The sequence below is a fragment of the Pelmatolapia mariae genome, linkage group LG6, assembly GCF_036321145.2.
Source record: "Pelmatolapia mariae isolate MD_Pm_ZW linkage group LG6, Pm_UMD_F_2, whole genome shotgun sequence".
Lineage (NCBI taxonomy): Eukaryota > Metazoa > Chordata > Actinopteri > Cichliformes > Cichlidae > Pelmatolapia > Pelmatolapia mariae.
Window position 1 is genome coordinate 37,094,179 of NC_086232.1, and position 72,089 is coordinate 37,166,267.

The 72,089-nt window shown below is 39.0% G+C and overlaps 3 protein-coding genes and 1 long non-coding RNA gene across 4 annotated transcripts; 1 reads left to right on the forward strand and 3 right to left on the reverse strand.

The window, feature by feature from the left end:
* Window positions 1–7,058: 7,058 nt before the first annotated feature.
* Window positions 7,059–29,082, forward strand: LOC134629812 (protein Dok-7-like). Its single transcript, XM_063477325.1, has 14 exons — window positions 7,059–7,112; window positions 7,224–7,269; window positions 8,077–8,165; window positions 8,848–8,998; window positions 10,669–10,869; window positions 16,692–16,811; window positions 19,443–19,550; window positions 20,124–20,570; window positions 20,652–21,004; window positions 23,506–23,577; window positions 26,580–26,628; window positions 27,153–27,305; window positions 27,471–27,761; window positions 28,915–29,082. The coding sequence occupies exons 1-14, from the start codon at window positions 7,059–7,061 to the stop codon at window positions 29,076–29,078; spliced, it is 2,298 nt and encodes a 765-aa protein (XP_063333395.1). The 3' UTR covers window positions 29,079–29,082.
* Window positions 29,083–30,665: 1,583 nt separating this feature from the next.
* On the reverse strand, window positions 30,666–40,745 carry lrpap1 (low density lipoprotein receptor-related protein associated protein 1). The gene is made up of 8 exons (XM_063476860.1): window positions 40,471–40,745; window positions 39,849–39,993; window positions 35,948–36,078; window positions 34,937–35,057; window positions 33,481–33,636; window positions 32,602–32,684; window positions 31,876–32,052; window positions 30,666–31,352 (listed from the first exon to the last, which is right to left on the reverse strand). The coding sequence occupies exons 1-8, from the start codon at window positions 40,630–40,632 to the stop codon at window positions 31,284–31,286; spliced, it is 1,044 nt and encodes a 347-aa protein (XP_063332930.1). The 5' UTR covers window positions 40,633–40,745; the 3' UTR covers window positions 30,666–31,283.
* Window positions 40,746–47,297: 6,552 nt separating this feature from the next.
* Window positions 47,298–50,345, reverse strand: LOC134628738 (sterile alpha motif domain-containing protein 3-like). Its single transcript, XM_063475493.1, has 4 exons — window positions 49,521–50,345; window positions 49,098–49,250; window positions 48,833–48,925; window positions 47,298–48,214 (listed from the first exon to the last, which is right to left on the reverse strand). Exons 1-4 carry the CDS (start codon window positions 50,082–50,084, stop codon window positions 47,897–47,899), a joined length of 1,128 nt encoding a protein of 375 aa, XP_063331563.1. The 5' UTR covers window positions 50,085–50,345; the 3' UTR covers window positions 47,298–47,896.
* Window positions 50,346–61,879: 11,534 nt separating this feature from the next.
* LOC134628739 (uncharacterized) lies at window positions 61,880–65,263 on the reverse strand. Its single transcript, XR_010094005.1, has 3 exons — window positions 65,082–65,263; window positions 64,423–64,525; window positions 61,880–61,941 (listed from the first exon to the last, which is right to left on the reverse strand). It is a non-coding gene; the product is annotated as an uncharacterized LOC134628739 (long non-coding RNA).
* Between the last annotated feature and the right edge of the window lie 6,826 nt (window positions 65,264–72,089).

A 72,089-nucleotide genomic window follows, 5' to 3' on the forward strand; every position in this document is an offset into this window, starting at 1 on the left:
ATTTTCACAGTTAAGAAACATTTGATGATAGCATATTTTAATTTTTTAATTAGTCTTTTACTAGTGTTTTATATAGTTGAGTTAATAGTTTAACTTTAGTGAAAGATCTGAGCACTTCTTCCACGCCCAGGAAAAAGTCCTATTTGTATTTCAGATCATTAGACTTGAAGTTTTTAAATAGCTGACAGCTACTCTATTCAAATTCTTTTCTATTACAGCTAAGAAAATACAACAGATCCTTTAGTTGACCTCTGTCTACTTCACTCCATCTGTATAATTTCTCTCCTATCTATCTTACTTGATATTCCTCTCCTCTCTCTGTTGCCCTGTGTGTGTGTGTGTGTGTGTGTGTGTGTGTGTGTGTGTGTGTGTAAAAGGACAGGGCTTTTGTTTTGGGGTACAAAGGATTTTTGGAGGACTGGGTTATTAGCTATGCATGGGTTCCCCTCTGCTCAATGCCTTGTTAAGCAAGCTTTATCATGCTGGGCTATTTGGTAGTCACCAAACAAAACCAGGTCCTGTTTCTTCCTCATCCTCGTACACACACATACACCGATGCTCATTTTACACACTTCACACATGCATGCGCTTACTTAGAAAGATCGTCTATATCTGTGCATCTCTCACATCACATGAGGATCTTATTCTGTAGTGGTTATCATTAGAATAATTCTTCATTGTTGTTCGCTGTGTTTGCGTTTCCTCCGGGGTTAACATGTGACGACAGCAGAGACTGATTTTTATTTAACCGGTCATGATAATTTAGAAAAACATGTCTATATTGAAACAGAGAGATGAACTGCAATTGCCTGTTTCACTTTATGCCCACTCTAAATCAAGTTACCGTCCAAGTGAGACGTATGAGGCAGAGGAGTTCTGGTTTTCTAAAGTAGTTACCAGAGGCCTCTGCTGATAGAGTAGACATTGATAAAAGGGATAAAAACAAGCATCTGTGTCTGTGAACATGGGGATAATCTAGTTCTCTGAGCAAACCAATCTGTGGGTGTAATTCTTGTTTTCATAGCACAGGACCCGGTGAGTCCTCTTTTGTCACGCTAACTGGGAAATCTTTGGTTACAGAAGCTGGTATATGATAATGTGTTTAAATTCAATGGCTCATGTTGGGTCCATGTCCATATGCCAAAATATTCGCTCCTCATTGTGCTTCTCAAATGAATATAATCATCTTAAACACACTGATATCTAGGCCTGAATTTAAAAGCATCTTAAGGAACACGGTGAAGGACACACGGACATTTTTCTTGAGAGTCCCAGTAGTGTTTTTGTTGTATATTATGTTGTAAAACCTACATTTTATATTGTTTTTGTTGCATTTGTTGAGTTTGTATGGCTGCTACCTTTGTCAGGTCTCCCTTGTAAAGGAGACTGGATCTCAGTGGGATTTTCAGTTTAAATAAAGGTAAAAAAATCTAGACTGGCATGGAGACAAAGAGAGAAAAACAGGTAAACACTTTTTTTTTTTTTTTAAATAGAGCTGGGACAGCAAGGACTCCGCTATATTAATGCAGGTCTTGGTCCTAGTTACAGAGCTCCCGAGTCCTGAAGTGGTTCATGTATTTGCTTTATTACGGTATTAATAAGTAATTCAGTGGAATAGTATTCAAAACAGCCCACAATCAATCAAGGTCTTTCACACAGGTATTTTCAGTCACTCTCACTGATTAGACTCTATTCAGGTTTAATTCAGCCAACGCTCTTGAGAATTATACATCACAGCTGCATATAGGAGTAAAATGGCAATGGTGCAGTTTCTCCCTAACAAGTACAGAGAAGCTGACAGCAGAGGGAGTGGGCTGTGAAATGAATCACATGGGACTGAGAACGGGTCTAATCAGGCAATAAGTGAAATCAGCTGTGTCGGCAAACTCTTGAGTACAACGTGAAAAAAGTTTCTTCGGCTGATGTTTGAAGCTTGATCAAATTCTTCAAGTAATTTGACTTAAAAAAAAATCAAGCGGTGGTGTGGAGTTGCAAAGAGGTGAACTACCGGACCACTGCAGCCTGCTTTTCTTGTAAAATGAATCCTGAAAGACTCAAAAGCAAGTTTTTAAACTTGCCATGCTTGTCTTTAGATATTCTTTTTTTGCTAACTGGTGCTAAACACAAAGTACGACTCATCAAATTAGCCACCTTTAACAAATGAGAACGTGTGTCCCTCCTTCTCGTGGCCAGTAGATGGCAGCAGCCCGCATTAAAGTCGGGGTCTTTACACTCACAAAGATGCACAGTATTTGCCATCTAACCATCTTTCCCATGATGTCATAGCCAACAGCCAGCATGGGAATATCTGTCACATTCACTTTGTTTCCTATTGCCTCCCAGCTCTCTCTATCTCTCTCGCCTCCTCTTTTCTGCGCACTCTTTCCAAGAAACTCATGGCATTTTGCTTTTATGAGTTTCCTCTGAGTGTTTCCTGCATGTGGAGTGTTTGCAGTGGCAGTGAGTGCTTGGCTATTTCTCCTCCATCTCTCCCTCTATCCATCTGTCTTTTAAAAGCAGCCTCTTCCTCCTCAGGTAAAGACAGACATAGGGGAAGAGGAAGGGAAAGAGGTGGAGGGGATTTTAAAATGCCCAACAGAAGGACAACTTCCAACCCACCCATCGCTCCATCACCTCCTCTTCCACCTCCACCTCCACCGAGACCACCTCTTCGTTCACGTCGCAAATCCAAATCGCCTTCCTCTCGTTCTAACCACATAACTCCAAAACGAGCCTTGGATTTGGACAAAATTGAGCACACCTGTGACGCAGAAGACACCAGGCCAACCTGCAGAGGGTCCCTTGACCTGCGAGGCCATCATGGTTCAGAGCTAGACAGGAAATGGGAAGGTGTGGCTTTAGAGCTGCGGTGCCGAGGCGGCAGGATGAGGTCAGCAGTGTACCAGACTTCAGACCTTCCCTCCATGTACAAAGCCAAGAGACAGGTGGAGCACAGTGAGGGCAAAGGGCAGATAGACCGGAGCAAACTGAAAGCAACTTTTGTTTAAGGAGCCCAGCGTTTGGCTGGTTCACAGACTGTCTGGGCTGCGGTCATTGTCTGTGACTCACACCATGCGGACGTTCTCTACAGCAGCTGAAACATTGTCTCAGTTTGAAAGTGGAGGCTAAGGGCCCAGTGTCAACAACTGTGCAGCTGCTCCCAGACCTCCCTACTGAGGGCTGCTATTAGTGGATGGCAGCCTGAGATTAATCAAAGCTGTGTCCCAATTCCATACTGTGTGCTCATACACAGCATTTACAGCACAGTGGTGGCTATATGCTCACACTGCAGATGTACTAAAGCACAAATACTTATTTCACACTTTTTTCCCACATATCAAATGCCAATATTTTTTTTCCACTGGCAGCTTTTGGTTGTGGTTTGATTACAAGTATTCACATAAAGCTTTTGATCATTTTAATGACAATGCATTGTAGAATATAAAGAAGTTGCAATTTAAAATTATTGCTGACTCATTAATACACGATTATCTCAATGTATAGTACAAAAAAGTATGAATACTTAACAGCTACATGGGCTGAACATTGATACTAATATCACCCTACAGGCTCTAGATGACATTTACTAATGGCAGTGGTCATAATTTAGGTATTTTGCCACACAGACTGTATTTAAAAGATGGATTTATCTTCTGCGTCTAAAAAGAGAAACCAGTGCAGATGTGTCTTACATTTGCATTCTTTCTAACGGCCAGCAGGGGGATGCAAAAGAAGCCCAGTTGTATAAAATGTATGTAACAGAAAATGATCCTATAGCTCACTGAATTTATGGCCTCAAACCCTTTTTTGATTTGATTTGCAAATCTCATAAACCCATATTTTATTCACAGTAGAAGATAAAAATATATCAATATTTATTTATATTTATACTCAGAAAATATTAGCTCATTTTGAATTTGATGAAAAGAGCACTGATACTTTACAGACCTGAGTTTCTTACAATTGTACTTTTTCTCAGTTTAATGATTTGATGCTCTGCCGTGGAAAGAAATTATGATTTATGAGATTTGCAGATCATTTTATTCTGTTTTTATTTACATTTTACACAGTTAGTTACACAATTATTTGAAATTGGGGTTCCAAATAGAGGTAAAATAGAGAATTAAGGCAGAGTATCCTCCAGGCTACCTCATGATATGAACTGCAGTGTCCTTGGCTTCTTAGTCAGATCCACTTGCTCACTGCATCTCCTAAAAAAATAAATAAATAAATAAAAATTGATGGCATAGGTCCAAATACAAATGGAAGTTAACAAACCAGTGTGAGCCTCCATAGTGGCTACATCTATTTAATGTGTTGTCACATAATATTTTGCTGGGTAAACTTTGGTTTGATAAAGAGCTGAAAAACGGCTTTCTTTTTTATAATCAGGATTTTGGGATCTCTCCAACAGGACAGATGAATAACAAGACAATAAACAAAAAAATCAACAATAGACAAAAAATCTTCTTTTAAACATGAGTATGATAATTTCACAATCGTTTCACACTGTATGTACAAAAATAAAACAAAAACAAACAAATAAAAACAAAAATGAGGAAGCTGAGCAATGAATCAGTTCCAACAACAATAATTATTCAAGCATCAGAAATATGCTGTTTGGTAAAGTTTAAAAGTCGACATTCTAAAGTGAAAGTTTGGCTGATGTGATGACTTCCTGATTTCTTCGATGCTATCTAAAGAAAACTTCCACAGCTGTACTGCCTAAAGAGTGTGGAATGGGGACACAGCGTCACGCTTAATCTGGCTTCTCCATTCTGTTATGCCCATGTGGGAGAATACCACTGAAACCAGATTTTGGTTCTGTATTTTGGAATAACAATAAATCTTTGATTTAAAGGGGAAATATGATGTTATGCACTGATCTCTTGAGGAACTCATGAAAGGGCTGAAGGGCGGCACATGTTGAAATGTATTCTGACTTTTAGTCCCCAGTGAGTCACAGTCTGCAAACATTTCAGACTACATTTCCTACAATGCAGCTTTAGATAACATCATCCAATTATTTACTCAGACTTCACCAAGCTCCTCTAGAGCTCCAGAGAAAAAAACACTTTACAGATGACAAACTAACCACGGTGAGTAATCGTGTTTATGTGTATAATTAAAAAAATAAATAAATTAGGTGCCATTAAAAAGAAAGAAAGAAGAGAAAACCCTAACATCACAAAAAGCACTCAGAGAGAGCAAATCTCCACCAAGGCGGTTATAAAGGGAATAGTATTGTGTTTTATATATGTTAATTTAGTTTTTTGTTCTTTTTAAACACTCTTTCAGAAATGTATAGTACAGTAAAAATAATGCATTTTAGGGTGAACATGAGAGAAATGCACATGTGTAATACAAAAATGGGGTCAGATGTTAAATATGCTAAATTTAGATGCATACTAAAATATACCCAGTATAATTTCCTAAATGTTGCTGATATAAACAAAGGCAGTACAATTCTGAGAACAGTGATAAAGATAGAAAACATTTTGTGAAAGTTTGACCTCTTCTTTGAGGTCAAACGAGGTCAAAGGTCCAAAGTAACATGAGATTTAGTAACATCAGTAACATGAGACTATATTATTCCTTTTACTCTATGTTTTCAATACAACCAATGGCAGTAATAAACAGTTTTTTAAAAATTATTATTAATTCATTGACCTTTAAATCAGTCTTTTGACACCAAAGGAGAGATTAGAGGTCAAATTTGACATACTGTAAAAAGGTACTTTTGGTAAGCCACAATATGATGACAATACACACCACACCTGTAAGAATCTTAGTTTCTGAGTTATAAAGCTTTTTGCCAATTTTCAACCAATAAATCAGTAAGTTGACCTTGAAGACCTTGGTGGATGTAAGTCGAACTGTAACGAAGTATTAACATGACCCCACTTTATACCCTTACAAAGATTTATCAGAGTTCATTCAAAACTTTTCGAGCTATAGTGTTTACAGACAGATGATGACAGGCACGGATGCACGCAAACTACCAAAAAACTAAACTAAACAACAACAACAAAAAAACCACGACCTCCTCCTCGGAGGCAATAAGGATGCCTAAGGATAAATAAATGTAAGTTGTTGTTCTGGCACCAGCAGTGTGGTTCACCTGTTGTTAGCTGGGCAAATAGCATCATTGATCCTCAGAGGTCAATAGCAGTGGAAGAAGACTGAATACCAGACAGAGCATGCTGCTCCAAGAAAAGAGTGAACCCCGTAAAAACTGCAGACCCCTATAGGTCGCCGTTTGTAAAGTGAAACATGCTGAAATTAACGGCAACATTTTTCCACATTTAGCTCAAAACCTTACAAAAACATGTTTTTAATATTTAGATTTAACATTTAGATTTAAATTTAACATTTAGATTTAATATTTAACATTTAGATTTAACATTTAAAATTGTTTTAAATATGAAAAGTTACAAATATTTTACTAAATGTTGTAAAAAAATGACTCGAAAAAACATGTTTTTGTAAGGTTTTGAGCTAAATGTGGAAAAATGTTGCCGTTAATTTCAGCATGTTTCACTTACCAAACGGCGCCCCATAGACACCCCCCACAAACACCTTTATTCCAGGAATAATAGCGCTATAATAATTTATTTAGAGTAGTTTGTTTTCAGATTTGAAACAATTTGCGCATTTAATGTCTTTTAATTGGCATTATTCTCCAGAAAGCCTTATGGATTAATTTTGGATTTCCTCAGTTAGGGCTTAGGCTCTACAGATTAGCGTTAAGGCAACACGAATCCCTGTCTGATACCGGACTGGGGGAGAGTTAAGTGAAAGGTGCGCAGACTATGTGCTTTTAATCGAATGAACTCCACTGTAAACAATACTTGATGCAGAGGAACAACTGGACTAACTTGGCAGAGGGCGACGACGGAGGAGGCCGTGTCTCTCACCGCCTCGGTGGTCTGATGGCGCAGGAGGCAGGGTGCAGTCTGCCGGCGGGGGCCCGGACTCCAAAGGCTATTTTGAAAAGTGAGCCCCTGTATGCACGCACACACACACGCACACGCAGCTGCTCGAAACCATGACAGAAGATGACGGACACAGTTGTCGCGGAGGGACAAGTCAAGTTTAGAGATGGAAAAAAGGTTAATTCCACATATTTGCGTCTCATTTTTCACTTTAAATGTGCTCCCATGCCTCTAGGCCAACTACAGGAATCTCTTTTGTGATTTATTTCTTTACAAACTTCTTCACAGTGGAAGACTCGGTGGGTCGTTCTTCGGAAGCCCTCTCCGGTCGCAGGTTCGTGTCTTTTTTGGCTTCACTTTTTATTATTCCCACCCAGATTTTCACATTTTCACGGTGACACTACGATCTGTTGATTGATTCGTGTAACGATGCACTAATCTCTTTGATTTTCCTCCACTTAAACTGATACCAACTTGTCAGTTGGTCTCTTGGCTGTGCGCCACTGAGCGCGTAACGCAACATATCCGCGTAAACACGTGTGGATATTGTGCAATGCATCAGGTCAATCGATCGAGTGAAGTTATTTTCTCTAATTGATCAAAAAAAAATTAGAGTCTGGATATTAAATCCTGGAGGGGGACTTTTGGTGCCAGTTCGAATTAGGGTTAATAATTTGAAAGCCTCCCAGTCAAAATCATAAACTGTCACAGTGCCTTGTCTTCTCTGTAGCTTGCCAAGACGGGGGTCGCATGTCTTGAAATCTAAACAGAGATTAATTTGAGATGCTGTGGAGACAGACATAGAGCCTCTGAGCATACAAAAACATATGGCCCAGTGCGCTGCTGCTCTATCCTTGGAAGAAAAAAAAAATGGCAAGAGTGGTGGGAATAATGGGCAACTCTGCTCTGTACCCTGTGACTGTGCTTGTGTGTGTCAAAGCCTGTGTGAGCTTGTGGCTCGCTTTCATTATAAGCTGGATCAATTCATTGTTTTAGGGTTTGTTATGACAGCTGTGCCATAGTAGACAGCAGGCATGCAGCAGGGATTACAATAAGTGACACTTGTATTATTCTGCTATTAAACACGAAATGTACTTTTGACTCTGTCGGTCTGTAATGTTTTTCTCCGCACGTGCGTCAGACTGCCTGTCCTTGCTGGTGTATAAGGAGAAGAAGAAAGGGAAGGAGAAGGGCAGCGGCCACAAGGAGAGGCTGAATGTAACACTGGAGGTAAGCAGCAGAACAAAGCTTGGCTGTCTCTGATCTCAAGTGCAGGTGCTCTGTACTGGTAGCAGCTCTTTAGTAGTTCTCCTTCACATAAATAAGCCTTTCTAAGCTACAGCTTTTAGGAGACTGCTGTCTCTTCTATGTACTATAATGTAAATGCCACATGGATAGATAAGGGTAAAGTGGGTTTTGGAGTAAGCTGCTCAAATAGTCAAAAGGGAACTAAAGATGAATAGGGGCACTTTCTGAAAATACCCAATAGGGATGACTCATACTTATTTATCCTCTAATCCTCTCTCTCTCTCTCGCTCTACATATATATATTAAAAAAATAAAAATAACTTCAAAGTGCACATCATCAGTATCTGAATGAACTCTTTTGTAGAAACAATGTGATCTCATCAGTAAACTGACACTGAATGAACCGGAGGTTTACACACGCTCTTGTAAAATAAACAAGCTCTGCTTTCTCTGAATAGAGATTTCACTCTTTGATATTGCGAATCTTTTTGAGCTTTGGTGTCATGTCACCAAAAAGCTAGAAAAGTATTACACCTGATGTCAGAATTTCATCTATCTGACCTGATTTACTCCAGACTAGACATGTTCCATCTCCATTCAATTTCTAAGGAGCATATCAATAGTAAAATGCAAACTCTACCTTTGGTTTACTTTGCTTCTTCAGGGGATCTGTGGCGTGGAGCCAGGGCTCGGATACGATGGCGTGTCCTACACCCTCTCCATCCTTTGCTTGGCACACATGCTGGTCCTTGGGTTCAACAACCGGGACACCCTGCTAGCCTGGGATGCCCGCATCCGCTACAGCTTGGGAGAAGGTCAGTGGTTTGGCCTCGTGTAGGTGTAGCATTCTCTAAGTAGAATAGTAGCTCTAGTAGTTGTAGTTATTGTCTCATAACTGCTCATAAGAGTATTTTCCTTGATCTCTGTTGATCTGACCAGGAGCTTACTTTTAATAAAAAATGTTTGGAGAGGCAGAAATTTCATCAGATTCTACAGACTTAATTGACTTATTATTCACTGTTCAAATACTCCTTTTAAAAAAATTAGAGCATTGTATTCTTACTTATCTACTGAATTTCTCACACTGCAAACAGTAAACCTTGAAAGTGGTCCTCTGTGTGTAAACTTGTGTAAATACATCTCAATTTCCTTGTTATAAGGGATATTGAAAAGTAAAGCAGTGATAGAAATATATCACCGGTACAGTTTAAAAGGAAAACAAAAACTATTCCAGCCGAACATTTCAAACAGCCATAAATACGAGTGTTTAATCTATTATTTAAAACTCTCAGTTAGATCTTAGTAGTTGGCCTAAATTGTCCCGCTGAGAACTTTCAGAAACACTCTGCTCCTGTCCAATTTTTCTCTTTAACTAGTCTTATTAAGACATTTTCTCACCATCACCAATATTAAGAACTTATTGAAATAGCTCGGGTCTAATTTTGAACAGCCATGCTGTGAGATGAACTGATATTTCTTTAGAGTAGCACCAGCTGGTCCTGTCACTGCTTATATTTCTAAACATTTCTCTGAACACGCAATTCATACTCCTCCTCTCAAAATATCACCTTCAGGATATTTATAAATGTCCATCTTGTTCCTTAATGTTATTATCCACAAGCATTCTGATCCTCCACCACTACGTAGAAGTCACACAGTGTTATCTACCTTTGAAATCCACAAATGGCTGGGTTCTTGATGTGCCTTTTAGGTCGTAATGTCACAGAGCATTTTTTTTGCCAGTCTAAGTATTAAGATTAAATATTAGAAATATTTTGGGTTAACATCACTCAATAAAACTGAGCACTTTTGTTTTCTGGAAACTATCTCACCTCAATTTACACTGCTGTTTAAGCTGCCAGTTTTTTAAAATTATTATCTTTATTATTTTGCTTTTACCTGTAAAGCTCCCTTCTGTTTCACATTATTTCGTCATTGGAGTATTTAGCTCCACTCAAAACCTCCAAGCCTGCTTGTTGCTCTAGCCCTTCGCTCAGGGCGACAAAGTGAGCTTGATCTATTACGTCTTTACATAATGTTTCTTTGAAAGTGTTTTTATAGATTTTTAGATGATTTACTTCGTGCTTAGTCACCTACACTGTGAAGGATAATTCCTATCATTTACTTGGCTCTTTCACTCCCATGCTTGTACTCTGTATGTGGCACTGTGCAGTACATGGCTTTGAGAGGGAGAGACAGTCCTTGGCACCGCACTGGGGCCATCTGCACAAACTGGGCAATGACAAATTGCAGCCTGCCAGGCTTAAAAAACTGCTCAATCATTATTGCCACAGTCATCAGTTACGTGGTGCATATGTGTTTATGCACGTGTGTGTTTTTATGCTCCACCTCATTTGTTACGTGATGGATGTGCTGCACGATCAGTGGCACTTTAGTTGTCTGCAGCCTAAGTGATTCGAAGCCATCATGATTGCATGGCCATGAAACGCTCTTTTCAAATGTCTGTCTTTCTTCTCCCTGCCAGTCCACAGGTTTAGCGTCAACGTTGAACCAGGTACCAAACTGGAAAGCGGTCCTGCATCACTCCACCTGTGCAACAACTTGCTGGTCCTCACCAGAGGCCTCCCCCCCGTCGTCGTTGGCCACTGGAAGTTGTCGGCGTTACGTCGCTACGGTGCTGTGCCAAATGGCTTCGTGTTCGAGGGAGGGACTCGGTGTGGATACTGTAAGTATCTGGTGGACTGAGAAGCTTTAATTTATTTAGCCCTACAGCCTGCACCCAGAAATGAAACACTCTGACATTACCAAGTGAAAAATCATCACTCGCAGTGCCCTACTACATCACATCCTTTGATGTTGTTATCTGTTATGTTTTAGTGGATGATGTCAGATCAGAGATTACAAAACTTCAATGCGATGTCAGTCCCTCAGAATCAAAGACCTTTATATGTTCAGTCAGGAAGAAATCTGACATTGTCGACACATAGACATGAAAAGGCTTGTACGTTGACAAAACAGGCCCACATTTATAAAGTGTTCTGGAGCTTTTGATCATGTTACATGACCTTCCTCAGCAGATGAAACTTCCCCTTTTGTCATGAAATTATAGATGTTTTACTTCTTTTTCTCCATTCTTGACGTATTAGCCTAAGCTGAAAAGTTCATTTTGGAAACTGTAGTTGAGAAAACAGTTTCACTGCTCATTCAGTTGCTGTTGCGCTCATTGCTTTCAATCATATTCTATTACATTAATTTAAAGCTCCAAAAGAACTACTAAATGAACTGACAGTCCGTTTAATAAGTTTTTAAATTTTTTTAAATATAAAATCATACAAGGTGTGAGCTCGAATGACCACAGAGAAAACTGTGCCTGGTTAATCACAGATTGTGCTCGTCCTCTAGAGACAACCCGAGTATATTCACGGAAATTCAAGGTCTCACTCACTCAAGTGGAAATTGCACATTGAAGGACGCAACAGAAAAAAGTCACCGCCCGTGAGAATGCATTCAGCCACCAAAGACAGATGTTCATCTTAACAATACTTGAAGCTCAACTTTAAAATCTAACCAACCGTTCTTTAGTTAATTCTTTGGTCCAGAAACAGTTGATAGAGTGCACAATCACAGCAGCAGTTCCACTTTTAAAAAGGTCTTTACTTAGGTTAATATAACCTCCTTTAAAGTTTGCTTCAGTGCTCACGGGTTAATAGAGCTGTCACACTAACACTAACACACCTTTGCAAAAACGTGATTTATTATAAGTGTTTATAGCGTAACTATATCCACTTTCTATGTATGAACCCTCCACACTGCCCACCTGCCCACCAAATAATGGCATGTATGTGTGTGTTTGTGTTGTTGCCAGGGTTTAGATATCCTCTGAATGTCCAGCTCATGTGGGCATGAATGTAAAGAATGACTGGCAGCTTTATGTTTTTAGGTGGGATGTGTGTGTGAATTAGAGAGGGAGGGGGCAGATACATGGACAAAGGTGATAATGGAACCTGTTTGAAGTTTTCACTGTAGGGAAAGGAGTTGCTATCACCCAGGTATCTGGAAATACAAGATTTAATTTTTCATTTAGTTAGAACTTTGTCCTTGTATGCTGCTTTGCGATTGTCTGTGTTTTTGAGTGTGTGTGTGTACAAGAATAACCACAAGGTCTGGTTTCAGTGTTCTGATGAGCAACATCTATAAATACCAGTCACTCCCCTGTAGTGGACACTCAGCCAGTCACAAATTCCCTGGTGGCTGCATGTCCAATCATAGTTTTCCCCTTCATCTGATCTGCATATTACCCAGCAGTCACAGGGGCAGTAGGAAGAGACTCTCTTGGCATAGCACGAAAGAAGCAGAAAGATGTGAGAGTCGAGTAGGCAACTGACATTCCTTGCATGAGTGCAAGGTAAAGCGGAGTGTTAGTTTACATTTTCACATGTTTATTTGTAGTTGGTGAGTACATGTGACACGTCCACACCGAGCAGTAGTTTTGTGGAGTGCAGGCTTTCAACATTTCACATCTAACTCTACCAGACACCTCGCCAGAGCTAATCTATAGAGGCTATAATGAAAACTGACATTTTTTTGCAGAATGAACATCATATTTTTGGGCCATGCCTTGTTCTCTGTAGATCTTCTTGTAAATGCTCTCATAAAACTGGGAACAATGCTTTCTAAATAAGCCGGAAGACCCACACTTTAACGTCAGCGAAGGAAGAGTGGTACAGTGGTTAGCACTCTCATATCATACCAAGAAGATCGTGGGTCTGAATCCAGAATCCAGCTGGGCTTCTCATGTTCTCCCCGTGTCTATGTGGGTTCTCTCCGGGTACTCTAGCTTACTCCCATAGAAAAAGCTTTTTAATCACACTATAGCATCAATTCAATTAAACTTCTGGGCTATCAGTCTGGTTAGGTTTAGTAACAGGAGGAGTTTTAATAAGTTTCAGGTGCTGTGGTGTTAATGAAATTAACAGCAAGGGGACTAGAGGGGCAACAACCCCCGAAACAGGAATGGATTTACAGGTGAAGGCCACTGACATTTTTGGCTAGTGTCAGTGTCACTGCTGGTAGCATGAGGCGACACCTACAGATGTTACACAGCCAATCCAGCTCCTCCAGGATGGCACATCAATATGTGCTACTGCCAAAAGGTTTGTCTCCCAACACAGTCTCAAAAGCATGGAGGAGATTTCAGGAATGAGGCTGGAGATCTGTCAGAATACTACAAAATGACCTTCAGCGGCCCTCTGGTGTGAATGTCTCTGACAAAACCATCCAGGACCAGACTTCATCCTGGTCGCCTGAGGGCCCGACATCCTCTATGGGCCCTGCACCTACTGGCTAGCACCACTGGAACTGGCAGGTCTACCACTGGGACCCTGTGCTTTTCACATATTAGGTTCTCCCTGTGAACACGCGACAGGCCTGAAAAGGTCTGGAGAAGCCATGGAGAATGTTATGCTGCTTATAACATTTTGTTGGTCACAGACCTCTACAGGCTAGAGAATGGCACACTGACTGCCAGGTATCAGGATGAGGTCCTTGGACTTACTGACAGAGCATACAGTGGTGCAATGGGTTCTGAGTTCTTCCTAGTCCACAACAGTGCCCGGCCTCTTGTGTCAAGAGTGCAACTTTTCCTGGATGTTGAAGAAATGAATACCATTAGTCCCTGGCCCACACCTGCCTGAACTAAATCCATTTGAACACCTCTGGGACATTATGTTTTCATTGTTGCCAGTCATGCATACAAGCATGTGGGGGGCATACAAACCAGGCAAAATGGACTAGCCTGCTGAATCTTTTTTCACTTTGAATTCAGTACTCTGCAGGCCGACAAATTTAATATCTATCAAATGACGTGGTATTTTTTCGTTCCTAACACATTACCCAGTCCATATCAGTATAAATATCCAGCATGATTTTTCTCCCAGTTGAGATCTAAAGTGTTTTCAAACTGTTCCCTGAATTTTGCTCAAGTTGTGTGTTTTCTGCTGCAAATATTGTGCGATTCCTTTACCACTCTCTGCTTGGGGATACTTGGTAATAAAATATGAGTGTATTTAGCTCTGCTCGAGTTATCAGTCTCATTAAATCTGTTCAGTAAGCAGAGGAAATTATACTGTTTATCACTCCGCTTTTAATCATGGACAATCTTATGATCTCTATTCATCATTGGAGAAATCACAGCGCTCTTTCACAGACCACCAATTTTGTGTGGTCCTCTTTGTAAATTTCAAAGGTTCCCAGAAGATTATTATAACATCATCAGTGCAAAGATGTGCAAATGCATTGGAATAATTATGCTAAATGAGACTAAAAGTTCTGTGGCCCTTTTTTGCTACAGAAAGCTGGCAGAACTGGTCTTGCTCTTGTCAAGTCCTGCAGTACTTTCTGCTGCATCTGCATTTTCAAAGTCGGCTTCAGAATTAAAGACATGCACTGTAGTAATGATGACAAGCCTTTTTAGTGTCATGGGCACTAATCATGCACACTCCCCCGATAGCCAACAGACCAGGCGGTCCTTTGGGATAGCAGCAAAGTAATCAGTAATCAGGTCTTCACGGTTGCCCGTTGGGTGTGTGCCTTGGGTTGTAGAGTCACATGCATGCACTTTGTAGCAGTGTAAAGTGATATCAGAGCCCCTTCTATTAGATGTGATAATGAGGCCACTGTGTTCTGTAACCGATGATGTTTGGAAGAGAGCCTGCGTCTTAGCTGGATAGATATTTCCTGGCTTATCAGGGCCGCACGTGTTCACAGCGACCTGGTTACACAGAAACTCACGCACATCCACACACGCGTCTTTAGGGCACACATGCAGAGACGTAAATGACGCTCCGCAGAGTTTGGATCGCCGTCAAGTCCTGTGATCCAGATAAAAGCAATTTTAAGCTCACATGCTATGTCAGCAATCTTTCAGTGCCTCTCAGTGGGTAATAACACACCCACCCCGATCTTGTAGTATGTTAATGCACGTGTTACAGCATTTTTCTTTAGTGTCGTACATTGCACACTTTTTTCCCACAGTATCATCCTTTAGTTTATTCCCTGTTCTCTTGATCAAAGGGCATTTTAAAAGTAAATCTAACTTTAGCAACTCTCTTGTCTTTTGATAAAGTGTCAAGTGATCCACAGAGGTTAAAATGTCTCTTGCTGTCTCCATCTGTCATTAGAAATGATTTTATTTCTCTTGAAGTGAAACAGTCAAAGCCATCGGCATCCTTCAGTAGACTGGGTGTTGGATCAAAACCAAACAATGAAAATCCAGCAGATATTAAAAACAGACTGACAGACTGGACAAGTCTTTTTAAAATTGTTTTTAGTTAGTTTAGATGAACACAAATCCCCTGCACACAGGAATGGTTTTGTTTGTTTTCAGTGGAAACCGCCGCCGCAACAAGCAAATAAAAACCTGTTTCTTTGAAGATGAATTCTCATATAGCAGAGTTTTGTAAATTTGTGATAAATAAATGAGAAGCGGGTACAAAAAGGTCTCATCGCTACAATAGCCCCAGAGATAATTGCAGAAAAAAGAATTTATTTCAACCTAACATATACCAGTTACTCTTACTGCTAGGATGTGTTTTCTTTGTTTAAAGGGGCGCTAATATTATGCTAATTTCCACCTCCATATTTTGTATGATTCATAGGTCTAATAGCTCTCGCTCTCCCTCACACAGATACACACTTTTTAGCAAAGTGCTTGCTTTCATAGTTCTTGTGGTGGAAAACTGACTGAAGCAGTGTGTCGCTATCACGCTGTTCCACTGACTCAGGGAAAATGCAACACATAATTCAGCTAATGTATTTCCATTACATTTAATGTTCAGTGGTGATATAAATGAGAAGCTCTTTTCAATTATTCAGTCTGAGGAGCCACACGGTCATCTGAAAGCATATTGTACCAGCGCTCCTTATTTATTAAAGGAGGGTTTCATGGGCACAATTTCTTTGTGACATTTGGGTTTTTCTTTTAAGAAAATTACTACTATTGAAAATACATTTAAAAGACTGAGTGGCATTATTTAGGACTGAATGATGTTATCATGCCAATAGATTTTGTGAACAATTTTCTGTTTGGGATTCTGAGCTGCTTTTATATTAACAGCAAACTCAGTTTCATACGTTTGTTTTTTTTCTTAGCCAAAACCCTGACTAATGCCTTGATTTATGGCGGTTTTTCCCCCCCTAAATGTTTGTAGCGTGAGGTTTTGATGTTTCATTATTATTTTTTTTAAACTTATTTTTCCCTTCCTTTTGTTTTCACTGACATCCACCTCTGTGTGGGTTTTATAGGAGAGTGGGAGCTTGAATTGATAGACATTTTATGTAACCTTTAAAAAATAGAGTTTGCTCAAAGAGCGGCTTTGCCTTCACAGCAGGCTTCTGAACCACAGTGAATATTATTTGGCCTTGTTTAAAAATGTTTCACTCAATATTTCAGCAATTTACTACAGCAGTCTTCTCACTCCTGCTGTCTGTTATATTATTTATTAAACTGCTTTTTATGGTATACACATTGTCTCCTCTTCGCTTGTCCAGGGGCTGGTGTTTTCTTCTTGTCCTGTTCAGAAGGAGAGCAGATCAGTTTCCTATTCGACTGCATCGTCAGGGGCATCAACCCCAGCAGGGCACCACACGGCCTGCAACCTGACCTGCCAGGTAAAAACACTTAGAAACTGCAAACAGAACACAACTGAAATTTGTCAGGAATATGTTTACAAAAGTGTGCAAGTTAAAAAATGTAGGTAAAAGATGGACAGGTCGTGGTGATAAGACTGTGGACAGCTGTTGTGGTGGTGATGTGTTTTACTTTAGTCCTTAATAGTCCCACATTTTTAGAGGATCAGAAATAATCAGTCTGTTTGTGTAATTTTATATATGAGTCCGAAAGCGATGCCAGTATAAGCTGGGATAGCTAGGAAGCTATTATTTCCATGTTTAGAAGAACAACTTCACAACTTCCAAACAAGTCAAGGACACTTGACTTGGTTTGTGACTTCCATGAAAAGATTTACCGCCTGTTTCCTGCACATGTTTAACATTTCTGTCAGGCGCCACACTAACGGAAACACCACATGCTTTATGCCCCAAGAGCCATGCTGTAGATTAAGGGTGTCATTCCTTTGTGTGTGACTTGTGCTTTATTGTAATATATTTCTAATTCCACAGTAATTTTTGCTTCAGGAACTGAATAGAGAGTTTGAATAAACATTACCTGAGCATCAACGTGTAATTTTTACAGTTTGTAGTGAAATGAACATTGACACAGCATTGCACATTAGCTAGCATTACTACACTTTTTCTGCATTCAAACTTAAAATAGTATCTGTCTTTTTTCACCCGGACCCATTTTTCCCCCAGTCATCCATCATACTGGAAGTCTCTGAAAAATTATTTATATCTCACATGTCAGTAAGCGCAGCGCTGTACTGAAGTTTTATACCACTGAGGACAAATATCATTCCTAAGACATTGTCTTCTTTAACAGCAAGGGCTTTGCCGTCTTACTAGGACAGGTTTTTATCTGCATTAACATTTGCATACTGAATCTATGCTTTTCCTCATATTCTCTGCCTGTTGTTGTTTCATTTCTTTGTGTATTCCCTCTTTAGATTAGCTGAATTATGTGAAATCATAGCCAGGAATAATAAATATTCTTGAACACATGCATAAGACAAACAAACAAAACAGAAGAGCCAGTGATAAAAACATTGCTCCATAGCCCCAGTAGTGTTCAGTAGCTCCAGAGGATACCTTTAAATATAGTGTTTGGGTAGGTCTATACATTTCTGAACAGTGACAAAAGTTGGAAACTATGTATAAGAATGACTCATGAAAATGTCTGTGTAGGTTCTCAGTCATCAAGGTCACGGCAGTACGAAGAGCTTGGAAAGAAAGAGACTGGACTTCTCTAAGTTTCTTTTTCCTTTCCAAGCTCCTTATACTCATGAAAATGATAAATGCAGTACTGTTCAGCTAAAGCTGCAAATTCTGCACTTTAAGCCCACATTCATTATATAACTTTATGCGCTACATATTTTATTTTTAGCTTACTATAAATCTATATTTAAAGATAAACATTGCAAGTGCAAATACTGGTATTGGAGTAAAACATGTGTACAGACAAACTAGGACTAGATCAAACAAAATCAGGGCAAATAGCTGTGTGAATGCGTTGAATATCTGGGTCAACCAGTTTGACAGAAATGGGGGAAAAATGAATTCCAGGTTGAAAATAAACCAAAGTTCCCTGTAACTTTTATTCTAGCATTAACCAGCCTGCGTCATCAGCTATGAGGCCCACTGTAACCCCACTGTGACATTCAGTGCTGAGAACTGGCTATAATTAGTCAAGTAGCTACGTTAGCAAATGTTAGCTGACACCTCACATAGTGTAGTGAAGAAACTTGGCATCTACATATTAGCATTAGCTGCTGGAGTCCAGGGAGCAGAGTTCCAGGTGTTAGGTTGTTGACACCTATACAAGCACCCACTGACCCACTGCAATGTGCGGACACTGGCGCGCACACACACACACACACTCAAACGCACACACAAACAGGAGCCATCCCGCCCCTCTAACACTCACTCGCCTCTACAGTATGTATATATAGCAGGAATTAGGAGTGTAATTAGCAAGGTTTTACACAAAATTAGTGTTCTAACAGATTGTCGAGGCGCCTATAGTGTCCTCAGGAGATGTTAAATTTTCAAGCTGTTGAAAGAATTAGATGGACACACACATGCACACACACTCATATTTTAAAGAGCAATCTGATAAATGCAGCAGATGTCTCACAACTTTAGTTTTGATTTTATACATTTTGTATTAAGATCACAGCAGCATCTGAAATATACTCTAACACAATGAAACAGTTTATTATTGTCCTTAAAAAAGTCAAATGTCAATGACGTTGTGTTTTATTCTGCAATGTAACTTCATGTGAAACTAAAAGCACACCCCACCATTCAGTAGAACCACCTTTCGTAGTAGCAACTTCAAGTATAATTTTCATGAACTGATTAAATCATCTCATTGTTGTGGATGAATTTTGGCCATGTCTTCTTTACAGTGTCGGTAGATTGAGGTTTGTAGCGGTGTCCTACCTTTTGGCCCTGTTTCTGCTCCCATCCCGATTTTTAGATTTGTTGCTGTCATCAAATTAAAAGCAAAAACAAAAGCTAATATTTTTCATTAAATAGTAAAATGTCTCAGATTTCTGTGTTGTAAAGTATGTCTTAATGAGATTTGCAAATAACTGTTCATTCAATTATTTATTTACGTAGCAGATCCCAGTGCCGATCCAGCTTCAGCAGAGGAACGAATCAACCTCGAGGCATCAGTGCTGGAGAAAAGACTGAGCATGTTGTCTCAGTGCAGCTTAGCAAGCAGCACAGGTACGTTATTTTGTAAAGTTCACCTCAGCTTACACAACCAACACATAACTCTTTTCGTAATGTTTCATAAGGAAAAATTGCATCGTCTGAGGACCTTCAGATGTTTCTGTGAATTATGAATCTCTTTCACGTCATTGCTCCGTGTATATTTGGACCACTGACCTGACCACACAGTCGTTTAATCACTGCTCTATATTCATGCTGCTATTTCGGGATTTTCATCGTAATTATGTGTGTATATTAGTTACATATGTGAATGTCAGTATAGTCAGAGCAGATGATTCATCCCTGCTGAGAATTTGTGAAATAAATGTTTCGTTTTCCTGCCCGCACTGATTAGCAGCACCTGTTAATGACCTGTACTGTAATTAATGTGCAGATGATTGAACACTGACTTCACAGAGTTGTAATAATTTGCCCACAGCACCAAGTTAAAGGTGTGATTTATATATTATTGATTAAACATCACTATCTGCAGTTTAACTTGGCGTTTCGTGCTTACAAGCGGATTTATTTCAGTGTGTGTCTCCTTTATTACTCATTACAGTCAATTACCTTTCTCTCCCTCTTCAGCCTCCTCTTACAGCTGCAGTACATCTGTTGCTGGAGACGACCACAGCAGTATTTCCAGCTCTTCCTCCAGTCAATCAGATGCGAGCTATGGAAGCAGACTTCCAGTGTGGGCGGAGCCATTAGGCAGACTGCACCTCTCCAGTGAGACAGCTTCAAGCTCTTCCACGCTGAAAGCACTGGCCAGTTCAGATGACCGGCTTTATTCTGCTGTTTTGGGAGGCTCCAGGAGCCATCCCTCCTCCACCCACATCCATCCTCGCGGTCTCCATGACAGCGGGCGGCAGAGTTCATTAGACAGTGGGATTGGGATAGCGACAGGCAGCCACTCTTCTTACTCAGGGAGCTATTCCTCATGTACGGGGAGTCTGGACATGGCCAGCGGGGGAGTAGGGGAGGAATTTGGCTCTGTGGTCAGCCTTCCTCCTGCTCCTTCTTTTCCTTCCTCACCTCCTTCTGCACCACCCCCAACTCCTCCTTCTTCTCCTTTTCAACCCATGCTTATCCCAGAGGGCAGCACCGCCTCCTGTTCCTGCTCCTGCTCCTCCAGATCTGCATCTCGTACATCTCGAAGGCATAGTGAAGAATACCAGATTCCCAGTCTGCTTAGACTGTGGTATGATACCCCCAGGAGTCTGCTCCGAGCTCAACCTCAAAAGAAGCCATCGTCCCACGGAGCCCAGTCTGAGCTCAGCAAAGATAATAAGAGCAGTGGAGATGGAGGTGATGGTCAGGGACAAGGAGGAGTGATGGCTCAGCGTCAGGCCATGATGCAGCGCTCACACTCCTGGGGTAGCGAGAGGGCGCCCTCTGTGGACAGTGAGGGGAGGTCCACACCCAGACCCTTGTTGGTCCCTGGAGGCTTGTTTAATGCAGAAAAGCAGGTACAGGGAGGGTCACAGTGTTTCACTCCCTCATTCTCTTCTCTCTGTTGTTTCCATAAAGAAACAAAACAAATGAAATACTAATAATTACTAATCATTAAGTTAATCACTCTTGCTAATCATGCTATACTTTGCCCCCACTAATGCAAATCTCCATAATGCACTAAATAAACCCACTATGGCGTATTTCTATTCTTATGCTATTAAAAGAGATCTTATGTAACTCTCCCCTGTGTAAATAGGCAAGAACGTGCTCCCAAGTAGAGCTGTGGTTTGGAAGTTATGGGAATAGGAAAGGCAGCAAGATGAGTACAAGTGATATTCCTGAAAATCTGGGATCTGTTGTTTTAATGTCATCATGTCTGGAAAACATATAAACAATTTCATTATGTAGTTTTTTTAAAAAACATTTCAGCTTCATTTGTATTTTTATTTATCTTTCAACAGTAAAAGAATCCTCAAAAAACTTCCTGGATCAACATCAAGTAAAGGTGACTCAAATCTGTCTGTAACTTAAAAAACAGACAAATCAACCACCTTAGTGCAGCGAATGAGCCTGAATCACATCCCTCAAAGGTTCAAAAACACTGGTTTTATTAATAAAATCTATAATGTTCTATTTTATGTTCTTTAATTAAAATAAAAGCTGTTAATATTGTGATATATATGCAACATCTACAGAAAAAAGTTAAACTATTGTATTTACATCTACCTATCATTAATTCTATGTAGACTGAATACTCCAATTATCTATTTAGTATTTTTTCTCTTTAATGTCAGAAATTCTGTTGCTAGTAAAATCAAGAGGAAAAATATTTAAGAGCTTGGGTTAAAACAGAAACTTGCAGTGGAAGTTAGTTGAAAGTGGAACACCAACATCTGCCAAAATATGCCCTTAAACAGTAATTTGGTGACGTTTTTAGTGGGATTTCTTTTTAAATTAATAGCACCAGAGATCTCAACTTAAGTCTATTTTAATAAGTCTATGGTCTATTTTCCTAAAGCACTTTTCCTCTGTTTGCCCTCTGCTTCACAGTATTACATAACCCTGCAGTGTTTGCAACTTATGCAGCAGCACTTCAAGCAGCAATTATCTGGCCTTTTCACATAGACACCACTACTTGCTTTGGAACTAATGACTCACTTGGGTGGCTGCTTTTGTAATTGTGATTTACAGTACAGTCAATGCTTTAAAGGATCATTAGGAAGCTGAAAAAACTGTGGAGGGGAGCAGAAAAGTAGGAAGAATGAATTTCTCTATAAAATATTCTGTTCTGTGATTCAAGCTAAGGCGCACTAGCATTGCAAACCCTTATCGATGTATCACAGGGCTTTAGGGACAAAACTTTTTTCCTTTCATTTGTTTTAAAATGTGATTTCTTTTTCACTTCATTCTGTTCTACAGTGCGGTGCTTTTCTGCACTCGCAGCATGCTTCCTGTGTCTCTTCCATATGGGCAGTTTAGGGTCCAAATGATTTTAGATGCCTTCAGCCTGAAAACCACAGGGTGAGGAACCATGGTGAGAAGACTTAGACACAGGCAGAAGTATGTGTGAACCAAAGCCAGGTTCTTCTCACTGTGAGGTGACAGTTCCACCCGCTGAGCCACTCAATCGCCCATATAGAAAAACAAAATCAGTGTGGGTGTCTGTCACACACCTGTCTCGAGCTGGCGTTGTTTTTGATTTTCATACTTTTGTCTGAAACCTCAAATGCTCTCAGAAGAGACTTTCCCACATTGTGTGTAATTAATTTTTTGATGGGTTGTGAAAAGCGCTTCCCCCTTGTAACGGGCAAATTATCATCAGAACAGGAGAGGAAACAGCATGTCTTGTGATTTCTGACAGGTTGTGTAGGAGTGTGTGTGTGTGTTCATTATACAGCGTGCATGCTGCAGAGAGTGAGAGGGAGCAAAGGGGACTGAAAAAGTTAATAAGTAGTGATGAAACTGGCTGAAATCCTCAGAGAGGAGAATCCGCTGTGTGAAACACAAATGAGTTTTCCTTATTTTCATTCCTCAAGAGTTGGTGGTTAAGTGTAGCAGAAACTCAGCGTCCTTCATGTTTGGTAATGGTTAGAATACCTGAATTCACATGTACCATCATGTCTGTTGAGACAGACTGTATGATGGATAATATCCGTGAAACTCCAGCCTGCTGTGTTATTAGCTGCTGAGGAGAGGAGTAAATGGTAAAGTGAGACATGCTGTCAGAGCTTTCTCATGTCTGAGCCAGCTATCCTTTAGTCTGCCTCTAAAGATGTCAGATCTAACCTCTCAGCTCTGCAGCTTTTTTCCCCTCTTCACCTCTTGTTCTCTGTCCCCCCTTTTCCTAAGTCTTTCTCCAAACCAGTTTATTTTCAAACCTCTTTGGCTATAGCTGTTTCGCCTCCCTCCTCTGCATCCCCTTTCTCCGTACCTTAAAACCATGCCTTTTTCCTGAATTTTGCAGTAAAAGCAATTAACTGAGCCTTGACAGTATGTCCTCTTATCTCCCACCCAGTGCAGTCATGGTTTAGACAACTACATTACACAAGAGCAGTGGCGGTCAGTGAGGAACACAAGCTACACGCAGGTAAGATTGCATCTGCCCATTTTGGCTTGTGCAGGGCAGGAGCCATAAAATTACTTTTGTAAGATTAAAGCAGGTCTTCAGCTGCAAGAAGAATACTCTGCCCTTTGGAATTAGAAGGGTTTCTGCACTGATTATCTCTAATGATTGCATCTTCAGTCACAATGTTAGAAAAAACAAACAAACAAAACCCAAATATGTATAAAAGCCAGGGGGAGTAGAGCTATTACCATTTAGTCAGCTGTGATAAAATAAAGGGGTTCACCTCACACAGATGTTGCTCCCAACACAAGCGTATTGTTTTTTTGTTTTGTTTTTATGCTATAGAATTAGATTTACTATAGAAAATTCAAATTCTGCTCGGAAACAAAGACTGTAAGTAATAAATAATGTTAGTGGAAATGGCAGACATTCGGTCTTCTGTTCATGTATTTAAACAAGCATCCTGCAGTGACTGTTTTGACCTTTCCAAAAAGCGAAGTGGTCATTAAAATTCAAATAAACTAATAACACTCAGACAGTTGTATTTTAAGGTCTTTAGAGACTTGCACAGTGATCAGACGGGTATTTGGACCATTTATCTGGTCTCATAAATATATCTTGGATGTCTAACCTGAACGACTCTATCCACGTCATGCCACAGCATTGATTGGGTTAAGGTCACGATTCCTTGACTTGGCGATTCACAAGCATTCATTTTCTTCTTTTTCAACCTTTCATAGTTACAGTAATTGGTTTAATTGTTATGTGAATTACTGGCCTGAGGTACCAAAGCAGTCCCAAACAATATATACGTTGTAATCTATAGATGTGAGGGCTATAGGTCTGTAGTCCATGAGTCTGTCTATATCAGTCTTTTTGGGCATAGAAATGATAGCGGAGGCCTTCAGACAGGTGGGAACGGTGGCATGAGTCAGGGAGAGTTTGAATAACCTGATGAGGATCCCTGCCAGTTGGTCCGCACAGGCTTTAACCACAGTCCCTGGGATGCCGTCAGGTCTTCTGGGATTCACCCCAGTCTCCTCCTGACCTCATGTTCCTGGAGGTACAGGGGGGATGTGCTGGGTGAAGGGGAGGTGGGGAGCAGGGTGAGTCGTGGAGGGGTGGTCTCAAACCAAGCAAAGAAGGTGTTGAGCTCCTCTGCGAGTTTGAGGCTGCTGTTAGATGCTTGTACTGTTTCTACTCTTGATAGGATTGGCTGTCCACGATTACACGAAGAGCACGATGCTCAATACTAAAGGTAAAAGCTCAAAGCGCCCGCAGCAATCTCTTCATGTTAAAGTCTCTGTGTATGTGTCCACTATAAGAAAAAGGAAAAGTGTTAAAGGAAGGTCACTACAAACAAAATTGCTGCTCTCTAAATAAACATTTCAGTCTGATTCAACACTGCAAAACACTGACTGCTGAATGTCTTTTGAAATAACTTAATTTGAAAGAAAAAGGCAAAACACACCAAAATCCTAACTGTAAAGCATGGTGGCAGGGGCATCATGGCTTCGGCTGCTTTGCTACCTCAGGGGCTGGTCACATTGGGATTATGGAGGAAATTTAACAGAAAAGTGTCAAAGCTGTAGTTTATGACCTGAAGTGTGGGGCAGCTTAGGTGATCAACAAGAAAACAACCCAAAGCAAAGAAATAAACCAAAAAGAAGGAACTGTTATCAAATGGTCAAGCACTGACAGGTACTGACCTTCATTTTAATGAGATGTTCGGACATGACCCGAAAAGTGTTTTTAAATTAAAACATCACAGAAATCTTTGTCCTGTTTAACTTGCTCATCATCATACAGGAAACGGCTGATACAGGCTGCTGCAGCTAAAAGAGGCTTAACGAGTCACCAAGTTAAGAGTTGACTTCTTCCAGCCTGGGCTGTAAATAATTACTACTTGTCTGAAATGAAGACAAAAATACAACTGCTTGTTGGTTATTAGTCAGACTGCTTTTGTCTGTAATTTTGCAAACCTTAACTTGCAACAATACAATAATTTATTTCAAACATGTAAATATAACTAAAATAACAAGAGAAAAGAAAAACTTAAAACATTAAGTTTTCATTAATATCTCTATATCTACACAACGTTTATGCTCGAAAAGGAGTAGAATGAAGTTTAAACTTTAAACCCCCTTTTTTCAGATTCCATTATTTACTAATCAATATTCAGAATACATATTTTTGGCTTCTGATTGCACCCACTCATAGGAAACAAAGCGAAGTTTAAAGTAGATGTGTTTTTTATTTATTAATTTTTTTATTTTTAACGGTTTTTTTGTATTTTAAAGTCTTTATTTTTACGTTGGTGCATATGGCCAAATTTTCAAATAATGAATTCAGTACAACTTATCCCGATGAACCAAAGCAGATACCCTTAGGCAAGGTTATGGACATGGATTCAGAGAGATGCAGGTTCCGATTTCTGCTTGCAGTGTCTCTAAAAGATGTGTGCATATGGATTGTAGTGTAGTGTCCCTGCAGATAAGTATGTGGGGGTCACAAAAAGTTGGCAGGCAAACGAATTCTAGTCTACGCTGAGGCTATAGAACGCCTTTTAATATTGACGTCTCAGACGAACAACAGTGGCTTTGAGCACAGTAGCCCCACCTGCTGTTCACATCTTCTATTTGCAAGCACCAGCCAAGCTTAAAGACAGGCTTTAAAGAGTGGTCTTAAAAGGGTCTTAAACATTGAAACGTCGCATTTCAAAGTGAATGAACTGAGAGGATGCATAAAAAGACAGTAGCAGAGTTGTGCATGTGGACCATGCTAAGCTACTCTTGCAGAGTCCAAGAATCAGTGTATGGAGCTGATTATGAGCATACTAGACCCCTTTAAGACCACTAATAAGCATAATTGCATGGTACTTTAATACTCTGAATGGAATTACAAAACCCAGCTTCGAATGTTTGTCTTTAAAACTGAGCTGTAAATTAAGACGTTTTTGACAAAATTCAAAAGCACTTTAAGGGAAATCTTTAAAATAATTGTTTGTGTCCCGTATGTTTTAGACTGACAGCTCTCCACTGATGCACCTGACACCTTCTGCAGATTCACAAGGTGTGTTTGTTAATGAAACTGTGTCCTTATTTCATTAGAAGCACTGCAAGATTCTTCCTCCATACAAAACGTTCTTTCCCCAGAAATGTATTTATAACCCAAGTACTGCATTGATGTACAGTTTTATTAATGCACTTTAGATGAGTACTTTTTTGCTTCCACTCCAGTATATTTTCATGAGAAATTATGTTTCAGTACATTTATTCAAAGGGAAAATTATCAGTTACTTTCACCTAAAAAGTGAGAGTTTAGCAAATATGATTCACCGCTGAGACTGAACTACCCAACTGAAAAGGCTGTTAAAAATGACCTTCACCTAAAATGGTGAAATAAATACATGCTGTCTATGGATCAGTAATAATAATTACATAATTTAACTACGTCTGCTGGAAATATTAATAGATGTTTAGCTGATTAATGTTAAATAAGAACTTAAGGGACTGTTTTTTTTACATCATTACTTAATGTATACCGCATACTGAATGTTTGAGTCTAATCCTAGTGTCCTAAAAATGTGTTTCCAGACTCTCCTCTCTGTATCAGGGAGGAATGTCATGACAGCAGTGACATCAGTTCTAAGCTTGCAAGTCTGAAGAAACTGTTGCCATCTCTGCTCTTGCGTGCCCCTCCACCACCTCCTGTCACACTGAGCATGCACAGACCAACATCAGCTTGTGGTAAGAAAATTTGCAATAAATCAAAATGGTCACATCTCATGTTTTCCTGGTGTAACAGTTTTGTTGTTGCTATACTGACTTCTAACTCTAAAATGAATTACCTTTAACACTTTTTGTCCTGCAAACAACAGATTTAATTCCCCTGCTTTTGGTTTTCTCCTTCAGGCATGTTCAGGTTTTCCCACGAGGCTCCTCCGCCTGCATCCCTGGACTGCAGGCCTTGTAGTAACAGCAGTGTTAATTATGTCAACATCCCCGTTAGCCCTCTGCTGTATAAAACTAGAGAGCTACTCTACACAGAGCTGGAGCTGCAGAAACCCAGCTCGGCTCCGGCCTCCAGTCCGCGCAGTGCTGAGAGAGGTAACGCAGTGCAGCTCTGCAGACTCAGTAAGAACATTGCACCTCAAACAGTTTTAGATAACTATTTGTCTTTTCCTGCTGCTGCTTTCTTTTTTGGTTTTATACATGCCAAGTGAACAGCTTCAAATCCCATTTTGCGTGCAATATCTCCACACTGTTATAATGCATGGCATGTTTGAGACGTTGTTAGAATATAGAATAGCAAGCAAAGCTGGGGCAAACAGCTATGAAACAGATGGTTGATTTGTTGATTATTCTCTGCCTATCATAACAATATGATAGGTATGATGGGGGTCACTGCACCTAGTTCTCTGATTACCACTGGGCTCTTCTTGAGCGTCATTTAGATGGTAAGCCACCACTATGGATGCCACAGGATGTCAGTTACTGCTTCTATCTGCCGGTTCATACTGGGCAGTATACTGTCCTTCCATGATGGTTATTTGGGGATCTCATGACACTAATATCTATCTTTGGCCAGCTTATTATCACAGGCAGGTGTTCATAGCCCCCTTGTTGTTGTACCCGGTATAAGGTACTAGGGTTGCAGCTTTCACCCAAGCGGGTGGGGGTGATGATATTCTCCCCCCAACCTGTCGTCCTGGCTCCCCCTTGCCGTAGCATGTGTGTTGTACCTTCAATCTCTAGCCTTCTTTCGAATGTTGGAAAGCTGAGCTACTAGTTTTTCTCTTGCCCACCTTACTGGACCCAGACACCCCTTACTGGAATCGAACTTGTGACTCCCGCTCAAAAGGTAGTCTTACCACTACGCTATCACGCTGCTAAGCACATATATTTCTCTCTATTGGCTAACAACTTAAAAGAAAAGTGCAAATGTGTTCTTGGATCAGCTCACACTATTAGGAAAAGCCTGATAAATACGTTCAATAAATGAGGAGGTGCAATTTTTTTTATGGAAAACAGTCAATTTATTTCCCGGTGCTTCTGTGTAACCTAACTGAATTAACATAATCTGACATATTTAGACTGTGAAAATGAAGCAATTTATTAGAGGGATGGAAAGCAATTTACATCAGTTAAAACCTAATAAAATGAGAGCATTTCGATTACAGGTAATTTTATGGCCTTTTAATACACAGATGAAGTTAATGTGTTAAATGTGTATTTCAGAAGTACCAATTAAAAATCAGTCTGAGGAGACAGAAGGGGCAGAGTGAGGGTATAATGCATCTCTGGAAGACTGGTCTAAGATTATATGACACACTGTAGAAAGACTTTTTTTTTTATTAACCCCCTCCATCATTTTCCCATCCAGAAGAGGGCTCCATCAGGTACGCCCACCTGGACATCACTGCCATGGAAACAGCTCAGAGAGTGGGGGCGGAGCATGTTCAGGCCAGGGAGGACAGACTGACTCAGCTGGAGAGCAGGCGGCAAGGGCCACCAAACTGACTCTGGAACGCCCAACTGGATGACACTTCAGAATAGTTTTGACTGCAGATTCTCTCCTACTCTCTGGAAAAGCTGACGGACTCAAATGTGGTGGATTATCATACCGGTTATTTTGTACTTAATAACACACCCACAGTTGTGACATTGTAATGAAATTCCCACAGTCCATTCCACTAACGGTAAAGCTTTGGGAGCTTTCTTATGCAGCTTCTATTTTGTGTTAAGTGTTTTTCTCATACTTGCTTTTAAACGAGCTTTTTCCTGCGTTTGTCTCGATACCTTTTATCACAGAAATGTTACATAGTTGTCTGCATGGCTTTTATGCAAGATGCAAAAAAACTCAACCCCCCCCACACTCAATGTCTTCTTCAAGTCAAGCCAGTTTAAAACAAAATCATTAACAAGGTCTGTGGTTAAGCAGTATTTGCAAATGATCTGCTGTGCTTTGCGATCCAGGAAAAGGCAGCCTTAAAGGGGCGATTCCCTAAATTTAGTTATATTTTAAGTCCTTTTAGTATTTGTTAAATCCAGATTTGCCTTATAGGCAAAAATTTCTGGTTTGAGGAGGACACACAAACCCATCAAGCTAGTGTACTCATAGTGTCAGTCCCAGGTGTGGATTAAAGGGAGGGTTGGATAAGGAAAAGCATCCGGTATAAAATCTGTGCCACATCAAAAACAGCGAATCCATCTGCTGTGGCAAGCCTTTGGGAATGAGCACGCAGCTGAATGTAACAGTCCTTTTATTATTTGAGTCCTGGAACTTTATGATCACACCTTGTATATGCTGAGGATTGACAGAAACCTACCTTACCGATGCCAACCAGTAATCTCAAGACTACCAAGATTACTGGTTGAATGGCTTTAATTATAAGGGGATGGGCGTAAACTATTGTTTATCATCGTTATTGCGTATGGAAAACAAGAATAAATGACAGGTTTTTAAGCTGTAATGTATTTACAGTTCTTGCTGGGCTGATTTTCTTCAGGCTTTGTGATCACCATATAATTTATGCTACCTCTTTTATAAAGGGGTCACCGACTGCCATTGTTTGGGTTTGGATGAAAATAAGATTTCACAGTGAGATAAAGCCCACCTCATCTCATGCCTTACAACTGAATGCCAAGAGCCCCAACTTCGTTGGTGATCATTCCACCTCAAAGCGGAAAAGCATTCGATAAAAATAAGCAGCTTACAGTTATACCCAGGGTGCAAATTACATTAATCCAGGCCCATGTGGTCCAAGCAGGACATGACTAAGTAATCAGCCATCCAGAAACATTATTCATCACAGTAATCAATGCCTCTGCTTCTGGTCTGTGAGAGGCCAGGAACTGATGAATGGAAAAGCATAGTGTTTGTTTCAATTTCTCACCTCCCTCTTGATATCATCAGGACAAATTGTACAATAATGGATGCAAATTTATTTTTTATAATTTTGGTTCCCCACTAGTGTCTCCGAGGAGAAAGAAACAGCATGAGGATGACTCACGAAAATGTAACGTTTTGCAAAAAATATCCTTTAATGTCACTACAGAGACCGCTTTTCTCTACAGTGTATTAAGTGCTTTTATTTATGCCAAAGCGTACGAATGTTGTAAATCTGTATTTTTAAAATATTACTGTATGTCTGTTCTTGGCACCTGTATCTTACTGAATATTAAAGATTGCTATTTTATTTTCAGATCACTAGTTTTCAGTGCTTCTACTCTTGATCTTCATTTTATATTGATCAGACAGTTCAAGTAACACCAAAATATGTCAATAGGGAAACTATGAGGTCCTACAGTGGCAATAGCACATATGATGTAATGTGGACAAACATACCAACTTCTGGTCTGGTCAAGACAGCCAATAGTGCTGTCTATCCCTTATCTACCACCAACAATAAGACATTATTTCCACTTGTTATACAAATAACTGTTCTATGGAGTACCACACTGGTACTCACACTTCTATATTTAATTTATCTGTACCTTGACTGACAGTCTGAGCTGCTTTATAATACTTCATGCATATTACATACAAATAACCAGGAATTCACTCATTAAACATTTCATTCTCTAGAAAAGTAGAAAAAGACTCACAGAAAACACTGATTTTTTTTCTTAACAGTAGTTAAAAAAGAAATGGTGGCATGGTTGATCAAGGTTGTGTGTGACTAAACAAAAACATTACAGTTCTTTCACTGGTGTGATGACCTCTCAGAGTTCGTTGTGTTGGAGTCCCTGGCGAGAAATCTTGTTGGACAAATCCTGCATATGTTTCTTCATCTGAAATCAAACACACACACACCATTTAAATGCAAGACCAGTATGCAGCTAAACAGGGGCTTGTCAACACAAATGATTATTAGTTTACTTCCTATGAAAACAATAGTTTGCTTGTTTTCATAGTAAATTGTAATTCTGTTCAAATTTCAAGCTCAAGTTGCAGGGAGTGAAAACTGGAAAACCAGTTGTCTTGATTTTATATATGCATTTATGTTACTGTATTGGCAATGTTTGTTATATGCATCTGTCTTACACTGGACTTTCAGCACACGTTAATACATACACTTCACTTAGATAAGTGTGAATGGCTTTGAGATGGTTATAAACTTTGAAGCGCAAACAAAAAGCTGTGAAAATAAAAAGCCACTTAACACTGGGATTACTGCAGTCCTCCAACAACCAGACCTTTCCAGCCTTACAAGCAATTACCAAATACTACATATAATTTATTATTCATTTCTAATGCAGGTGAGAAGTCAAACAGCATATTAAATGCTAAGAGAACGTCTTTATTCTTACTTACCTTGTAGCCCATCTCCCTAGTCTTCTCAGCGAGTGTGTCATACTTTTCCTTGTTCCTCTTGATGTGCTCTTTGTCTCCTAGAGCCTCCACATGCTGCAACTTCTGATGGGACAACTCCAGCTGCTCCTTGTAATGACTGTGCTTCTCTACTTTAGTCTCAAAGTGACGTAGCTCCTCCTAAATGAATAAGAGCAGCCAACATAGAGGGGTGTAAGTTCAGTTCACCTTCAGTTACATGCACAGGTGAACAAGGAGCTTATATGTATCTCAAGAGGCAAATAGAAGCGAAGTGCCACAGAGGAAATTCAAGCTGAATGTTCCCTGTGATAGATCTGATCCTGAAACCTGATAGAAACCCCAAAACATTTAAATTGAGTTGTTCACTGCAATCTGCTGCCCAAGGGGACAAACGGTGAAAGGAGCACAACGAGATCCAGGAGAGTGGAATACTTGTGAATTTCAAAAGTGCAATACATAAAAATGTGATCATAATAAGTTGCACTTTCCGTGGCTTACCGTACACAAGTAGTACTTAGCTACTAAGTAGTGGAAAATAATACAGTTAATGCTTCTGTGCCAGAAGAGCGTTTGATTAAAAAGTTTTGTGGAGTTGGAGTCAAAGTTAGATTGTAGCACCACATTAAAACAAAAAGTGTCATTTAGGAACAGACAGGGCAAGAGCGTGTCCAAAAACATAAAAACAGTCACAAGAGATGTAAGCACTACCTTGAGAGACTCTAGCTCATCGTTGCTGAGGTTGGCTCTCTTGGCAGCCTCCCACAGTTCAATCACACGCGGCTCCCGAAACTCTACAGACCAGGAAGGGAAAGGCAGATGAAAAGATAAACAATCCAAAGAGACATTTTGGAGCCACAAACACTCAAGAGGAAGGGAGCTCTGAGGAGGAGCAGTCGCAGCAGATATTTCATATCATACAATCACAACAATGTATCACTTTATATAAATACACACAAAATATGAAAGAGGCAAAATGCTTGCATTAAGAATTTAATCTTGAGGTGCTGTCACACACTCTCTCTTCGCTCCTAAAGTACTACAAAACTGCAAGTGTAAAAGAAAAAAAAAAAAAAGAGGGGATCAAAAACAGATTTCTGCAAGAGGAAGCAAAGACGTGAGGGGAACGAGTGGTTTAGTAAGAAACAACCTGGAGGTAGAGGCGCAGCAACAAAATCATTATGAATCAGCAGAAGGTACAATGCCTTCATCTAAACTTCTCAACAACCTCCCACTGAAACCTGCACCTGCAAGTGAAGCCTAACACAAACTCTGCAGCACACTCGACTAACAGCAGCCTTACATATCTGAGGAGTGGAGATAAAATGCAATGGTGAGTGAAATGAACGCTTTGTCTGTTAAACAGCACAAGGCCGAGCTGTTTGACGTCACTGGGCGAATGCAGCGCAGTGAGCTGCTTTCAATAAACATCTTTAAAAATGCAAAACACTTAAAGCCATCAGCCGTGATACAGTAATGTGTTATTATGATTACAAATCCTAGTAATTAAGCTGATGAGATAAATGTAGCGTCTAATGGAGATGCAAAAAGAGACAAGCGGAGCGTGTGTGTGTGCTTTTCATGTCTCACCGCTATCTTCAGTGAAGCCCTCGTGGCTGAGCTTACGGAGGCGCTCAAAGCCCTGGTTGAGGTCTCTCATTTTGTGCTTCAGCTCTGTGTGCTTCTGCTGCAGCACGTGCTCTTTGGTATCACCCTCCAGGGGAGAGATCACGTTCTTGTGTATTTCTGTTGAGAGGAACAGACGAAAGGAAATAAAGGGGAGAAGAGGGAGAGAGGGGGCAAATTAGAAGTCAAAAGCCCGGAGGGTTGTGTGGGTGGGTTAGATAGGAGTGAGGGCAGAGGAGATGGATGGAGAAAATGAGGGAGAGATGACAGAAGGGAATAGGAAAGAGACAAAAAGTAAATGAAACTAATAAAAGACAAAAAGAAAGGCAGTTTTTATTAGCAGCTTTTTACATTATTACATTAAATAACCCGTTAAAGCTTAAGGTCATTTTAGAAAACTGGCTTATTTATCATTTATTTAGCAACTTTTTCACGAGAACCTTGAACAGCCTATGAGCGTCGTCTTACTGGTTATGAGAGTCCAGCCTGTGTGGTGCTAGAAAAAGGTAAAAGCCAAACAAAGCCTAAGTGTACAGCACTACACTGACTAAATGATAACAGTTGACATTTGGGGAGAAAAGGGGAGAAAAAAAAGAAGAGAAGCCAAACTGGATGAAAACTGAGGAACCTAGACAGGCAGTGGATGGAGGTGGAGGTACTGTGGAAGTTCACAGACACTCCCTCAAGGCAACATGTGATTGGCTTAATATTTAAAAGCATCAGACAAGCAGAAGAAATACCCCCGGCTTGTTTGGCAGAAACGCAGCGCTGTGCAGCGCTATCGGGAAAGTTCTGGCACGTAACAGCTGCAAAGTGTCAAGTCACATCCGAAGAAGACGTGCCTGTCCTCCCCGTGCCTATTTGAAACACAGTGGGGCCTGTCAGCTCCTCTTAAAACTCACAGCTTGATGTGATTTGACAAGCACTGATAGAGCACAAAGTAGTGGGTGGTAACATGTGCAGTCTGATACCTGCCACCTACGTGTATGACCACAAGACTGAGCAGACAGACAGATAGCACTTCAGACTTCAACCCTATAAAACACGGGTGTGCAGAACAGCCATGGCATCTAGAAAATATTACTTTATAACCTCGTAAGCCTTATTGCTCAGAAAAAACTCAGCTTTTATGTTTTTTAAAATGATTCTGATATGATCACAAACACCAGTTAGGTCTGCAGAGAAAGAAATAGCAGTAAATGGCATAAAAGGGTCAATAAGAGCTGCTAAGATAGAAAGGGATACTCTGTAGGAGATCTCTGTAAGAGATCTTGAATAGATGAAGGACGAAGCAACAGAAAGGAGGACAGGGTTGAACTGCTTGTAAACCTGGCCTCAGAAAACACTAATAAAGCTAAACAGAAGTAGTGCGACACACGCGCTTGGCAACGGACCAAAGGGAGTGATTCACATGGCTCACCCTCAGTCCTGCTGACGGTGTCCATGAGGATGTTGTACTCGTGGATCTTGTCCTTGTGGTGCTGGAACTCCCTCTTCAAGTTCAGCAGCTCCTCATCAGAGAACTTCCCTGAGATCTTAGCCTGGTGGGGGAAGAGGCATTAGAGATATAGAGGATTTAGTTTCAAAGGCATGAGAAGAACGAGGATCTTTTACATGGGAAAGAATTTACTATTACAAGTAGCAGTAAAAGAATCAACGCTTAGTACAGCAGGACTGTTTGGTAAGAGTCTAAGAAGGTTTAGGGTTATTAAGTGTAGTGATTTTAATGATTGCATTTATATGAATATTTTAAAGCCAATCAACTATATTGGACATATAAAAATAGTCAGAGATTCCTCATTTTCACACAAAGACTTTAGAAAATTGGGGAGTTGGGGTCTACAGTGTGAATGCTGGGGTGGAAGAGAAGCTGAAACAGTGATGCAAGGCAGCAATCAGCACTTGCATTAGTGTTGTCAGTCTGTATGATGCAGCTCGAGTTTCCTGCTTGAACTAGCTCACGCTGCTCCCTTTGTGACTGGTTGGCCATTAAACAAGTTTAGATCTTACAGATCTGATGTAATTTGATAAATGAGTTATGAAGTTCTGATTGGACTGAATGTATCTGTTGACCGTGTATGGAAGAAACCCCTTGAAAAAATGTATTTGTCACACAGTAGTGGATTTGCTGTGTTCAGTGAAAATGATGAAATCAGAGACTCACTAAACATTTTACAAGCTTGTTACCTTGTAAAGTGTTTAGTTCTCTTGTTCTTTGTTTCTTGGAAGCTGAGTGGCACTAAACTGATCTGAAGTTCATGTCCACAAGTTTTTATTTTTACTGGCTGTGGTAAGGTTTTTAAAGAGGAACAGCAACAGGGTTGGCACTGAAGTCCTACAGTTACACTACAAACAATGCAAGCATTAAATCAAAGCACCTTACATAAAGCAATACTTCAGTATTTTCAGAATTATGCACACAAACACAAACCTTGTTCCAGAGTTTGTCCAGTCTGGGATCATCAAATGCATCTTCCTCCTTGATGTCGTGATCTTTCAGTGAGTTGCTCTCCAGTGGCCGTGTGTCCCTTTTCCCATCCATCCCATACTTGGCGAGGATCACTGCATAACACAACCACAAGACTTTAAACAAACGCTGTGTTGAATTATCCTGACATGAGCCTCTAAGGAACAACAACAGAGGCTGTATCTTGGGAGGAAGCGGGAGATAGGCAAGAGAATCTAAAGTGACTAAGACATGCATATTAATCATTTAACAAGACTCTAAACCCCTTGACAGTAACTCATAAATTTCAAAGGAAACATCAAGGGGAGTAGGATCCCTAATGAAGGTAAAGACGAAGTAGAGCCAGACCAATATTTTAGTCAGTCGATGTCGGACTATAGATATATTTTTATTGGTTATTTTATTTTCCTGGGGCCTTTCTGTGTGGAGTCCGGCTTCTTCCCACAATCCAAAGACATGCAGTTAGTAAGGTTAAGTTAACTGGTAATTCTAAATTGTCCATAGGTTTGAATGTGAGTGCGAATGGTTGTCTCTCTCTGTGTTAGCCCTGTGACAAGACTGGCAACCTGTCCAGGTGTGTACCCCTGCCTCTCGCCCTATGGTAGCAGGGATAGGCTCCAGCTCTCCCTGGGACCCTGACAAGGATAAGTGGAAGAGAATGAAATATGCATTTGTTGTCTAATATAAGCATATACTCTTTTCTTCCCCTGAAGAAAAGCAAAAAAGATGCTTGGTGTAATTTAAAAACTTTGTCATCACATAGTTTGGCCAGCAGCGCTACTCCATCTCTGCTGACTTAATGCATCACTGCACGTAATTTTCTCCCAAATGCGAAATTAATCACTTTCCACCAGCTTCATCCAGTTATGAGTAGTTTCACGGTCGTCACTGTAGCTAAATTTTCTTTCTTTGTCATAGTTTCTATCATATATCAGCCAAATCTACATAAACTGTGACTTAGCAGCAAAACACAGTCAGATGTTACCCTGACTGACATATGATGACAGCCTTCTCTGCTTTCTTTATAGCAACTAAATACCAGCCAAACAATAACTTGGTCACCCTACCGAGTCAAAGACCTCTGGGAAATCATTTTGGGCCAGTAAGAATAAGTCTGTGCCTAAGTTAATATGGAAAAAGTGAGCAGTAAGTTCTGATCTATTATAAAGCTATAGCTCTTTGGGGGCAGGGGTGGGACATGGTAAATGGATTGGTTCTTATATAGCACCTTTCTACTCTATCTGAGGTCTCAAGGCAACTTGTCTCACTCACCCATTCACACAAGCACTTTCTTCTATGTAAGTGCTTTCTATCTAACATTCACACGCATTCATACTCGGATGGATGCACTGGAGAGCAACTTGGGGTTAGTATGTTGCCCAGTGATATTTGGCATGCAGACTGGAGCAGATGGTGATCAAACCAACTTCTGATTAGTAGGTAACCTGCTCTACCACTTGAGCTACAGCCACCCTGGACAAAGGCCAACTTCATTGGATTTATAGGTTTCCTTTCAGGATTGTTTGAGTGCCCATGTCTGCTGTATTATATTATATTTCTGTGTATATAGCACATGATAAGGCTGCCAATGGCTTTTAAAAACAAACTAGAATGAATATTTTTTTAAGACATTAAGTAGTATTTGTCAATTAATTAATTTAGTAGCAGTGGCATTGTGAACAACCCCACAATATGGCAGAATGTCTACATCATAAAGTGAATAAGACAAGAGATAATAATAATAATAATTATGATAATAATGATAATGATAATAATAATAATAATAAGCACATTCAAAAACCTCCAGGAAAGATAGCTATTATTATTGGCAAATATTTGACAGTAAAAAGGTAAATATTTGTCAGTGACTGTTGACCTGTCCAGGGTGTACCAGCCAAGCTCCAGTTATTCTGTGACCCTGAACTGAATAAGTGGTTAAAAAATTGATGAATTTGGCAAATTGAAAAACAAAGCATAAAGATGGACTTGGGACTGAGAAATCTCTGCCCTCATTATTCTCCAGTAAACGTTTATTGTAGGTGCTGATTCAGCAGCATCACAGCATTTTTGCAAATCACCAGTGTCATTTATTAACTTCAATAAGTGTGTTTACATATACAGCATGCTAGTTTAAAATCTTCATTAAGACTGTAGAAAATCTCTGTGGTGCTGGAGGAGTTAAACAGTTTACATTTCACACTTTCATCGTTGTGTGTTTACGTTCTCCGACTGACAGCAAAGGTGTGAGGAGTGTCTTTTGGCATATAAAATACATCAAGAACAAGCGCAGAGGAAATGAAGGTAATGAGGGAGACAAAATGACTGTGAAGCTCAATTAGAATGAGTTAAGGAGAAGGACAGGATTCAGCACGGAAAAGATGACTTGATGCGCTCCTTAAAAATTTATATTTAGCCAGCTAAAGGAGGGACTGTGTTGCTCTGCCTGTAGCAGGAAGGTCACTGCACCACAGGGGAGCGAGGAAGGAGAGGAACCAGAGCAGGTGGACTGCTGGCCGAGCTCTCACAAGGAAAAAAGGGAGATACAGTATGCCTATCCTTTAAAATCCTACAATAGCACCTCAGTCTAAACACTGCTAAATACTACATAAAGAATACCTAAAACGTAATTCAAAATGCAGAAATATCTTTTTACCCACAGCCAGAATAGCACATGAGAAAATTAGCATGCTTTTAGTAAGTCATCTGCCAGGTGACAAGTGAACAGATTAAGCGAGATATGAAGAGTGCTACCGATAACAGCAGGAAGGAGCAGTGGAGGAATCACTACCACAGCTTAGAAGTATGACCTTCAGAGTTTATTTCAAATGACAAACCAGTACATCAGAAAGTTTACTCCGGTTAAACTTTTACTTTTATGGTCAAGTATGTGATCCTTAAACTTTGCCATGTTTAGCACATATACTATAAAAAAGCACACGTACTTAATCTATCATTAAACATTTTCTTTGTCTTTGTTGGATGGACATCTACAGTATATTCCTTGACTAAATTAGACCTACCTAAACCATCTGTCTTAACATGTCTCTTTTTAGCACTGGGTTTAAATGACATTGAAATTCAGAAAGTTTGTAAAGGTTAGATACAAGATTTTTTTTTTTTTTTTTTACACCACTAGCAAAGCAATTTAGGACCTGTTTCATGTCTACACTGGCAAGAAAAATTGAGGAATCTCAAGCGTCTCAGACAGTTTTACAAGATAAAACTTCTGTAAAGTCTTTTGTTTGTGTTTTTGCATGAGAGGATTTAGTTTTATTATTTTCCAAGGTTTGAAACAAAAACTAAAGACGCTGTTCTCAAGCCAGGTGTCATTAACCTTCTGCTTTCCCATATTAGACAAAAAGAAAATTAAAAGGAATAACTTTAAATTCATTAACTCTAAAAATATCTGTCTTTTTGATGATCTCTTATCAACACATCACGACCCACTGATTAGAGAGGCAAGATAAGATGCTGAAGATGGAACTACTATGCAGGACAAAAGGAGGCAGATCACAGAGGAGGTTCATAAATGTAATTGAAGAGGACATACAGAGGATTGCAGTGGCAGAGAGAATGGAAGATAATGCTAGGGATAGGCTAGATGATCTGTTGTGGTGGCCCCTAAAGGAAGCAGTGAAAGGAGAGGAAGAAGAAGAAATCCTGTGATACTCTCTGTTCCTGTTTTTTTTGTTGCCTTTAGTGACTACCAGTGTGTTAGGATACGTTGCAGTCATTATTACTAATCAAACCCATAAAAAATGTCAGTACAGGGATTGTTAAAGATGGTGATTAAGGATCTAGAGGAAACTGACTCAGGACAAAGCTCTAACTACTGCTGACTGAATCAGTCTGCAGTTTGTCTTACCATGGAAGTTGCGCCTGAGCTGGGCCTCCTTCTCCCCATTTTCATCGAATCCTTCCACCTTCATTTTTTTCCACTGCAGCTCATCTTTCTCCTGGATCTTCAGGTCACTGTGCAGCTCAGCCTGCCGGACTGGAGACAACTGCATCTGTTGAATCCAAAAGAGCAGACAATGTTGGCTTTGTTAGACAGGCAGAGGGAGAAAGTTTGCAGAAACAGAAAAGTAAACAGAGAGATTTTTTTTCCATAATCCTACTGGGGAATTTTGCTCACAATAACAGTCTATTAAAATATTGACCAAAGGTCTGATGAGGCAGCTGAAGAGGCAGTTAAATGCTAAATGATGCTCACTGGGATTAGCCGCAGTAAAACACATTTTTCAACAATTTTCCAATACCAAGCTTGGCCCACCGTCTTAGCTGTAAGTACCAACTTCACAATGAACAAAAGACGCCTGATTTTTTTTTCTAACTAAGGAAACGTCCACCTGATCCCCTGGGTCTGTGCATAGCTCTGTACGTCGATTACGTATGTATCTCTTATTGCCCTGTCTTCATTGTTTCAGCATTTTCCTCAAATTATTTGTGCTACATAAGTCGTGCTGTTGATCGTCTTAAATACATACCCTTTGAGCTTTCTCCCAGACCTGGTTTAGCTTAGCTATCCTGAACTCCACTGCCTGCCCATCTCTGTCGTTCGGTTTGGGCTCATTCAGCTCCCGAGAGTATTTCCCGGCTATTACACCAACGCCGAGACACAAAGCTGCGAACAAACACTGCAGCCTCATTTTCAAAACAACTCTGCGCAACTAACGACAGAAAAAACACCACCAAAATACTTAAATGAACCACACAGCACCACAAACGGGGTATTGTTGTGATTCACTGGAGTACCGAAAGTCATGTGCTCAAAAGAGGCGGGCATTTCCGCGAGAAGTGCACTGTGGGATATGTATTTTCTTGGCGCAGCCTTTCTGTAGCTACTAAAGCGGAAAGAGCGTTCCTTGAACTACACTGGAAATGCCGCTCTGCGCTGTTACCTAGCAACAAGCCTGCAGACTCCGACAGCAAATAGAAAGCCTCCACGCGTTTACTGTACTAGATGCTGTCTCTATTTTCAAGTACCCGTTGAAAAGACCAAGTAACTTTAAAACACTGGGATGACAGAAATACCGCTTTCTTAAAGGCGATACCAAAGAAGATACCTGACTATAACAGTCATCCAATCAACTGGATGCGAAGTTTTTCTAAAAGAAAACGAAAAGAATTTGATATCCATTATCCATTATTATTATTATGGGATACTGTGTAAAATATAAGTAAAAACAAAAAGCAATGATTTGCAAATCTCATAAGCCCATATTTTATTCACAAAACTACACATAAAACATATAAAATGCGTAAGCTGAAAAATGTTTTTCAGCTTATGCATTTTAAGCTGAAAAACATTTTTTTCAGCTTAAAATGAAAAATGTTTTCATTTTTTGTTGGTACTTACAGCTAAGAAGGTGGGCCATTAGTTAACATTTTAATAAAAAATGTTAACTAATGTTAAACTTGATGGCATCAACCTGTTTTACTACTTGTGTAGCATCGTGTCTTCTTCTAACAAAAGTCTCTAAGTATCAGTCCTGGGTACTTTTTGTGTTTAATGATACAGCAAATGTTTTCAGTTGGTGAAAGAACTGAACTGCACACAGGCCAGTTTAGCACTGAAAGGCTACCTAAAGGTTTGACTTTTTGTTTTATTACAATAAAAGATAAAACATTTACAAAAATCAAGTCTGCACATGATTGACACCATGTGACACCACCAGTTAACATGGTGTGGTAGAAAAGAAAGATAATATAATATAAAACCCATAAAAATAAGCCAGCAAACAAACAGAAACCCCTGCAAATCAAACCAAACCAACCAACCAAACAAACAAAAACAGGCAAACGAATAAAAAACTAAAAACTGTGTGCTCCTCCAAAATTGATCTAAATTCCAAAAAATGTATTAAGAGAAAAGCTTTTATTGTTTGAAATCACTGAGAAACAGACGAAAACTGCTTTTACAGTTTGGGTCAGTGGTCAGTTACCTAAGGACCTAACTGTTTATAAGTTTAATGGAGTTAAAACACACACACACACACACACACACACACACACACACACACACACACACACACACACACACACATGTCTGGTTTGCTATCCTCGTGGGGACATCCCATTGACATAATGCTTTCCCTAGCCCCTTACCCTAACCCTAACCATTAAAAATGAATGCCTAACCCTAACCCTTACCCTAAACCTAACCATAACCTAATTGTAACCCTGACAGTAAAACCGCATTTTGAGTGTGAAAATTGCTTTCAACCCCAAGGGGACCTGGATTTTGGTCCCCACGGTGCAGAAAGTCCCCACCAGGATAGTAAAAGTCAGATTTTGGTCCCCACCAGGATAGTACGAACCCGTACACACACACACACACACACACACACACACACACACACACACAAATATTATTAATAGTTGGTTTTGCTCATTACATATCAAAAAAGCTGAGATAATCAAAATTATTGAGAGACAAAATACATTTTTTATTATTGATCCGACCTTGAGAATATTGTTTCTATAGCGTTCATGCTTATATACCACACAATAACTGAAGTGAATTCAGTTAGACTATATTAAACTGTGAGGACAAAAAATCTAGGTAAGTGAGACAGAAACACATTATACTGCACTTCTTGATAAAATTGTTTCAGAACTTTATTGTCAATAAATCTGATTCAGCTGAAACTGAATTGAAGTGAAGTGAGGCTGGGAGAGAGAAAAAAAATAATGGGTTTGTGGGTGCGTGCTATGCAGCATCTCACAGGCAGCATCAAAAGTCCAAAACAAATCACACAGTCATTTGATCAGAAATCTACTGTTTAACACAGTCCTTCATTCGTTACCCAACAGGATGAATCCAGTCATATTCCCAACAGAATGTAGACATTAGTGTTTAAAAGTTAGTGGTCTGTGTCAATTTGATCATCTAAAAATGAAAAGATTTACATGTGCATATATAGAAATTTGAAGACACAGCCTGCCAAAAGCAAATAAACCAGATGTTTCTGTGATTTTGCAGATGTTTAGTTCAGTGCATAAAGTAAGAATCATTGCCACAACACAACAACAGAATATTCATGCAATAATGGATCAAACTTACAAGCAAAATTAGAGGGTGCATATAAAAAGAGGAACAGAGGCAGAAAGCTGAAGTATCTAATGTTTGATGAATGCTGATGTATTCATGCCTGGATTTAATTGTAATTTCCTACCCAATTGTATAAAATGCGAAAAACAAAGTCAGACAAATGTTCAATAAATATCCTTTCAGGTTAAAACATTTTTAGCACCCATTTAGAGCACTGTTAATCAAACGGCTTTTCTACAAACTATCTACCCCTTTTGATGAACCAAATTAATTCATAGTTAGAATAATTTGGCTGTTATAACTCTTTACTTTCATCAGTTCTTACAGCTGGTGTTCATTTACATATGTAAGAAACTAAAAAAAGAATCAAAACGTTCTTGAAATTTTCAGCCCTTATTTCTCTCTCAGCATTTTTTTTTGTTTTTAATCTCTATTTACAGCTTCTACGGCTAACAGGCTTTGGTATTTAATGAGCAGAAATGTCCACCAGAAATCTGCTACTGATTGAGCCACACTTAATTAATCCGTCTACCTGCCAATGGACAGCTGGCTAGCATGAAAGGTCAACACCACCCAGTAAAAATATCAGAAAATTGCAAAAAAGGTATACTTTTCATTCTCTGTCCCATCACAGCGGTCTACCACACCTGCAGCATCCCCGTATGCATCTGTGCACACTCAGTGAGCAATGGTGCTGTTGCACTGAAGTAAGAGTCTATGCCTTGTGCAAGTTTTATCTGAGTGTCTCTAGTTTCTTCCCGTAATCCAAAGAGAAAATGTTCAATGATTATAACTGTTAGGCTGGATTATTTTAATTCATTATTATTGATCCAAAATGCTGCAATGAGAATACTGACAGGGACTGGAAAAAGAGAGCCAATTTCTTCCATACTGGCTTCTCTTCATTGGCTCCCTGTTAAATCCAGAATCAATTTTAAAATCCTTGTGTTAAGGTCTTGTATAATCAGGTCCCATCCATCTTAAAGACGTCATAGTACCGTAATGCCCCAGTTGAGCACTTCCCGCGCAGACTGCTGGTTTACTTGTGGTTCCAGGATATTTAAAAGTAGAATGGGAGGCAGAGAGTTCAGCTTTCAGGCTCCTCTTCTGTGAAACCAGCTCCCAGTTTGGATTCACTGAGACAGACACCTTTTCTACTTTAAAGATTAGGGTTAAAATGATCCTTTTTGATAAAGCATATAGTCAGGGTGAACCTGAATTAGTAATGCTGCAACAGGTCTAGGCTACGGAGCGCTTCCCATGATACACTGAGGGGACCTTTTTCAGTTACTCTGTGCTTCCACGCCACACTGCATGTAATCATGAATCTCTGGCTCTGTTTACAGTGTGTCTGTTATTCTGGCTTCCTCCCATCACCCCCAACCTGTCGTGCCAGATGACTGCCCCTCCTTTAGCTCAGTTCTGCAGGAGGATTCTTCCTATTGAATTGGAGTTTTTCCTTCCCACTGTCGTCAAGTGCTTGCTCAAAGGGTCTCGTTTGATTGTTGGATTTTCTCTCTATTATTCTAGGATCTGTACCTTAAAATATAAAGCATCTGGAGGTGACTGTTGTTGTGATTTGTCTCTCTCTCTCTCACTCTCTCTATTGCTCTCTTTAATTGAACTGAAAATTGAATAATATGAAATTGGCCATATGGGCACAGGCATGTATGAATGGTCTCTGTTTCTCTCTGTGTGCAGCTTTGTGATAGTGTGGGGGAAAAAGCTTGTGTGCTCCTGTAAAAACATGTATCAAATGAGATGCACACAGGAGTATTGTAATTAAGTAAGCAAGAAAATCAAGTTGCCAAAACTCTTAGTAAAGTCAACAGCAGTCACAAAAGAAAAATCAAATGAAAAATGATTCAAAATGTACTCTTGCCTTGACATTTTACCTTTTTTTTAACAGTGCACAAAGACAATATGTCTATAGATTAAAAAATATGATATTGGGCCAGAACTCTGGCAAAAGTCCCTGGAGAGGTAACTCAAGAAGGGGAGAGAGACATTAGGCCAGTGGGAAGCTGTGTCACAACAAGGAGCCCAGAGCAGCATGACTGTTATATAAAGCATGCTTGATGATGGCATCATTTTGTCTCCCTTCAGCTTCCATTAGGTGGAAAGACAGAAATTGTTTGAGATGTTGTATGAAAGCAGCGAGACACATGAGAAAAGGAAGAGTGAAACAAGTGAAGCAAAAACTGAAAAATGGAGTAAGCAAAAAGGAGAAAGGAAACGACAAAAAAAGGAAAAACTCTCAGTTAGCAGACATTTGATCAGCAGGGCTCGATGTCTTGTGGGTGTTAAGGAAAGTCATAATGAAATAAAGAGTATATTCAATCAGTGACCTGAAACAAACACAGTCGTTAAGCCCAAGTCACTGCAATAAACAGGCTTCGATTATCTTATTACTTGTGCTAATACAACCACAGAGAACAACAGCAGCAGGCATCGCATTAGCGTAGAGTCTAGCTCTGCTTGGAAAAGCTCCTCATCAACAAAACTTTCAACATATTAAAATCTGTCGACAACTATTTCAAGGTTGTTTCAACAGAGCTGGCAATAATTTTATTATATATGAACAATACCCAGTGTCCTATATAGTATGTTTTTCTAAATAACTCTTAGTGAAGTAGAAACTGTTGTTAAGTGTTAATGCATATTTAATGGCTGCTGATATTTCAACTACGTTTGCTGACAGAGAAAACGAATAGAGTTAATTTCCCCCTGCTATTTGTTTTTAATTATATTTTTTTTCTTTTAATTATCACTCTATGCAAACCAGATGAGCCCTTTGACTTAGCAGCTCTTTTCACATTCTCTGGAAAAGAAATTTACTTGGATTTTCATCTTTATTTTGAATCTTGATGTAGGAGGTGAAAATGAAATAAAAAAAGAATCTTAACCTCAATGATGTCTAAATTAAAAGCCTATATTGCTGAGACAGTTTGTGCTACATAAAGATAACTTGCTGTGCTGCGCAAAACACTTGAGCCACGCTTCATTAGGAAAATGGGAAACAGGTGGAGAAATGTTTTAAAATATGTTCAAGCATTCACGGAAAAAAGTATATAAAGCAAATAAACAATTTGGCCAATTCTAATAAGCTTAAAAGTCAATATTTAGTATGACTGCCTTTATTCTTCAGCACAGCCTGAACTTTAACCCTGTAAAGCCGAAACCATGAAATAATTGAAAATTGTGTTTATTGAAACCTCTGACAATTAAAAACAAAAAACAAACAAACAAAACAACTTTGTGTTCATATCCTCCTGAGAACCAAAAAACTGCCACTGTTACGTGAGAATTTTCTCACTGTTTCATTTGCTCGACACTGGCTTCTTGTCAGCCACCCTTCCACTGAGGCCATTTCTGATGAGACTTCAGCAAAGCACAGACAAATCAACTCAAGGTTCAGATGTATCGCTCACGTCTTGTGCCAGTTATTCCTATTTCTTAATAATATTCAGATACTGTTCATCTGCCACTACTTCTTTTGTCCCCCACTTGTCCAATTTCCTCAAAAGGACACACTACGCACCATCCTGAGATATGCCAAGTTTTCAGTTAATAGCTTTTTAGGAATCACCTTGTTGGTAGAAGACAAAATACTACACTCTTAACCCGAATTAGTTGACTTTACTCGCAAATTGCGAGGAAACCCGTTGCCTTATACCACTTTAGTTTTTACACAAGCTGAAACTAAATACGTTTAGTTTAACTAACATGGAATGTTAAGTTTTTACACAAGCTGAAACTAAATAGGTTTAGTTTGACCAACTTGGAATCATAAGTTTTTACACAAGCTGAAACTAAATATTTTTAGTTTTATTAACATGGAATACTACGTTTTTACACAAGCTGAAACTAAATAGGTTTAGTTTAACTAACATGGAATGTTAAGTTTTTACACAAGCTAAAACTAAATATTTTTAGTTTTATTAACATGGAATACTACGTTTTTACACAAGCTGAAACTAAATACTTTTAGCTGTATTAATATAACATGAATTTTCATATTCATATTTTTTTGTGTAGTCAGAATTATTGAATAACAAGATATTACTTGTTACTGGTACTTACTAAAAAAATTAGATTGTATTTTCCTCTAACAAAATAACTTTTTTATGAATTATAAAAAACATTGTTACAATGAAGTTGGATAGGAAAAAAAACAAAATCTTCAAATGCTCCAATGCATTTTATTTTTAAGAAAAAGCCACAACAAAGCCAATGTTAATTTGTCTGTGTGGTAGTTGAATGTGTGTGTGTTTGTGTGGTAGTTGAATGTGTGTGTGTTTGTGTGGTAGTTGAATGTGTGTGTGTTTGTGTGGTAGTTGAATGTGTGTGTGTTTGTGTGGTAGTTGAATGTGTGTGTGTTTGTGTGGTAGTTGAATGTGTGTGTGTTGTGTGGTAGGTGAATGTAACAACCAACAAAAAACAGAATTCCCAAAAATTCCCTGTTACAAACAGGATCTGCACCATCTGCCTACATTAAGGCAGGTCAACAGACATACTAACAAAGACTTTCTAATTAGAACAATATCCAACTCCATCTACAAAGACTTATGATGCAACAACTTAAACAATGTCTGTCTTTCAGGTACAACTCTTCAATTTTTACTTTCACGTCACATGCTTCTGCTCACTTCTAAAGCATCTAAGTGTGTGTGTGTGTGTGTTTGTGTGTATAGAAGTTTATGTGTAGTGTTTTTTGTTTGTAGGTGTTGTATGGGACTGTTCTGACTGGGTGCTGAATGTGTCTGTTTCTGCGTTTTGTGCCTTTTTGTTGGGCTGTTTTACAGAACCAAAAAGGTGAGGAAAAAAAACAAACATGTCACAGTAGAGATGACATCACTTTACATTGTAAGCTGATTTTTCAAAGATTGTATCTTTGGCTTTAGGTCAGTGTGGCCTAATGAGAGCAAAATCTGTTGGATGAACAGAAAGGTCAGCTTCATACTTTTAGGATAGTTAAGATGGAGTGCATACGTGAGTCCAAACAGAATGCACATTGCTTTAGGCAGATCTTGGATGTTTTCCATCACGACTTCTCCCTCAATGATAATTTTCAACAAGGTTGGACTTGGATGCTGGGCAGATGTGAGCACAGCCTCTTCACGCTCAGTGAGAAGAATCCCGATGTCAAGGTCACGGAAAAAATCAGCATCTGATTCCTTGTAAAACAAAAGTACATAATCATTAGAATACTCGTTACAAAAATAAACTTCAATCATGATACCATGAGAGTGTCATAGTGAAATGTAAAAGAAAAGAGTGGAATAGAGGCTTCGGGAACACTTGGAAGTGCTATAAAACAATCTTCATAAGTAGATTGACAGGGTTATTGAAACAAAAAACAACAACCAACCAACCAGCGTTTAAATATGCAGCATAATATAGGAAGGAACGTCGATACACCAATCAAAATGTAGGGGTGGTACCTTCAATTTAATTGGGTCAAAAGCAATTTGAACTGGATCAGTATAAGTGATTTTTCAGACTTGATCCGGTTCTAATTCCATTCTAATTGTGTTAATTACTTCCTTTTATACTTAGACATTCTTTCTTTGCATTCCTTTTGATATTTTATTTTTCATATTATTTTTCTTTTGTTCTTTTTTCCAAATATATTTTGTGCATTTCCAGGTTGATTATTGTTTCCTATAACCTCAAAGCGTTTTATTTACTGCAGGCGTCTGTCCAATCAACTCTTGACCTTCTCTGTGCACCTTGCATGTGGGTGAAGCTGTGCCAGGAGACGTTTGGCTAAAAGAACACAAGAGTGTACTTACAAAGCCTGCTTTGAAGAAGGTTGAAGGATTGTCCCCCAGGATGATTGGAAGCCCTCTGAGCACCTGTGTCCGGATTGCAGTTGGGTCAGTAGTCTTTGGGAATGAAACAGAATAACAAATTAGACGACTAAAATAAAACAAAATAACTTATCAGTAAGAAAGCTACTGATCAACAATAAACTGAATTACACAAACTATAGACTGGGACTATGATGTTTGTAAAACCTGTAAAGAACAATACTAAACATAATTTGTATGAACTTACATTGGTCTGTTGTGAAATCTGAGTCAACAACTGTCCAACATTCCCTCTCTTGGAACGAAATAACTCAAGGAAACGAGGACTGTGCCGATCGATGTTCTCATAAAATTCCTGCTTGAGGTTCTTGCCCACAATCCTGCTGAACTCCATGAACACCTGAAAAATACAGAAAGAGAGAGAGAGTAAAAAAAAAGCACTTAACATAACCAACCTGTACAAGACAAGCCATCTGCAAAGTAGAGCTGGAGAAACAGCCATGAATGTCATTTTTGTGGAATTTTAAGTTTTGATGTTTCTATGTATAAACGACATGCTCCACATTAAAGTCATCCATGTTTTCCTTAAAGGGGTCAAAAGAAATCGACATCTAGGCACATTATATAAAACACAGATAGTTATTAGTTATCTTTGCTTTTGTGAACATACCTGATCTTCTGTGAAGAGGGCAGGCCAGCGTTTCACCATCATGTTTATGGGGGGTTCAGAGTCCACAACCTCTTTTCTTCTCAAAGCAAAAGTCTGATCCATCTTTTGTTTTACAAGAAGTCCATTTGGGGTTCTCTTCTGCATTTCATCAGCCAAGTCCTTACGGGCCTCTTCCAGGGCAGCTTGATCAAATCCATCCGGAAAGTTGGGCAAGTAGTTGATTTCACCTTTCTTTGCCTTTTTTATCCGCTTGTTTGCTGGTTGTCCATCTGATGAATGCCTTCCCCGCTTACCGGCATTTACTGCAACATCAAGGCATCCTGATTGCCTGCGCTTTGTTCTATAATTTCCCATTTTATGCTTTAGACTATTTTTCCAACCACAACAGCGAGTGACAGAGCCTCGCTCCTGGAGACAGGGGTGTTTGTTTATCAGTGCTGTTGCAACACTTTCAAACTGAGCAGCAGTTGGGTATGCTGTGTAGCTATACATGCTTTCTGCCAGTCTCTCTAGTATCTCATGTTTCAGCTCTTTTGAGACCTTAAGGTGTGTTCCTTCACTCATAAACAGCAAATCTGCTTGCCTCAGTCTATACTCCACATCAACAGAAAATGTTGGAATGTCAAAAAATTCTGGCCATGGTTCACGTCGATCCTGAGGTGAATGTGAGAGTATCTCTGTATCTGCAGTACTTGTGTCGCTAAAGACGTCATCAGATGAGACAGGCACCAGGTCAAAGACAGGCAGGACTTTAATGGTTGGTTTTTCTGGAAGTTCTTGAAGATCTGTTAGATTACATAGTTCATTATTGAATTCAGGGTCTTGGAATTGGAGACTGAAGTTGTATTGAAGTCCCAGTGACTCTCGAAGCTTGGTTATCAAGTCTTTTACTGTAGAAGGCCTTGAATGTAGGATGACTTTCCTTATATCTGCCTCTGTTAGAATGACTCTCATGGTCATTTTCTGGTTTGCAGTCATCTTGGAAATAGAAACAACAATTAGAATATAACTTTACATATAAAAAAAGGAATTTAACGGCTAAACAATCACTATGTGCATCACAAAAATAGTTGATTAATGCATTTGTTGCCTAAATTCAGTACACTTTTTTTTCCTTCAGAAGAAACATCACTATGAAAATAATTAAGATAACTTAAATGATAGAAGTGTTTATGATTTCAAGTCAAAATATTTGAGAGCATCATACTGGGCTTTGGAAAACACTGAACAAGCTGAACTATCACCAACACAGAAACAAGTTATGAGTACTATCCAGAGGGGGAAAAAACTATGGATGTCCATGAGATTGAAGTTGTACATCCAATAAATGTGTGTTGTTTTTGTTGGTGTTGCTTGTGTCTGTGTGGTACATGACTTTGTTGTTTGTCTTGGTGTTCTATGTAAGATAAGAAAATTATGATTTATCCTGAGATTTAAGTGGTAATTCCATTTTTTAGTCTATTTCTATAGAAGCCCCCCTACTCAAATGTACAAGAAAAACATTTACTAAAATAGTCAGACATTTATGAAAAAATATAAAACCCTTCTCAGACTGTATTATTATATATTTCATCATGAGCTCTAAAATTAGACAAAAAACCTTACAGTCTAGACTGATTGCAGAAACCACACTTTTGCTTTTTAGCATATAATATGACGCTTGAGGGTCACTACTAAATGTTGACCATATGTGTATGCTGGAAGAGGGAACACATCATTTAGATCTTTCAGCTGCACCACACACAGAGAGGGGTTCCTGCTGTCACAGATGAGTTCAAAAGACCTCAGATGCTCGTGGTACCAAGCAGTCATCTCATTACAAATAAACAGGATCTCGGTGTTGAGTGCCACTATCTGTTTGATCTGCCTAAATGAAGGTAGCCCAGCGCATGAACCAACAGAGACTATCATGCCAGAACGATATGTAACTCCATCTACAGAGACTGATGATGCAACAAGCACTGATGTAAGCTGAGGAACTTTCCGGCAGAAAACCTGTTGGACATCCTCAGGATAAGATCTGATTGATGCTGTAGTGACCTTGTCCATTTCAACTGATGGCCTGAAAAATGAACTTGTGTCCAAATAGTAAGCCATCATTTTCTGATGCTTAACAGCCAATGTCAGAGCTACATTTTTGAAGTTGTGGGCATTACGTATGACCCGTTTGAAGAATTTGTGTTTCCCCTCAAATCGCATTGTCCAAACGTCTGAAAGGGGACCAAATGCTTTGATCAGCTCGGGGTAATGCTCGAGGTAGTGATGTTTTGGCCGTAATCTAAAATCTGGGAATGTTGTTTGCAACAATTCTCTGTGTTCTGACACTTTGCAGTCAAGGAAATGTACTGACTCTTCAGTGTGCTTTGTTGCAACAGCCAACTCAACAATCTCTTTTAGGAGCAGTAAAATGTTCCATGCATCGTCTCCCTCAGGGACTTTATGGCCAATGATAAGTGGGAGCAGCCTAAGTAGAGCCCAGTTCTCATGGCCATTGCCACCAATGGTCCCTTTGGTAGAGAAGCTGTGGGAAATTGGCTGAGGCTGGTCAGTTTTGTCATCAAAGGCATATTCAAAAGCTTTTATAGCATAGTTCAGTGTGTCTATGGTAAAATATTTTTTAGAAATCATGTTTGAAATGCAGAGTGATAGCTCAACAGGAACAATCCCTTCCAAAAGGTCATGGAGGATGTCGGGGGGATACCCATGGACAACGTGAAAATGCTCCAGACCATCAGTCAGTACACACTCTCCTTTAACACCATATTGTTTTGCCTTAGTAGGATCCTGCTTTACCTCCTGCACCTGCTGATTGTGAGCATCAATAGTGCGGGGTTCAAAAGCACCTGAATTTACCTCTTTGGCTTGCATCTCGTCCCTTGTTGCCATGCAGAACCTGCAGAATCTGTCCACCGTAAAGCTTTCGAAGAATCCTGCCAGAGAATGAGCAGCCAGGTTATCTGCAGCCACATATACAACTGTCCCTTTAACACATTCTCCCAACTTCTCAACATAGACACCATGTTGCTCCAAAGAAGCTAGATCTTGAATGAGTGGGTGGAGAATTTTTGCATAGCCAAATTCTTTCACATAAGAGGCTTTACACAAGACAGCAAGCTGGATGGAGTGGAGTGTGGATCTGTACTTTGATGGGACATTAGCTATCACCCAATACACTGCACTCATTTTGTGTTTCTTTCTAGATGTTCCCAAAGGGTTGGACACTTCAAAATCATCTGTATATAGTCCAACAGCGATTTTGAATTCATCCCCTTTAAGGAGGTCATTTTCATTACAGTATGTACCATCTCTGTATGAACTGTACTCATGTTGCACATGCTTTTGGATGGAAAGAGCTTTATCCAAAATGTCTGCCCTACTCAACATCTTCTGTAGCATTGGATGCAAAGGTACATATACAGCACTACATTTTTTTCCTCTTTCAATAAGGTACTCTACTGGTTTAACCTCTGTAAAGTTTTTATTCACATATGCTGCTCTCCTTTTTGTAGTTGATAAGGGGCCATTCTTGCCACAGAATTTCATCATTACATTACCCTTTTCAGCAGCCCTTACTAATTCTTCCACAACAGAATCTTCCACATTTGTATGTGGTTTGAGAATTTCCTTGACTGCATTATGCAGCAGTGGCTGGGCTAGTTCACAAATCTGTAGCAGCTGTTTTATAACTTCTTGTACTGTATTTTCTGGAATGTGTAGCACTGTTTGCATCTTTAAAAAAAGAGCAGCAAGATTGTGCTCCAGCTGTTTTTCTAAATCATGAAGATCTTCATTGGTAGAGTCCTCATTGTCTTCCGATTCGGAGGTGTCATTGGGAGGCTCGTGATATTCTTGTGCCATTTCATTAGTTACATTACCAGCAACAATTTCCGGCCTGAACATCCTCCAGTCGAGTGTTCTGTGCTCTTTACTTCTGTGTGCATTAAATGTAGAATACACACTGGTGTGAAAGTTGCAGCCATTAAATGGACACTGGACTCTGTGATTTACCTTCAAATGTGTACTGCGCAAGTGAGTGAGGAAGACTGCTTCTGTGCAGGGTGCAGAAAAGTCACATGACTGACACTGAAAGGTTACTTGTGCAGTATATATTGGCTGTGGAACCTGGGTTTTTTGGTGGATCTTTGCTAAGTGAACCTTGAGTGCATTCATGGAGTTGAATGTGCACACACATTCTTGGTGTAAGCAGGGAAATGGGGCTGTTCTTCCATAGTTTCCGTGTTTTAACCGGTAATGTTTTAAAAGGTAACCCCTTTTCTCACACATAAACTCACAATACTTACACTTCCACAGCATCTTCACAACACAAGGATCTGTAAAACATAAAACAAGAAAACTATCAGACCAAAATAATATTGCTGTATAACACAAAAAAGTAATAGAACCAAAATATATGTGTTACCATAAAACTGGCACGTAAATAGGTAAGAGAGAGTGAGGGAGAACGAGAACAGAGTTCCTACAGGTTAGTTAGTCTTTTTAAGACCTTTTATGTTAAAAATGAAAGGTGGCAGTATGTGTAAAAGTTGATAACAAGCCAAGCAGAGTTGTGAAAAATTAAAGAACACTTCAGAAGGCCACAAGAAAGTTTGTCTAACAATGTTGTTTTTTAACGTTGTTACATTTTTTTAATGTTAATCATTTCTCTAAGACATCGTGTTCTGAGTTTCTGACCTGGGTCATCATAGTGTTCTAAATCGTTGATTCAGCAAATATAAACTTATGTTACCCTATATATCAAAGTAATTGTGGTTGACAAATTAAACTGACTAAATCTAACTTTATTATTCTGCTGACAATAATAGATGGACTCTAGCTAGCAATAAGTAGCCTATATATTACCGATATGCACCAAGTTTAAACCGTACAGTAAGTGACAGCGTCAAAAAATACCTCCAAGCTTTTTGGTGTTGCATGTTCCAACAAAGATATTTATACTACTTATTTTACATACTAACCGTTCAAGGCGTTCAATGCTGCTGAGAAAATGTCGGCAACAGTCTGCTTTCTTCCCTCCCGCAGAGTCCGCGTTGAATCCGTTGCAGAGGCCTTGTGGGGCGCCCAGTGAAGTTTTGAATTAGGCCCCTCCCCTTTGTTATAAAACTAAACACACCAAGTTAATTCTACTAAACCGGATTAGTGGCACTTACTATTTCAGCTAAAAAGTACAATTAACTAATGTTGTTTAGTAATGATAGCAGGTTTTTACAAAACATAACAGTATAAGTAATGATCACTCAGAAGTTTAACTAGAAACAAAATCTGGGTTTACAGTGTACTCTATGTCTGTCAAATGTGTTTTTTCTCTTTTTTTTTCTTAAATAAAAATAACTAAAGGAATGGGAATAAATGATATGTTTTTGTGACAGGCTGCCAGTAAAAAAGTGGCTAAAGACACAACTTAAAATTGGTTATTTGCTAGGTTGACAAATCACGGGTTCATCTCTTGAGTTAAGTGCCTTTATATGCTTGAATGATTAATAGAGCAGTTTTAAGTGGCTTAAGAAACAAACAAACAAATGAAACATAAGCGAGAAAGCAGGCAACATCCAAAGAAAAACTTTGAAAGACCTTCAGAAAGCATGGAGAGCTAATAAAAAAAAAAATACAAGAAATTCTGGCTCTTTGGATGCAAGATATAACGAAAAGAAAGGCAACTCAAGATTTTGCACAGCACTCTACATGAAGTTTAATGAATTTTATTTAGGTACAACTGAAAAAATTGATTGAATTATTGCCATACAGTCCATACATGCACATCAGATGCATATTTAGTGAAACATGTTCAAAGTCAGCATTTGTCTTTCATCTGATTTTCTCTGTACCAGCCAAACCTGAGCTTTTGAAAAAGATGAGTAAGACAACCCAAAAGACAAAAAAGGGGAGTGCAAAATCCCCATCTTGGTTGGCATTTGCCGCAGTCTTTGTACTATGAAGCAGATCTTGTGCAAATTTGCCAGATGTCTGTGTCCAAGCACTGCACCTGGTGCATTCTGTCTGAGCAGGACTCATGTTCAAAATGTTGTTGGACTGTCTCTTCTTCATCTGCATAGCTCCATATAAATAAGAGTTCTGTCGTAAAGCAACTGCAGCTAATTTAATGACATGAATCATGTACGGAACTATACCACATTATATTTTGGGCTTTTATTTTGTTTTTCATATATTTGTTACTATTTGAGCCATCATCATGCCCTCTTTCCTGTTACTTGTTGTTATAGCAGACTTCCTCTCCATTTCTACTGGTGCCTACTGCCTATTTATAGCAAATTGCATTAAAGTAATTCAGAAATGTCTGTGCTAACTTTAGACACTGGCTGATACATAAAATCTGCGATATGGATTTTTCCTCATGTCTGCAGTGCAGAGGTTTGTTTGTTCTCATTTTGAGTAAAATAAAATCTGTTTTTTTGGAATGTTCAGCTTTTCAGTGTTGGCCCGCGACCTCTGACATCATTGATGTAGTTTCCAGCCTGAAATGTCAGCGTGAAATTTAAAAATGGATGTGGCTGAGGTGCCACTAATAGCACATGTACTAACATGTAAAGTGCTGCCAGTAATGTGTCCTTCCACCATACAATCAGCTTCACTGATCTGAAAAACTCAATTCATTTACACCAGCAAATGCTGTTATTTAAGCCATATTTCACTTTTTAAATTTCAGCTCCAGCTTGGTACACTATTATGGATAAACTATTCCTGGAGCCATTGTATGGGTAAAGTAATTGGTTAAGGACCAATAAAGGGAGAGTGGGAATTTTCTCAGAGTTTTAGGAGAGTTTTCTCTGTGATTGCAATAACAACAGGATCTAATTCTTTATGCCTCCATGTTATATACAGACATAAAATCTGTTTAGCAAGGCCTTGTTTGACGAATGAGTTGACAAAACTTCAGACATACAGTATAGGAAAGGATCACTGTGACACCCAAATGAGCAAAAAGTTAAACTAACCATAAATGTAAGTGCTGATAAGGATGTTTTGTTATCCAGGTTTACAGACAGTGTATGTGCTGCAGACAAACACATCATGAAGAATACATTTCCTCAAAAACAAATTACAAGATTAAGAATTAGCATACTAGTTATATGAACGTTTGTTGATGGTTAACACTGATGTTATCAAAGATAGAAAGGTAGAAAAAAAGGAAACTGCAGATAAAATAATTCGTAAAGGTTAGGTTTAAAGTTTTCATCAATATAAAGAATCAAAACCTCCACAAAAAAATGGACATGGATGTCTACAATTCCAGGGTCAATCTGGTGTTTTTTTTAAATGTTATTATTTTTCCTATCTCTGTAGTTATGATTTCTCCTTCTTTCTTTCGTTCTTTCTTCTTAATAAGAATATATTGAGTAAACACAAGAATATGATGTTATTTGCATAAAAGCTGTAATTGCCTTAATTTCATTTTGATTGCATAATGATAATAAAAAGTCTGGAATGTTGAACCTTGAATCTTTTGATTCCAACCTTAATTAAATCCTTTGTCTGTTGTCTGTCAGTACAAAACAATTAGCAATCTAGACTTTGAGTTTTGATGTGTTGTTTTTCCCCCTGACAACAGAGAAAAAAGTTATATTACTATACAGTCAACAGAAAAGGGCCTGTCTGCTGAGAAACCACCCAGTGTGTCTAAAAAACATAACAACAAAACTAACCTATTGAAATATTTAAATACATGAAGTATGCAACACCAGATAGTAGCAGAGGAATACCTTTTATATGGTATCTTAGTGAAATTTTTTTTATTTCGCACAGTGGGCCACAATTAATGAAAACTAATGCTACATCTATAATGATGAAACAGAAAGCCTAGCATGTTCTGTGTCAGTTCTGCCTGTGAAGCTGACCAATATAAACACAGAGCGACTCCAGATGCTTAGATATTTTTTTACTGGTCAGATGTGTTCAACCGTAAACATGACAGAAGTGGGATGATGTTAGGAGGCAGAACTATGACATATAGCATACAAAGTATTTCAGTTGTTATTGTCTTTTAAAAGTTTACATTCTTTCCCTGAATTTCAATAGTTAGCATTTTCTTTGTGATGAATTCACAGATGATGTGAAAGCCAGCAAGCATGACTCACAAGAGAACAATGTTTGTCGTGTTTGTCAGATTAGATGTAAGAGTGCTTTTTGAGATGAGAAGATATCATAACAGTGAAAAACATTGTGAACATTCTGATCCTGAATACATATCTTTACTTATATGCACGTGTTTTCCTGCCCCTATATGTGTGTGTGTGTGTGTGTGTGTGTGTGTGTGTGTGTGTGTGTGTGTGTGTGTGTGTGTGTGTGTTTGTTAAAAAAAGAGAGAAAATGGTGGATTCAATATTCATTAAATGTTCTCAGTCTGCTGACCTTTTCCTTCCTCCCTCCCTGAGTCCATGCTTCATTTGATTCAATAAGAGACGTTAATTTTCAAAGCAAACCTTCACTTACAGATTTATTTCCTGGGGGTATTGCTTTGTGTACAGACAGGAGAGAAAGGAAGAAGGACAGTATAGCTCAGCTGGAAAGGAGATGGATGACAGTTGATCGGGGAAAGGAAAAAGAAAGACAAAAGAGGCACCTAAATGACCCAGTTTATGTTGTAAGAGTATCCTTATTTTGTCATTTTAAGGGTTGGAGAGAGAAAATCACAATAATTTATGTTTTGATAATTGCCTTAATTCTATACCAGTGTAGTTTTACAACTCTAGTAATGCAGAAATGCAGGCATGTACAATAAATGTACACTGTTTATGGTTAATCTTATTGTTGGATATATTTTTATTTTGGTTTTGTATTTTTTTTTAATTGAGTGATTTTGCTAATGTAAATAATATATCTCTTGTCTTGCTTTTGTGAAATGCTTTGTACACATATCATTTCTAAGTATTATGTTGGTTTTATGGCCAATTTATATGAGTATTACCTTACAAGTTTTGTCAGTATTTTGTATTTTTTTTCACTGAGTGTTTCAACATTTTTCCATGACTATATAAGAAGTTGTTTTTTGCTCTCTTTCTGTGTGTGTGATGCCCACTGACCAGTGCCAAATGTCTTGACTGCTGTGGACACGAGGATGCATTCAAAGCTGACACAACAAGCAGACACAGCCAAACGCAGTAGACTATTGCTCGCAAAGAGCGTCTTTGTCCACAGAAATCTATTTCTCAAAGACCAGCTAAGGCCCGGGGCTACAGACCTAAGAGAGAAAATGTGATTTCTCTTGTTATCTGAGAGATCCTGCTGCTTGTGTTGAAACCAGCACAGACCCAGACAGGCAGCCGAGAATATTTCTGTTGATCAGGGTGTTGATCCCACAACTGCTGTTTTTTAACACCTACAGTGTTTTGTTTTTATGATTTAGTTTTTCGTACTGATACACTGGACATAGTGTTAAAGATTCACATCCAAGTGTTGCATAACAGCAAATGATAAGTGATAAGTTCTATTAAATCAGTGTGGATTAGAACAGTGGTTACCAAATGATGTGATATAAGTTAAGCCCAGGTGTGCCATAGGATGTTTTTGACACCATGCATATGTTATGGTTTGTATGCAGTAATTAAAAGAAATCCTTCAAAATCTCTTTGAAGGATCCCAGTGCAGTCACACGGCTGCCAGCTGGGAAGTAGGACAATGTGACAGATGTCCTGACATTAATGACATTAAGTCAGTTCATAAGAGGAGAAAATTGATCAATTTCCTGGGTTTAAGCTATTAAAAGTACTTAATGCATAAAAATGGCTCTGTGACCGGCTCTGTAGACGCAAATCAGGCAAAACATTATGATCACTGTCAGGTGAGTTGAATAACAAAGATTATCTCATCACGGCACCTGTCAGTGGGTGGGATATATTAGGAAGCAAGTAAAAATTTTGTTGGCAGAGTTAATGTGTTAGAAAAAGGAAAAATGGGCAAGCGCAAGGATTTGAGTGAGTTTGGCAAGAGCCAATTGTGATGGCTCGACGACTGAGGCAGAACATCTCCAAAACTGCAGCTCTTCTGGGGTGTTCCCGGTCTGCAGTTGTCAGTATCTATTAACAGTGGTCCAAGGAAAGAACAATGGGCATATAAGCAATGAGCCATGGAGTTTGATGAATCACATTTTCTTTTAAATCATGTGGATGACCGGGTGCATGTGTGTTATTTCCCTGGGAAACACCTGGCATCAGGATGCAGTATGGGGAGATCACAATCCAGTCAGGGTAGTGTGATGGTTTGGGCAATATTGCGCTAGGAAACTTTGGCCATCCATGTGGATGTTGCTTTGACAAGTATCACCTATCCCAATATTGCTGCAAATCATGTGCACCCTTTCATAGATATGATATTAACTGATGGCTGTGGCCTCTTTCAGCAACACAATGAGCCCTTCAACAGTGCAAAATGGTTCACAAACGGTTTGAGGAGAACATCAGTGAGTTTGAGGTGTTCCCCACATCTCATTCCAATGGAACATCTGTGGGATGCGCTGGACAAACATGTTCATTGAGGCCACATCACCTACTGAACTGTTGCTAACATCTTGGTGCCAGATATCACAGCGCACCTTCAGGAGTCTAGTGGAGTCCATACCTTGACAGGTCAGGGCTGTTTTGGTGGTCAAGCACAATATTAGGAAGACAATGTTAGGTGGTTAAATGCAATTCCTGATCAGTGGATATCATTATATAATTGATTTTACTATAAAAGTATAATTTTTCTTTTGTTCTAGCTAGAGCTGAATGTGAATTTGGATGTGCTTAATGATTGTTATTTTTTTTAAAAAAAAATCATGGATTAATCTGCTCATTATTTTCTCCAGTGACAAATAATAGCAGATTTACAAAAAAAATGTGGAATGATTTTTTCATTTGTCAGTTTGATTACTTAAGCAAACATTTCAGCTTTGCTATAATAAACTTGTCATGGCTGTGTGCAAGCAGGCACGGAGAAAGGACCCAAAATGCAGGACTCGGAGGCAGACGTGGACTCAAAAACGCACAGCTTTATTGCTGGATAGCAACAGAACAGAACTAACCGAAACTGAGAAAAATAGAAAATAAACTAAGCAGGCTGGCAGACAGAACACACAGTAACCTGAGGGTTGAAGACATTAACGACACGACACCGAGTAGGGGAAGACAAAGACACTAAATACAAGAGGTGAACGGAGCGAAGAGGAAACAGCTGGGAGACACGGCTGACACTGATTACACTGACGAGACAGGGAGAGCACAAAGCTGAACGCACTGACATAGGACACAGACCTACAAAATAAAACAGGAAGCACACGACAGACAGAGACACAGACGCAGACTCATAAGCAGGCATAAAGGCATCATGGACAGACAGAAGACTAAGCACAGGCAACCTAAACTAAACATGAGGGCAAGATAACGAAACCCAAACCAGAAATAATCATCATCATCACCAGATAGCTTGAAGAAACAGAATACAATCACAATCAAAACAGCATCACCCGAGAATAAGAACTAATCCATAATGCAGAGAAAAACCAAAACCTAAGGAACTCAAAATACTGGGTCGAACAGACCCAGGACCGTGACAAAACTATAAACTTTGTTTTATAAACTATAGGTTTTTTAATCTGCAACACAACATATTATTGTTTTTTTGTTTCCACGTTTTTTGCACATAAATCTTAATTTGTAAAGTAATTAATAACAAAGCTATTAGATAAATGAAATGCAGTGAAAAGTACAGTATTTCCCTCTAAAGAGTAAATGTAAAAAATCGTATTAAAAGGCACTTTTACTTAAGCACTATATTATATTGATCTTCTAACTTTATACATTGTGCAACCTGTTATCATTTCCTAAATAAATACTCTCCTCCAGTGTTACCCCTCAGCCTTCTAGTAGATGCCCCTATGGTATCATTCTGAAAATCTTACATTGCCTAATTCTAACATGCATTTACAAGATTTTTACAGAGCTTGACCTTTGACCTTGAATCTCCCTGAGACTTGAACTGTCAGAGATTTTTAGCAGATGCACCTATGGCAGCGGTCCCCAACCTTTTTTGCGCCATGGACCGGTTTATGCCTGGTCACGGACCGGCCTTTAAGGTGTCGCAGATAAATACAACAAAATAAAACTAGTACCGGTACCGAAAAAAAGAAGATTTATTCATAACACACGTGAAAAGACCCAGGAAAACCGAGTTAACGATAAAAACGATAACAAAATAACGCTGAAAACCGATAAAAACCCTGAAAACCATACATATCACACCTGAGCCTCAACTCTCGCGGCCCGGTACCAAACGACTCACGGACCGGTCCGAGGCCCGGGGGTTGGGGACCGCTGACCTATGGTATCAATTTCAAAATCCTTCGTTACCTCATTCTTGAGTTATTGCATTTGCAAACTTGGGTGTCCATGTCGCTTTGCTGCCCGCTCACCTGCAGGGTGATAACAATACCCCATCAGCCTTTTAAGGCTAAAGAGTGAAAATTTATGTCTTTTCAAAAAAGACTTTTATTTCTGATTTTACTCCAAATTTTTGGAGTAAACACTTTCCTCTGTTGTCTAGCCAGCTGAAAGCAACAGGGAGTGGGAAATATTTGGTCTTCATAGAAAATAGTTTCAGACAGTGCTGATGTGAAAGGTTAATATTAGTGAGACACAGCTACAAACATTAATAGTGAAATACACACACATAATTAAAAATACTTGAATCCAGAACAGGAACAGGACACTCTGCCAGTGACGGTCAATATTGTAGATACATGGTGGCCTGAACTACAGTTCACTATAATTTGAAATTTTAATCTGTAACTACGCATTACATATTAACTTTATGTACTTTTTTGTTGGATAATTTTAGTTTACCTTTCACTTTGTCCTAACTTTGATTGTGACATTTATTTGGGCTTCTGACTCTACATGCCATGTAAAACGAGCTATCTTCTATGTCTCAGTCTTTCTTATCTAGCAGACATCCCTAAACTCACCTTCAAGTCTCCTTAGGTGTTTAGCTGAATTTTTTCAGGTTATGTAAAAGCCTCATTCACCCTGTTGATGAAGTGAGATAGTAACTTTCTTAGTAAATTATGTGCCTTTAAGTTGCAAATGGCACTATGCTTCCCACGCTCTCCACACTATCCACAACACATGACAAAATGCTTAAGTAGTAAAAACAGTAAATGTTGTTATTTTGTCTGTCTCTCACTTTGTTAAGATTTCTGTGATTATATTGCTGTAGGGAAAAACATTCTGTTCTATTAACGTGGTTTCAAACGTTGAGCAGTAAATTCAAGGACGCTCGCCTTTTTTTCTAAACATAACTCTCTGGGATCGTGTGCTAGAACGAGGTAATGAAAAGCCTCATTTTCACGACATGATTTTCAATTAAATACTGGCCTTCTGAGATTCATTTGGAACCTTTTTTTGTATGTTTCAATAATTAATAATACTTGTAGCCTACAGTTAATACAATTAACCTGCATTTTCTTTTGCTTCAGAACAATTGACTAAGTGTTTATTTGAAAAAATTACTTAATGAGTGCCAGTGGAAAACAATGTAAATTAGGCAAAAAGGCCAAGCCAAAAATGAGTAATTACAACAATGAATGAATAATTAAAGACCCTGTTTTTAAGCTTGTTCCTTATGCGATCGTGGCTCAAGAGTTGGCAGTTCGTCTTGTAATCGGAAGGTTGCCGGTTTGAGCCCGGCTCCCACAGTCTCGGTCGTTGTGTCCTTGGGCAAGACACTTCACCCGTTGCCTACTGGTGGTGGTCAGAGGGCCCGGTGGCGCCAGTGTCCGGCAGCCTCGCCTCTGTCAGTGCGCTTTACTTAGTCCTTAGGGACTAAGTAAAGCGCTATACAAATACAGGCCATTTTAAGGCACCCCTGGGATGATTTTCTGAAAACACAATTTCAATCAGTAATGCATCAGTCATAAATATTTGAATTAGCAGTTTTGGATTTGGCCACCTACACAAACAGATCCTTTTAACAAGCCTCGGGTTTCAATAAATCCCCAGCTCTCATGTACAGAGGAGAAGCATATTCACCCAAGTAATGCACGTAAAAGCATACAAGCCATGAACCTGCCGTTGCAATTTAAAAAGAGGAGACTAAGAATAAAGGTAGAAAAAAGGGATCCTAGTGTGTCGCCAGGTGCCAGATAAACATAGGAATAAAACTGTGAATCGGTTCTCTAGGGAGTCTGGCACTGAAAACAAAGGACCATGGGATTCCAGGTGGCCATGGAATTGGGAACAGAACAACATATACCACATACCACCACACAAAACATAATACATTTGACATAGACGCGACAATACAGACGCTGTAGACATTAAATGTGTGATATTGTCCTTCAAAGCTATTTTCTTGGATAGATGAGTGGGAGGATTCTTTTTCCTTTCTCTACATTAATCATTCATTGCTTTTGAGCTAATCCTAATCAGATTAGGATAAATGTTCCTAAATAACACGAGGAACCCAATCCAGGTCCATGGAGAAACAGCATTCTGAATTACCACATTCATCCAGCTCAATTTTGAAGTTGGGCTCAAAGTATTTACAGATCCATCTGCTGTGATGGTATACACCCTGCTGTTTGCAAAATATCAAATGGCTCTTTAGAAAGCTTTAAATCTTCAGTTTGTGCTTTTTTCCAATAACATATAGTCCACTGGCTTAAAGGTGCACTTCATTAACTGTGGGACTGTAGCGTAAGGTTTATATTGTTAACTGGTAATTATGAGACCGTGTGTTTCAAGCAATGATGAAGTGATGTAACAAGCAGTGTAACAAATTACTTTCTCCCATGAGTACTTTATCATTTTTTTGAGTAATGACCTCAACACTGTTATTGACGTAACTTATCACACATTCAGATTTGTTGTCTCCCTGGAAAATAAAACAACTGTACCTTTAGCTCGTAGACAGGCCGGGAAACTTGCAAAACTCTTTGAAAAACTGCACAGAAAGAGTTTTTGTGTTTGCTGATACTTGTTGAGTATCTGTACTGAAATCTGGAATGACAAGGAAAAAACAATGTGTTGAATGTGTAACTGTAACTGTAGGGTGACATTACTGTTTAGAGCTGGAAGGAACACCTGGCTGCAGCGCAACTTGCTTTATATCACTATCATGTCCTCATTAAGCCTTGGTTGTATCTCAGTTTTTATGGTCCTGGAAGAACTCAAGTTTTAAAAAATTACCATAATTTTAAATCCTCCCATATCTCTAAACCACACAATCACTGTAACTGAGTGCATGAAACAGAAGGACTTAAATCACGAACAATCTGTTTATGTAAATATATAGCCTAAATAAATTTTACACACTCCTGCTTAATTGTTCAGGATATGCCTCTTAACCCCCGAAAGTCTAATTCATCACCTTTTACAGCCCCAACCCCAGCTTCAAAACATAAACCTAACTCTTATTTCAAGAGAAAAACAAAAACAGAAATGCAAATAGTTGTTGGTGTGTTTCACTGAGACATTTATTACAGTTAAACAAATGTTTAATTACACATGAGAAGCATGCTGCAAGTCATACTGTAGGACTCTGTCAGTGTCTTACCTATTTCTCCAAAGAAGCAGATGCTAGGCCTTCTGCTGGATTGATTTTCTTCTCTCCCCCTGTCAAGCTCTTCTCGTGTAATGGTCCATCTCTGCCACACTGTTGAAACTGCGTTGAGCCACAGCAAACTGTCTTGTAATGGCACAGATGGATGTGACTTTCTGGTGGAGCTGGACTACCTGTGCAATCAGATTGGTCTGCAGGTTTCACGTCATGCCACTGGTGACAAGGACACCAGAAAAATCAGAGAGAAAATCAGACGGAGGGTTTAAGGAGAGAGCAATGAACTGTGGCCACCGCAGATCGTCTTGTTGTTGCCTTTCCACTAAACATGTTGTCACTTACAAAGTGAAATAAAATGGTTTATGCTTCTTAACTTGACAGATTCATATTCCTGAAGTTTAACTGACTGTATTATACTGTGATGACCAAGTGTTCCCTTTATCTTATTGAGCAGTTCAGATTATGTGGTATAATAAGGTACAACAAAGCACCCACAGCTTGTGTCTGCAATCATTTTGACTTTTCCTTGTTAAGTTGCAGTTCTGTGTAACCAACACAGAACTGCAACTCTGTCACTAATGCTCTGTATTTTAGCTATTTGTTAAGCCTGAAGCTATAAAGAACCATTTTGGAATTACATAAAAGTAGACGGTTGGGTTATGCATTATTCCAAACAAATGTAATTCACAATAAAATAAGACAAATACATCCCTTAGGTGAAAACACTGTATTTGTTCTCTTTAAGCATTCCCTCTAATGTCTGATTATTGTGGTGTTTTTCTTGTTTTATTTTCTGTAATTTCTGTCTTGGGAGGTAACCGAAGTCACAGTTCATCCTTAAACTCTCTACAACAACAGGAAAAACACATCACTGCAGATTTACGTATATACAGGATACCATGCACAGTGCTGCAGGCTATGCTGCCTGAGAGATGTGTGAATCAGCCTCGACATTATGTGTTCTTATTAACTTAACTACTACGATATCTGCTTCTGACAGCATCCGCTGTGAAGCAAAACATCAATGTGGCATCAAATCCCAAAATACATTTGCATTTATTATGGTTGGCACTCAGCTGTTAATCCTGTTCTGTATTTAAGATATGAATAAGAGAGTACAGTGAAATCAACAGAGAGCAGACAGCAATTAAAATATTTTCATAGACCAGAATAATAGAAATACAAGGAATCCATTGGTCCAGGGGTTTTGAGATTCTAGGTAACTTTTAGACAAGAACCTTGGGAGATTGAGCAAATCTCCAAACCTAATGGGAATGAGAATGCAGGTGAACTAGGGACTAAGGCAGGGGTCCAAAATGGCAAGCCCAGGCAATCAAATGCAAGCTGAGCACAAATGCACTGAATATACAAAGCAACAGCCTTTACTGTAACAAATGACATCAGGAGATTAGCTGCTTTATACTTTATGGTTAGGGATAACCAACCATAATTTTGTTGTACATGTACAATGACAATAAAGGGCAGCTCTGTTCTATTCTAACTGGTGCATCAGCAGAGACCAGACTACAACCCATGAGGAACACCCCCAGTTAAACAGTTGTGTAACTGTACATCTTTTCCATGGGCCACAAGACATTTTTATGCAACATCTATCTACAAAACTAACAATGGAACTGGAGAAAAAAAATCAAATAAGCAATATATACACTAGCAGGCATGTAATAAAACAAAGGTCAACTTGATTCCAATTAAAAATTGGATCCAGTTGTTATGAATACTCACTTAACCAAAATGAAAACCCAATGTGGGATTTTAGTTATTGCTATAAACAGTTTAAACCCACCTGAAGGTTTTAAATAGCCTTAAAAACCTTCAAACGATAATCATAACAGCCCCCGCAGTCACTTTATAGCAGAAGCCTATTCTTGCTGCATTCTTGTGATAAAAAACGCACATTTTATAAATGCTACTGCATTTTATTTGATTTGGAACCAGAAGGTCATGTTGGTTGAACAAGATTTTAAAACCTGAATATCATTCATCGCCCTACTAAAGGATGGGCAAAATCAGTTTAACAAACTTTGCAAACCTTGTTGTGTTGGAAGACTATTCAGGCAAATCTTTGTTAATAATGTGGGATTCATAATAAGTCAAAAAGATATGTATTTTCTAAATTATACATAATTGCTTTGGTTGTAGAAATGTTGTATTAATAAAAAACGTAGGAAGCATGAGAGCATGAGGGGCACCCTATAACTGTAGTAAAGGAAGAGCGTGTGTATTCGTGTGTACAAAGCAGCTAGTGTTGGGAAGTATTTGAAATGTGACATATTACAGATAATTATTAACCCTTTTAGTTTTTTTGACATATTTGAAACTAGGCAATAAACCAGAAACATGTGATACAACCTGGATATCCATGGGTTTGAACATCAACCGTCTTGCTGGTGACAGTGTATTCAGCACCAGGGACCATGCTCTACTCTGCAGAGTAAATCTACAATCTCATTCTCATTTCAGAAGAAAGAGCGTTCTTGTCTGATGACACGGCCGCTTGTCTTGATGTACAGTTGTTGGTTAGTTGCACAGCAATGCACATTGATTTGACTGGCAGACATTAGAGGAGCAAATTCAAATAAGATGGTAGGTGCAAAAGGAAGCTAAAAATGTTTGTGCAACAAATTAACTGCTTGTTTCCTGAAATTGAATGGTGTATAAATAGCAGAAGGATATATGTTTCTAATATAGAAGTATAAGAACGTATTGGTACACGGGTAGAAAATGAAAAACAAAATAAATGTTATATTTTGCATTTAACTTTTGGTGAGCACACCATATTCATACATATCATTTCTGAGTTAAGTAAATGCTACTTGCTGCAGTCACATTAGAGAAAATAGTGTTTGGAGGTCTTATCAAGATTAAAATTACAGCAACAACTTGAAAACAGCTGATTTCAAATGTTCTCTGTCTTTGAAAACAGGGATGGTGATAAAACAGCAATACAACAGAATCAGCATGCGAGTCTGCTATCAGTCTGTCGTGAGTCTGCTATCAGTCTGCTATCACTGAATTAGATGGTGTCAAGTCAGTTTTTACATCCATTCTGTATGTGATAATAAAGTGATTAAGTGTGAGAAGCTGGAGAAAGTCACAAATCTGTCGCTTTCTACATAGATAGAAATTCAGATTAACTACTTAGATAGTCCTCCACTAGTAAAATAGTTGCAGCAGAATGGCACTTTAACTTCAAAATCATAAAGGTGCTTGTAAACCTTACTTTTATACAAGCAAATAACCAGAATACAACCAGTTGAGTCTGTAAAGAGATGCACTGTAAATGAGTTGCAGTCATCGGTGTAGACTGATTCAAAATGTGTTGGGAATGCTGTGTTTATAAATTAGACAACAAGCTGTTTGGGAGTGATTGCAGTCAGTTTGAGTTGGGCTCTCCCACCAGTCACCATGTGCAATCACCTTGAAATGGAAAGTTGTTGCCCAGATGTTGAGGGTTTTGCAGGACCAACCTCTGAGCGACTAGTCACCACAATTACTAGCAATGTGAAAAAATCCATTGGAATCCCTGGGCAACCACTGATTTTCCCAAGTCATAAGGAGGTTGTTATACTATTTTTATTCTAATGTGATGGCGCTATTACCAGCCCTCTGAATATGTTTTTGTTCCAGTATAATTATGTTTTGTTTGTAGATTCTGTTTACACAGAATGACCTACACAGGCATATTTAAAGCATATTTTCCATTTATAAATATAATACTAAGCGTGTTTTTGTTGAATTGCTGTAAAATAAAAGTAAGCATTGCAATATTTTGCAAATGAATTTTCTTTGGATTTAATGCTTGTAGTCAGTTTTTCAGTTTGAACATCAGAAAGGGAAAAGAAAGTCAATAAAAACACTGGACTTTCCTTGACCATTACTATCAGAAGATAATTCTGTACTGAATGAGGTGAAATGCATTTCATGTTTTGACAATGCACCACATCAGTGTCACTTCTTGCTATGACTTGTAATAAATGTGAAAAGAAATTACAATTGTGTACCCCTTTTAAGAGCTGTTTTCCCTGCTTTTAGGATGAATGGATAATTTTATTCCATTGAAATAGATATCTAGTCAACAACAAAGAAGAGGTTTGTGTCTTGAGGTAAAACAGCTTGTGACTGATATAAATATAGATATTATGCTGCACCTTCACATGCAAATTGACAATGTTATAAACAGACAGACTGACAGAAAAGGAGAGTGGGAAATGTGAAGGACAGGATAAATGAGATAGGACATGCACTTACCAGCACTGATGTGACACAGGATGTTAGCTAAAATTTTATTTCAAATTTAGATGAAGTGATTTTTTTTAACAGAAGCACAGACAACTATAAATCTGCTATTTGGTATTCTGGTCATAATTGTGAGACAGCCTGCTCCACTATAAAAAACACTTTGTTAAAGGTCAGAGTACAAAACTGTCGCCAGACAGAGCTAGTAAACAAATATTGGACACAGAAGTGACAGAACATTATGAACAAATTTCAATACATTTGAAAGTAGACACAGTATAGACTGCCATACTTAAATTAATATATATTATAAACACAAGTGGGGGACAAGCTATTTCTTCACTTGATGTTTTGATGATCGTTGTGGAGAGTGTCATCTTAACACACTGGTCAAATATATCCCATAGGTGTACTGGGTTGACATCTGGTAAATCACACACCCATCAAAGCATTCACTGACACCTTATATACAGACAGTGTCATCCTGGAGGAGTCCAGCCTCATGAGGTGACCCCTCAAAACAAACATACAGCGATCTGTCCATCTAAAGATACAAACAGATCCAAAAATGCCAGCAAAATGTCCCCACAGGGTAACAGAGGGTAACTAACTGGTCACTTATCTGCATGTAAGGGTTCATGTCCTGCTGTCCACAGGTTAATAAACATTTCCTACCCGATAGTGGCCATATTGTGTGCTGCCTAATGTGTTTCAGATTCTCATTGAGGGATCAAATTGAAACAGATTAAAGGAGCCTGATCCTCTTATTAGACAACAGGAGACCTCATTACATCTTATCAAGGTTAAATAATGCAACAGAATCAAATGGCAAGCTCACAAATGTCAAATTAGTTCACAGGATGTCGCCCCTGAGAAATGTGTTCAGGGAATTTATCAGGACATGCTTTGATTAAACTCTTTAATGGGCCCAAGAGAAAACAATTTTAAATTAATAACTGCAATAATTATCATATAGTCTTCACAATGGGGCATTCAGTTTTGGCTCTCACATTAACTGACTGAGGATTTGCCTCCTATAAGCTCAATTTTAAACAAATGACCAGATTTAGTCACAAATGAACAATTTGTCTTTCAGATTAGACTTTGACAAACAGACTCAGAAGTACTCAGAAGCTATTTGTCTGCTCTAAACGAGCACAACTTCACCTTTCGTAAAAATAGTAGCAATATGAAATGTGATGTTAAATTGCTGCAATAATTGTGTATTAAATCCTTGGCTTCCATCTCAAGAGAACGCTAAAACAGCAAAGAAACTCAGGGCCTCTCGTATCAGGGTTATGACACCTGGAAAGAGTGCATGCTTTACTAATGACTTTAATCATTTGAATAAATGAATAAGAATCTATAATGAGGGTTTGGAGGTCAGGTGAGTTCTCAGTTAGATTATATAGATTATATATACTGTATGTTTGTTTAATGCTAATGTTATAACTACTGGACTCAAAATGGACTGGTTTAAAAAATGACCACTGATGGAATACTGGAAAAAAAAACCACATCAGATGTTGTTACTGTACTGGGTTCATCGTCCTTGTTGAATTATAAACCATCAAATTGTAATTTTGCTGCCAATCACATACAGAATAATATTATGTCTGAATTTGCATTGATGATACCTGAAATGGCAACATCCCGACACATTTCTAACATCATCTAAGTGTTCTGTGTATTTCCACCCATCATCGGTTTCCACACTCGTCTGTCCCAAAAACTGAATACAATACAGCTCTGCCCATTTGCATGATTTCTTGGCACAGTGCACATGGCTTGAAATTGCCACCGCCTTTGAGTATTCCTTAAAAATTCATTTGACTTGTGTGAGATGAAAGATGGAGGTGGGCAGCGACAGCATGTTTGGTAAAGCCCAGCGTTTTCTAAAACAGGGATCATTCAGATTGTCCTTTAACATCCATGCAATGTTAATGACAGACTTTAAGTTGTGTGTCTGATTCACATTTTATTGTCTGTATTAATATGCAGATTTGCTGTCTTACACCACAAAATTGATCATGCTCCACAAAAGATAAAGGGAGGCACACAAATGAGTCACAATCTGCATTATGAGAATAAAATAATTTACATACTTAACACCTCTATTTCCATGTATTCATGTGCATAATGTAATTATAGAGCTGAAATTTGAGGATTAATCTGAAAAAAAGGCTGAGAGGAGCTTAATATCTGAAATTGGCCCTATGGTTTGTTTGCATGCATTTGTGTGTCTCCAGCATGGTGCCATGTACTCCCACTGGCCATCTGTACCTGCTGCTCACTTTCTCTGGTTTGTACAGGTAGAACATGGTAACCAACTCTGTGCTTGCCAACAGAACATGGTTACCTGGCTAGGCTGTGCTTATTATGAACAGAAGCACACATGCTTACAAATGTCACAAATGAGCATTTCAGCAAGCCCAGACTCTCCCCTTTAAAGTAACTTTTAATGGTCTGAGCACAATCCAGCCCTCTCACAAAGCCAGCTCGCATTTATGATTTTTTTTCATTGTGTTCTGTTTGTTTTTTGCTTCAGGCAGGTGTAATGTCAGGCAGCTTGCACAGCAGATGACAGATGCTCTCCTTCAGTGAGAAATATTAACGAATATGTCCTCCACCTGACAGGACAAATGCTCAAGTGTTACGGCTGGCACATGTCCTTCAGTCATAAATCCAGAAACATATATATATATATATATATATATATATATACACACCAAGAACAATCAATGGCAA

Bases quoted from the DNA above. Each gene is read 5' to 3' on its own strand.
- LOC134629812 (XM_063477325.1), top strand. From the start codon at position 7,059: ATGACGGACACAGTTGTCGCGGAGGGACAAGTCAAGTTTAGAGATGGA. The intron at 16,812-19,442 runs GTAAAAACACTT...TTTACGTAGCAG, and splicing joins CCTGCAACCTGACCTGCCAG to ATCCCAGTGCCGATCCAGCT. The intron at 19,551-20,123 runs GTACGTTATTTT...CTCCCTCTTCAG, and splicing joins CAGCTTAGCAAGCAGCACAG to CCTCCTCTTACAGCTGCAGT.
- lrpap1 (XM_063476860.1), bottom strand. From the start codon at position 40,632: ATGAGGCTGCAGTGTTTGTTCGCAGCTTTGTGTCTCGGCGTTGGTGTA. The intron at 32,685-33,480 runs GTGAGACATGAA...CCTGGTCTGTAG, and splicing joins GGGCTTCACTGAAGATAGCG to AGTTTCGGGAGCCGCGTGTG. The intron at 32,053-32,601 runs GTAGTGCTTACA...TTATTCATTTAG, and splicing joins ATGAGCTAGAGTCTCTCAAG to GAGGAGCTACGTCACTTTGA.
- LOC134628738 (XM_063475493.1), bottom strand. From the start codon at position 50,084: ATGAGTGAAGGAACACACCTTAAGGTCTCAAAAGAGCTGAAACATGAG. The intron at 49,251-49,520 runs GTATGTTCACAA...TGTATTTTTCAG, and splicing joins CCCTCTTCACAGAAGATCAG to GTGTTCATGGAGTTCAGCAG. The intron at 48,215-48,832 runs GTAAGTACACTC...TTGTTTTACAAG, and splicing joins CCTTCTTCAAAGCAGGCTTT to GAATCAGATGCTGATTTTTT.